Source organism: Acinonyx jubatus, chromosome E1, assembly GCF_027475565.1.
Source record: "Acinonyx jubatus isolate Ajub_Pintada_27869175 chromosome E1, VMU_Ajub_asm_v1.0, whole genome shotgun sequence".
Lineage (NCBI taxonomy): Eukaryota > Metazoa > Chordata > Mammalia > Carnivora > Felidae > Acinonyx > Acinonyx jubatus.
In genome coordinates, this window is record NC_069397.1 from 37,861,021 (window position 1) to 37,927,353 (window position 66,333).

General features: G+C 55.8%; 5 protein-coding genes across 12 annotated transcripts; 4 read left to right on the forward strand and 1 right to left on the reverse strand.

Annotated features, from left to right (window-relative positions):
- The first annotated feature begins 10,378 nt into the window (after positions 1 to 10,378).
- PPP1R1B (protein phosphatase 1 regulatory inhibitor subunit 1B) lies at positions 10,379 to 19,680 on the forward strand. 4 transcript variants are annotated; one of them, XM_027033869.2, is made up of 7 exons: positions 10,379 to 10,973; positions 12,667 to 12,727; positions 13,043 to 13,065; positions 13,473 to 13,548; positions 17,153 to 17,356; positions 18,638 to 18,757; positions 18,853 to 19,680. In XM_027033869.2, the coding sequence occupies exons 1-7, from the start codon at positions 10,893 to 10,895 to the stop codon at positions 18,900 to 18,902; spliced, it is 615 nt and encodes a 204-aa protein (XP_026889670.1). In that variant the 5' UTR covers positions 10,379 to 10,892; the 3' UTR covers positions 18,903 to 19,680. The 4 variants fall into 4 exon arrangements, with proteins under 4 accessions (XP_026889670.1, XP_026889672.1, XP_053068783.1 ...); XM_027033871.2 differs by lacking the exon at positions 10,379 to 10,973 and adding an exon at positions 11,084 to 11,379; XM_053212808.1 differs by lacking the exon at positions 10,379 to 10,973 and adding an exon at positions 11,084 to 11,321.
- Positions 19,681 to 20,133: 453 nt separating this feature from the next.
- Positions 20,134 to 41,473, forward strand: STARD3 (StAR related lipid transfer domain containing 3). 2 transcript variants are annotated; one of them, XM_015078569.3, is made up of 15 exons: positions 20,134 to 20,292; positions 31,876 to 32,148; positions 34,907 to 34,984; positions 35,368 to 35,445; positions 35,566 to 35,619; positions 36,016 to 36,133; positions 36,342 to 36,440; positions 36,664 to 36,716; positions 37,065 to 37,157; positions 37,813 to 37,875; positions 38,040 to 38,135; positions 38,737 to 38,816; positions 38,912 to 39,016; positions 40,141 to 40,234; positions 40,697 to 41,473. In XM_015078569.3, the coding sequence occupies exons 2-15, from the start codon at positions 31,927 to 31,929 to the stop codon at positions 40,799 to 40,801; spliced, it is 1,338 nt and encodes a 445-aa protein (XP_014934055.1). In that variant the 5' UTR covers positions 20,134 to 20,292; positions 31,876 to 31,926; the 3' UTR covers positions 40,802 to 41,473. The 2 variants fall into 2 exon arrangements, with proteins under 2 accessions (XP_014934055.1, XP_014934056.1); XM_015078570.3 differs by lacking the exon at positions 34,907 to 34,984.
- Positions 41,474 to 43,296: 1,823 nt separating this feature from the next.
- TCAP (titin-cap) lies at positions 43,297 to 44,570 on the forward strand. The gene is made up of 2 exons (XM_015078598.3): positions 43,297 to 43,456; positions 43,704 to 44,570. The coding sequence occupies exons 1-2, from the start codon at positions 43,347 to 43,349 to the stop codon at positions 44,095 to 44,097; spliced, it is 504 nt and encodes a 167-aa protein (XP_014934084.2). The 5' UTR covers positions 43,297 to 43,346; the 3' UTR covers positions 44,098 to 44,570.
- Positions 44,571 to 46,115: 1,545 nt separating this feature from the next.
- On the forward strand, positions 46,116 to 48,070 carry PNMT (phenylethanolamine N-methyltransferase). Of its 2 annotated transcripts, none has more exons than XM_015078529.3 (3): positions 46,116 to 46,607; positions 47,257 to 47,425; positions 47,529 to 48,070. In XM_015078529.3, the coding sequence occupies exons 1-3, from the start codon at positions 46,259 to 46,261 to the stop codon at positions 47,968 to 47,970; spliced, it is 960 nt and encodes a 319-aa protein (XP_014934015.2). In that variant the 5' UTR covers positions 46,116 to 46,258; the 3' UTR covers positions 47,971 to 48,070. The 2 variants fall into 2 exon arrangements, with proteins under 2 accessions (XP_014934015.2, XP_014934014.2); XM_015078528.3 differs by having other exon boundaries at positions 46,127 to 46,607; positions 47,218 to 47,425.
- Positions 48,071 to 48,646: 576 nt separating this feature from the next.
- Positions 48,647 to 63,119, reverse strand: PGAP3 (post-GPI attachment to proteins phospholipase 3). Of its 3 annotated transcripts, none has more exons than XR_003412505.2 (8): positions 62,591 to 63,119; positions 61,258 to 61,355; positions 60,287 to 60,439; positions 52,225 to 52,287; positions 51,553 to 51,630; positions 51,062 to 51,198; positions 50,558 to 50,762; positions 48,647 to 50,393 (listed from the first exon to the last, which is right to left on the reverse strand). XR_003412505.2 is itself a non-coding variant. In XM_027033863.2 (8 exons), the coding sequence occupies exons 1-8, from the start codon at positions 62,769 to 62,771 to the stop codon at positions 50,330 to 50,332; spliced, it is 963 nt and encodes a 320-aa protein (XP_026889664.1). In that variant the 5' UTR covers positions 62,772 to 63,108; the 3' UTR covers positions 48,647 to 50,329. The 3 variants fall into 3 exon arrangements, 2 of the variants coding, with proteins under 2 accessions (XP_026889664.1, XP_026889665.1); XM_027033863.2 differs by having other exon boundaries at positions 51,553 to 51,614; positions 62,591 to 63,108; XM_027033864.2 differs by lacking the exon at positions 60,287 to 60,439 and having other exon boundaries at positions 51,553 to 51,614; positions 62,591 to 63,117.
- Positions 63,120 to 66,333: the final 3,214 nt, after the last annotated feature.

Below are 66,333 nucleotides of genomic sequence, written 5' to 3' on the forward strand. Positions count from 1 at the left end.
GACCGGGGCATTTCCTGGTTTCCTCCCCTGGAGCTTCCTCCTCTTCTGGGTGTAGGGGGGCTTGTGGGGACCACGTACTTCTCTGATGCCTCTCTTGAGCCAGCATGGGTGGATGGGGCACCAGTGGCCAGCAGTAGACACAGGTGACTCACACCTGTGACAGTGCTGGTGCTCACAGGACAGCCCCAAGGGGCCGTGCTGGGGGGTGGGGTGTACATTGAGGAAATACCCAGGAGGTTTCTATTTGGCTCAGCCCCTGGGAGACTGGAGCCCAGGATAGTGTGAACGAGACTTAGCCATCACTTCCCTACTTCACTACCTGTAGGGTGAGCACAGGGAGGGAAGGGAAGAGTCTGGAGGTACCAACGCTCCATTTTACAGATAAGGAAACCACAGCACAGAGAGGAAAGGTAACTTGCCTGAGGTCACACGACTAATGAGTGACAGAGCTGGACCCCAATTCCTGCTTTGGGGTCCTGTCCCTGGGGCCTCAGAGCTCTGTAATAATGTAACATGTAAACCACAACAATGTAATAATGACAATGGTGGGCATGATCTGTACCGGGCACAAGGTTTCACGTGCATCATCTTTCCTCCTCACCATGACCTCGGAGGCAGGATTATCGTTAGCCCCACTTAAAGACAAGGATGCTGAAGCACAGAGAGGGTGAGGTCAAGGTTGCTGTGCCAAGGTCACATAGCTAGTATGCTGCAGAGGTGGGATTTGAACCAAGCCCTGACTCTAGGTCCTGGTCTCTCTTTCACTATTGCAAACAGTACTCTTTTCTTTGAAACCCCCACTATCTTCACACTGGGGAAGAGCATCCCCTGTGATAAGAGAGGGAAAGGAGGGTGCCCAGGGAAGGACTATTGCCCCGAGTCTGCCCTTTGTCCAGGCCCTCAGGTCACAGGAGCCAGTGTCCTAGCCTGTGTCTCCACAGTTCTACTCATGGGTGGGTGGGAGCCCCTTCCAGGGAAGAGGCCGTCACATGAAACATGCTTCCCTCTTTCCTCAGCTCCTTCAGAAGGTGCCCTCCTTGCCCTTGCGGGTTCCACGAAGTGCTTCTTCCACCAGGAAGCCCTCCCTGATGTCACGTCACTCCCTCTTCTGGCCCCTGTCACCACGTTGAGGAGCGCGTGGGGCTGGGCTGACTAGCTGGATCAGCTTTACTCTTCATCACCAGCCGCCTGCCACACCATTCTGTACCTGTCTGTAAAATGGGAATAAGGAGCCCTACCTCACAGAATCTTTGTGAGATTAGAAGCGGAGCGGCATCCTACGAGGAAGCATCTGGCACCCAGGGGGACCCTGCCACTCGCTCCTTCTCCTCCTTGTCCTTCTCCTCCTGGCTTTCTCCGCGTTCTCTCCTCACCGTCCCCGCCTGGCGCCTGGCACCGGGCCCGGCGCGCCCCAGCCGCCCAATCCCCGCTCGCAGCCTGACTTCCTGCCCGCCCGTCTCCCTCGGCACGTGCCCCGCGCCCCCCGGGGAAGCGCCACCTCCTGAGCGGCCCCGCGCGCGCCCTCTCGTCCTCAGCCGGGCTCCAGCCGCCGGTGACCGCACGGAAGGGGGTCCGGCAGGCGGCTCGCAGGTGGGGTCGGCGAGGGGGGAGGCGGGCCGGCGGCGGCGGGAAGAGGACGCTGCCCCTTTAAGGTGCCACCGCCGCGTGGCAGGGAAACAGCTTGTGCCAGCCCCATTCCGCCCGGCTCCGCTCGCAACAAGAAACACAATGCATAACAATCAGGCGCGCGCTTGGAGCCGTGCCACGCGGCGGGGGCGGGGCGGGGCCGCGGGCGGGGCGGGGGCGCCCGGGTCGCGACCCCCGACCGGCGTCCTGCGGCCGCGGGCGGGCCCAGGCCTGGCGCTCCCCTGCGCGGCTGCTCCGCGCCCCATTGAGGCGCCCCTGCGCCCCGGCGCCCCCCGCCTTGCCCCCGCTCGCCCCCCCCTCCCTCCCCGCCTTCGCGCTCCCTACAAAGTTCATTCCCACTAACTCTTTTCCAGGCCACTTCCCCCTCACATCTGACAATCCGGGGCCCCTCATTCTCCCAGTAATCACTCCACTGCACTAATTGCACATGCAAATATGCAAATGCGTATTAATTAATTACTATACTAATTAGTTCTGTGGTATTTGCGAGTAATAAATCATTGGATGGGAGCGAGGAAGCTGGAGACCTGGCCCATTTTCATTCTGCATAAAATTTTAATGGTCTCTCTGGCTGATCCGGGACGGCAGCGCGCGGAGAGGCTCTTAAAGGGCCAGTGGCGGCGGGAAGGGGCAGGGGCGGGGATCGCAGGGCGACCCGGGCGGGGCTGGTGCCCAGGGCGGCCTTGGAGATGCAGCCCACGCCCTGCAGAGGCGGTCTCCAGCATGGGGTTGGCTTTTCCCCTCCCCTTCGGGGCTAAGTGTCCTCCTGGGTGGCTTCTGAGGAGAGAATCCGTGAGGGAAGGAGGAGGCTGAGCTCGTTTTCTTTAAGAAAGGAAAGAGGGCAAGGAGCTGTGAGAGGCCAATGCCAAGGCCTTTGGGGCCCCAGGGAGACAGAAATGAAGACTCCATCCTCCGGATGGCTGAGTAAACTGAGGCACTGGAAAGGCGGAGCTTAGTTCTCACCCTTGTCTGTCCTAGGGGAAGGGAGTTACTAGGATGGCCTGGGTGCCCCAGTCTTTCCATGTCTCTGGTGGGGGCCACACAGGAAAGGGGGCCACCCAGGAAAGCCTCCAGCTTTCCCTTTCCACATGATCAAACCACTGCCCCGCCCCCGTGGGCACCAGCTGGCACCCTGGCAGAGCAGTCCTGAGCTTGAGTGGGCCCCCGGGATCTGCTTTATTTCCAGGAGGTAGTCAGGACCTGGGCACAGGGAGGGGTCTGGCTGCTTTGCAGGACCATTGACTCAGGGAGACAGCGGGTTGTGCCTCCGGATTGTGCCCAAGCCAGAGGATGCCAGAAGAGGGAACACTAAAGTAGAGACTGCAGGCCTGCCCTGAGCTGGGGTCCCCAGGACCAGGGTCTCCAGTCTGGTACTGTGCACCTTCCAACCTGCCATCAGCAAGCCCCTGGATGGGGCAAAGCCCAAAGGGGATCAGTGCTCTAGTGGGGCCAATAATAATAGCAACTAACAATGCTATTTATTGCTATTAATTAATTCAGGCCAACATTTATTGAGATGGAGAACTTTCTGAGAGCTCTAGAGGTCTCACAACCACCTAGTGACATAGGCTCTGTTACAGTGCCCATCTTATGGATGGAGAAATAGGGGCACAGGAAGGTTAAATGACCTGTCCAACGTCACTCAGTGGTGAGTAGTGGAGTGGAATTTGAGTCCAGACAGTCCAACTCTGGCATCTGGGTTCTTTCCACCATAGTCTGCTCTCTCTCTCTCTCTCTCTCTCTCTACTGCCATGTCCTCAGCACCTGCTGAGAGCCAGGCCCTGTGCTGAGAACTCCATGTGCAATGTCATATCTAACTCTCACAACCACCTAGGAGGTAGGTTCTGGGATGTTCCCCATTCTACAGCTGGGGAATCCGTGGCTCAGAGAGGTTGACTAAGTTGCTCTGGCCACACAGGGAGGTTGTAGCAAGGCCAGGCTCACACCCAGCTTGTGTGACAGCAGTTGAGCAGGCTCTCTGGGCCTCCCCACTCTGCTGCTGGGAGTGAGGCCAGAAAGGGTCCTGGCAGCCCCCGCCGAGTAGAGAACATGAGAAGTAATGGAAGGGATTTCAGTTAGGCCTTGGGAAGGACTTTCTTCTGAGAGGTGGGGGCTCCAGAGCTGGGTGGAGGCTGTTCCTTCTTTCCCAAAAAGCAGGTTGGGGAAGGGCCATGGCTACTGCAGGAGTCAGGAGGAAGAAGAGGGTAGAGATGGGAGAAGAATAGAATGAGAAAGTCCAGCCAGAACATATTACTCAGGAATCCTTGTTGTTTTTTCTTAAATTTGGCCCCAGCATTCCTACCTGCCATTTCCTCTGGGAATGTCCTGAACATCTCCACTCCCAGATTTGTGACGTGAGGGATCCAAGAAATCCAGTCTCTGCTCTTTCCAGCACGGGGATGAAAAAATAATACTGTCACTCTGTAAACACCTACTATGTGCCAGGCACTTTATGTGCATCAACTGGTTTAATTTTCACAATTCTATAATTAGCATTCCTATTTTACTGGTGGAGACAGGGAAGAAGAAAAGAGAGGTTGAGTTATTTGCTCAAGGTCACACAGCTAGTGAGCAGGAGAGTGGGATTTGAACTCCTGACCTCGTGTGCTTTACCGCCCTGCTCCCCCCTTCCCTACTGAGCTCCTTGTGGCTACAGGGGCATGGCCAGATTGACCCCCTTGCCCAGTGGAGTCAGGTCTCACAGTAGCAGCAGGCCTTTGGGTGGATGACTCTGCAACTGGCAGAGGCGAAGAAAACATGGCCTCACCCCTGTCATCCACATGGCCCCCACCCCACGTGTATTTTCGTGGTGCCCTTTACATGCTAGTGGAAGTTGGGTAAAATGAGTGTTTGGGAGGCCCCAATCCCTCCTCTCATTATCCTGGGGATGGGCATTCCCCCCCTCCCCCAGAGTGGGATGCTATCCCAGCCCACACTTGACAGAACCGCAGGGTCAGGGAGTCAGCTACTGTCAGTGGGACTACCCTGATACAGGGAATTGAGATTCCAGTGCTCTTAGGGATGAGCCTAGGGTCATTTTACCTCCCAGTGTCTCAGGGGAACTCCTCTAGGGAATCTGGACACCCTCACTCCCCAGCCCTAAGAAGACCTTTGACACCTGCCTTCTGAGCCCCGAGGATCCTGGGGGAGGGGGTGTGCAGGGCACTGGGAGGGATAGCCTTTAGGCTGAAGCCCACTAGGAAAGAAAATCCATCCTTACCTCTCTACTCCACCAAAGCCCAGAGAAGATGGGCTCATCGGGGTTTCCCCCACACACGCTCAGTTCCTAGGAGAATGGGGGGCAAGTTGGGGAGTTGAGGGAAGGAGGCAGGAGGGGCAGGCTGGCGGCTCTGAGCTTCTCCATGCAGCCCTCAGGGCCGGGTGCCTGGGCAGGAGGAGGGGGCAGAGCAGCTGCTGGCGATTTATTAAGCAGTCACGGAAAAATTGGTTTATAAATTAACAGCTGTTTTAACTTTAGGGCCTCTTCTTCAGGGAATGGAAGCAGCCGACTGGACCGGGATCGGAGTATGTGTGAGGGCTGGTGGAGGGGGTAGGAGGCGGCCGGCTCCGGCAGCTGGCATTCTTCGGGGGCAGCCTCAGCTGGCACCTGGGGGGGCACCAGGCAGTGGCCAGAGCAGGGGGTCTCCAGGTGCCCGGGGCTGAGGCTGCCCCCACTGTGGGCTGCCTGCTTGCTCACTCTTCTCAGCAGCATCCTACCTGGGGGCGCCAGAGGGCAGAGACACCGCTGTACTCATATTTGCCACCAGAGGGCAGCCTCCACACATTGATCTCAGCTCCCCCACGCTAGCCCGCCTCCCCTGCGTGCCTCCCAAACTGGGCTGGAGAGAAACCCGGTCCAATGCTGAGCAAGAGAGAAGCCTGGGCCAGTGCATGCAAACAATCTTCTACTCGCCCATCCTGAATGTATTAAAGGCAGCAGTAAAGAGTGAGAGCTCTGGAGTCACACTGCCTCTGTGGAACCCAGGCTCTGGGTAAAAAAGTTCTAGGCCTCATTTGCCTCATCTGTAAAATGGAATGGTATTAATGAGGATTAAATAAGATAATACATATAAAAGGCCTAGTTCAGTGACCAATGCAGAGTAAGTGCTCCATATATGTCAGCCGTTGACGATTTCTATGACTTGTGTATTCGTCCGTTCATTTGTTCCTCAGTCGTCCCCTCTACAGCATGTAGTGCCTCCTATATTCTGGGCACTATGGCAGGGAGGGGACCATGCAAAGAGATGGTGGGAAGGGCACTTCTCAAAATACTGTGTTAAGAGTTATGATAGGGGCGCCTGGGTAGCTCAGTTGGTTAAGCCTCCCTCTCTTGGTTCAGGCTTAGATCATGATCTCACAGTTCGTGAGTTCAAGCCCTGCATTGGACTCTGTGCTGACAATGTAGAACCTGCTTGGGATTCTCTCTCTCTCCTCTCTTTCTGCCCTTCCCCTACTCGTGTTCTCTCTCTCCCTCTCCCTAAGTAAATTAAAAAAAAATTTTTTAATTAAAAAAAAAACACAAAGAGTTATGATACACCCAGTGAACAAGGAGGGAAGGTTGACTTGGATGTGCAAAATAAAACATTTTGGGGTGATGAAAATGTCCTATATCTGTGTTGTGATAGTGGTCATATGTCGTTTAAAATTCTCAAAAACAATCGCTTCTTGGTCTTTTGGCTAAGATCAAGTGTAAAATTCTCAAAAACGCATAGAAGTGTATACTTTAGGATTAAAAAAAAAGTTTATTTATTTTTGAAAGAGATCACATGAGGGAGGGGCAGAGAGAGAAAGAGAGGGAGACAGAGAATCCAAAGTGGGCTCCGAGCTGACAGCAGACAGCCAGATGTGGGGCTCAAACCCACATGAGATCATGACCTGAGCCAAAGGTGGCTGCTTAACCGACTGAGCCACCCAGGCACCCCAGAAATACAAACTCAAATTCAATAAAGTTGATCTTTTATAAAGCACTCAGTGTGAATTTATTCAGTGGGCAAAGGGATGGGTGATGGATGAATGGATGAATAAATGAATGTGTGAATGAATGTCTCAGATGATTGCCCATCTGTCCTGATACCACTATTGTCCTGGCTGAGAGTGCTCTTGCCCTCTCCTCTTGGTGACCACAGGCCTCCCCAGAGGTGTGTTTCCCCTTCCCTCCTCCCTCTCCCGCTTCCCCACCACCAGCTTCCTCAGGGAAAGTTGTCTCAGTATGCCCAGCTCGCGTTCCCCGGCTTCTCTAAGGTTGCCTCCCAGGGCTTCCGGGGCCTCCCTTCCAGCTGCCCTATGCCAACCCGGCCAGCTCTGCTCAGCTTCGTGGTGCCAAGGTCACGGGTGTGATGCCCAACTACAGACCCGCAGTGCCAGCAGCTTAGCCGCCCAAACCCTGGCCGACTCCGCCACCTGCTGGCCCTATTGGGAACTGCACCTCTGAACTCCAGGGAAGCTGGAATGGACTGAAGACCTACCGGGAGCGCTGCCCTGGGCTGTGGGCTTTACTCGTATCTTATTGAAACGTCAGGGCTACCATGTGAAGTGGGCTTTGAAACACGAGGAGACTGAGGCTCAGAGGGGCTAAGAATTTCATCTAAGGTAACACAGTAAGTCATAGATCTAAGATTCCTACCCAGATCTGTGCAAGTGCCCAGTGTATGTTCTGTCCACCTGACTATATCTTGCTTGGGGGAAGGGGGGGAATATCCACGATTGTCCACTCTTCCCAACTCCCAGAAGGAAGGCAAAGGCCTTATACCTCCCTTGCAAATTCACCTTCCAGAGAAGGTGAATGTAATGCCTCCTGTCTGCCAGGCGCTGTGGCAGCACCAGGCAATGATGTGAAGAGAGAGTGTGAGGAGGACATGGCTCAAAATAGTGTGTTCAGACCCATGACACATTAGTAGACACACTATGCTACACTTATTTTTGTCTGTCCAAGCGGAAAGACCCATAGTTCAATCAGAGTTAAGTCAAACAAGGTCTTGATTTTGTTTCTTGGACCCAACCGCCTGTGCTTCTAACTCAAGAATAATAACCGAGGAGTGGCACATTATTTTTACATCTCATTTGCATATGATTAATTCTAAGTCAAAGAGAATGGAAATGGAGGTCGTCCTGGCCCCTTGCTTCTCAGCCGCCCACCATGTGCCTGACCCTGGCTATGTCTCCCAGTCCCCGCTGTGGTCCCCCATTCTTCCTAGTCCTACCCCACTCCTTGCCCCTGACCACATCCCCCCAGCTCCCAGAAGTCCTTTTCCTTTCCTCCTCTGTCACCCACACAGCCCCCGCCACCTGGCCGCCCACCTGAAAAACTTTTCCCCAAGTTCTTGAGAAGTCGCGTAGGATCCAGGAGAGAAAAATCAAAGTAATAAAACCTCATTTAATTCCTAACGGAGGGCAGAGCTGTGAGCTGCAATTATCTTAATGCTGAGCTATTTTTACTCTCTTTCCTTCTCTGTCTCCTGCCTCTTTCCATGGTGAGGCTTTCTTTCTCCCTTTGTCTCTCCATCTCTCACATGTGTTTTCTCTGTCTCTTTTCACTTTTTCCTGACTCCCCACCTTCTCTCTCTCACCTTCTGTCTCTGTCATCTTTCTTTCTGTCTGTCCCTTGTGCCTGTTCCTCTGTCAGCCAGGCTTCCCCACCCCTCTTGGCCCAGGTTCAGAGCTGTGGGGGCCTGGGCAAAGGCTGGGGGAAAAGGGTAAAGACCCTCCCCTCCACCGCAAAGACCCCATCTTCCAAGCCTAGCCGAGAGGGAGAGGGGAGTCTACCTTCCCAGCTGCCCCAGCCTGGGTCAGGGGAATATTTCCCTCGTGGCCTTCCAGAGTGCCAGTCCTGTTTGCAGAACCTCCATAAACGAGTCCTCCCTCCATCAAAGGAGCCTCAGCCACTGTGCTCCCCAAGGCCTTCTCACTCTGATGGGCTCTGAGGTGTGACTGGTGGTGATGTCTCCCTGACCCTGTCCCCTTGTCACCCACCCAGTGCTCCTCTGTCCCCTTCATCCTGCTCCAGGATTTTCCCACCTTTTTAGCACTGGAAGCCACAGGCCCCTCACCTTCACTTTGGCCCAGTGACCATTCAGGTAAACTGCCTGGGCCGTGCCTTTCCTGTGCCCCTTCTGACTTTCAGGACCTCCTTATTCACCCTCTTAAGGAATTGCCAAACTGGTCTTTGCCACTCCTCAGCACATCCCACCTGGAAGAGGGGCCTAGGCCAAACCATGGGCTGCCGGAGATGCCCACACCCCTGGCCCACAACCTGGCATCTGATTGTTTCCCCGACAAGCATGTAAGCCAACAAACATAGCAGGATTTGAACCAGGCCTGAGGTTGCGGGGAGTGGAGCTGAATGGCCAGGACCTCCAGCTCCCATAAGCAAAACTCTGCTCTCCTGCCACCTTCTGGGTGACTCTGGGGTGCAGACCCCCTTTCACAAGACTCTTCTGGTCTCTTGCACCCTTCTGCCAAGGACCCAGCATGCTGGGGCTGGGAGTGGAAAAGTTGCTGGAGGAGGCGGGGCGTGGGGGGTTGGGGAGTGCTTCTGACTGTTCCAGGTCTGAGTGTGACCGGGAGAGAAGACAGCCAACACAGAGCCCGAAGGAAGACACACTGTTATGTACACATCTACACATGCACCCTCTCAGTGCTACAGAGAAGCTTTCAGACCCTCACCCATAGACCTGTACAGATACCCAGGGCCTGGACAGATAAACAGGGACACTCCAACCCAGTGGGCCGGCCCCTCCCTTTTCCCCTCCAGAGACGCACACAAACACCTCTGCAAAGAGAGAGGCTCACACCTCAGAAATGAGCACACACACCTCTCCCCCCAGCTCTGTTCCTGAATGCACCAAGCTCACACACGTGATGGCACGTGTACTGGTACAGGCAGCCCCCCAACTCTGTCCCCCTGGGCTGGCTCAGTCTCCCCCGCTTCAGAGCTGGGGAGAAAGGAGGAGACACGTGAACCCAGGGTGCATCAGGGCAGGGACACATCCCCCCGCCCCCCATCACAACTTCATCTCCTTCTTCTGCACCGGCTAGAGCTGTGGATACAGTGCCCCCACCCTCTGCAAGCTGCCACACGCCAGCCCATCACCTTGACAGTCTCTGACATCCTCCCCCACACCCACACCCTCCCCCAGCACACAGTCTTCCCACACCCTGCCACTCACACCCGCATCTTTGACACTCTGACACACTTACTCACACAGACTCACACACACTCATGCACACCGACCCCTCCCCCCCCACACACACACTCCGTAGCTACAGGCACCACAGGGCCCCTGGCACTCACACACACTCCCCGCCATGATGACTGACACGTGTCCTCCCACGTACACCAGCTCTTTCACACTCGCTGGCTCTCTAGGACACCCCCATTCACAGCGTGACATGCTGGTGGTAGTTTCTCCAGGACCTCGCCGTCCTCCCCGTGAAACTCCACGGACCCAGGCCACGAAGGGGTTAAAGTCAGAGTCCCGTCTCCCTGCTGCCCCTCTCCCTGCTCTCCCCCCCCCCCCCCCCCGCCCCGCCGGCCTCCCCCCATTATGCTCCCTGCTGGACTCCATCAATAATGCAGCTTCAAGTTCTCGGGAGACGGCAGGGGGCCCCCAGCCCGCTCCCCGGTCCTGGCTCACACTCCGCACCCTCCTCCCGGCCCGGGGAGAACACGGTTCTCGGTGCTCATTGGCCACTTCCCCCTGAGCCCTCCCACCAAGCCCCCGGGCGCCAGTCCCAGGCCGAGGGGACGGGCCGGGGACCCCGAGGCTGGGGCCAGAGGGGAGACCTGGAGGGACGGGGAAAGGCACAGACAGACGGAGGCGCGAGGAGAGGAAGGGAGGGAGAGAGAGGAAGGCGGAGACACCCACAGAGACCCTCGGAGAGAGCGAGGAAAGGAGGGAGAGGCGAGACTCAGGGAAAGACACCGACCCCGAGCCGGCGAGCCCGAAGCCGAGGCCGCAAGCGCCGGAGGACCCGCGCAGCGGGCGCGGCGGGCGAGCGCGAGAGCCGGGAGCCGAGAGCCGGGGGCGCTCCGAGCCGGCGCGACCCCCTCCCGCTCGCGCGCCCTCCCCTCTCCGCGCGCGGTATTTTTATCTGAGCGTGAGCCGCTCGCCTCCCCCTCGCCGCGCACAGCCAGCGGTCGCCGCCGCACCCCGAGCAGCGCCGGGAAGCCGAGCCGGGACCGCAGCCCGGGACCCCGAGACGCGCGCCACCCCCCCACCCCGGCCCCGCCGGCCACCCCGCCCGCCATGGACCCCAAGGACCGCAAGAAGATCCAGTTCTCGGTGCCCGCGCCCCCGAGCCAGCTCGACCCCCGCCAGGTGGAGATGGTAAGGGGGCCGCGCACCACCCCCGGCAGCTCTTCCCGCGGCGGGGCGCTGCCGGGGCCGGACCGGCCCGGGGCGGGGGTGGGTGGGTGGGGGCGACCTAGAGTCTCGGGCCGCCTCGGACACGCGGGGGCGCGGGGCAGCGCGTGAAGTTCTCTGCAGACTCGGGCAACTTTTTCCCGTTCAGGCGGCGAGCGTCCGGGGCAGGACCGTTGGGAGCGGCCGCGGGCGGGGAGACTGTGCTCTGGACCCTGCTCGGTGTCCTCCTTCTCTAGGCTCCCGCCGGGACCGCTGCGCCCTGGCCCCAGCCGGAGCCGGTCGGAAGTGAGAAACGCGGTGCACTGACCCATTGTACAGAACAGGCCTCCACCTCGCGGCCCCAGGCTCTGCCCCTCTCTGGTGCCACCGTGTATGCCTGGGCCCGGCCACCAGAGCCTTGTGCTGACCTCCTTCCCTGCCAGGCCCTACACAGAGCCACAACATGGGGGTGGGGGCGACCGGTGGTCCCAGGAGTCAGACCTCTTCACAGAGTACTGAGTTCTTTGGAGAGCCTTGCCGGGGGGGGGGGGGGGGGGCGGGGGGGGGAGGGGGGGTGCGGGGGGGGTGTCCAGAGGTCTCCAAAGGTGGTAGAGGTGGACGGAGGGAGAGGAGAAGAGGGCTCCGCCCCCCACAAAGTAGCGTGTTCACTTGTTGCTGAGCTGCAGCTGGCACCCAGCAGAGCAGTGAGAGTGGGCCAAGTCTTTTTGGGGGGAGGTAGGGGAGGCATGGGGGGAGGGGGAGGTCCAGGGCCTAGGCAGCTTTGGGTCTGGAGGGCAGTTTGGAGAGCTTGGCAGGGGGAGGTGGCAGTTTCAGCTTAATTCACCTGGTTCTCTTTGTGCATTTCCCTGGAGCTCAGAGGGGACCTAATTAACTGACAGTTGGTCTGATTGAGAGCTGGGGGGGGGAGGGGGTGGGGAGCAGTGACTGGGAGTGCCCAGTGCCCGCCCCCCCCCTCACTGTTTAGCTTGGCTCACATACCAAGGAGGACAACTTTTTGTTTTTTTATGAGCACTGGGCCAAGAGTTACAGCCTGAGAGAGACTGCTAGAGGGACCCAGACACAGGCCTCCAGGGACACCTCCAGGACCCTGTGGGTCTGGGGCTCAGGCCCACCCCTGAGTCTCAGTGTGGGGTTGCAGGTGTCTGCAGTGCCCTGGCTCAGCCTCCCTCTGCAGCTAGATCCAGTTTCTTTGAAGCCCTTGAGCTGACCTTAAGTGGGCAGGGCCACGTGGGTGCCGTGGCCCATGGGGCATCTTCCAGAGCCAGCTTCGGCTCTGGAGGTCTGGTATCTGCAAAAGCTGGAGAGGATGGGCTTCCTGGATAAGGAAAGGTAGAAAGGGAGATGCCCATTCTGGAGGAGCCATGGAGTGGGGTGGGTGTGGGCTAGAAGTCAGTGATGGGCTTTTCTCCTCCTTTCTCTGCCATGGTGAGCTGTGTGGCCTTGAGCTCTGTGCTGAACTTCCTTGAGTCCTGGGTTTTCACCTCAGTAAAATGAGGGGGTTGGATGAGCTATAGAGTTCCTTTCAGCTCTGACAGTCTTTGATTCAAAGGTTCCCTGGGGATTTCAAAGCACTGTTTGTTCTCTGCTGCCTTGGGGGGGGGTGTGCAGGTGTCTATCCTGCACCCCCCCCCCCCCACTTCTTTCTCCATCTCCTTAGATCCGGCGCAGGAGACCAACCCCTGCCATGCTGTTCCGGCTCTCAGAGCACTCCTCGCCAGGTGGGCCCCTTCCCTGCTGCCCCAGCCCTGGCCCCACCCTAACTCTGATGCCTTCTTGGGGCCCTTCCTTAAGTCCCATGAGTAGGAAACTGAGCAGAAAATGGGGCAGAGTGGGTAAGGTCTGGGAGTCAAACTCTTTTGGGTTTATCTGTTGACCAGGCATTTCCGAATACCCAGAAGGAAAGGGCACACATTCCCTTTCCCCTGAGATTGAGCCTTTGGGGAAAGTAATTCTCTCTTTCTCTCTTCTCTTTTCTCCCCCCTCTTCTCTCTCCTTCCCTCCGTTTCCCTTGGTTCATTGGTGGACACCCTCAGAGGAGGAGGCCTCCCCTCACCAGGTGAGTTTCTAGGGGCAGCTGGAAGGAGGAATGCGGGGGGCCCCTCTGCAGTGCGCTGAACAGGATCATTCTTGACTAATACAGGATGCCACTTGAAGGACACATGAGCGTATCAACTGGCACCTAGATAGGAGTGCCCGGTGCCAGGTTTCTACCAGCACATACTCCTCTGCCCTTGTCTTTCCCCTGCTCAGACTTGGGCTGGGGTTCTACCTTGAGCCAGGCTATGGCGTATGGAGACCCTTCCAAAGCCTAAGTCCTAGCAGGACCAGAGGGGCAGCGGCGCCTGGACCCATCCGCAGAGGCTAGGGCAGTTGGCCTGGGTTGCCAAGGGTGGGGTGGAATGGGGGAAGGGTGGAGGGAAGGGGCCTCGGTGAGTCTATTTAACCTGGTGCTTACCCTGGCAGAGAGCCTCAGGAGAGGGGCATCACCTCAAATCGAAGAGACCCAACCCATGTGCCTACACACCCCCCTCGCTGAAAGGTACTGTTCCACCTCACCGCACCCCCCCCCCCACGCGTGTTAGTCTGGCTGTCCCCTCGGCCCCTGGAGCAGGGCTGACACTGGGGGAGGGAGGTGAAATGTTGAGCTTTTGTCAAAGGGGAGGGATTGTCTTGTGTACCCCAACCACTACTTAGGGACCAGATCTTTCTTAATTTGGCCTTGTAATGAAGAGGCCCAGGGGCTGAAAGAGGTGGCTGTGGGCCTTAAAATAAGGTGGTGGGATTGAAAGAAAAGAGATAGCTGGCCTAAAATGACAAGTATCATCAACATAAAGTGATTCAGTACTGTACCTCCTCTTTGCAAGTGTGTCCCAGGCCACCTTTTGGTCCCCTGCTCTCCAACGAGCACCTTCTTCAGGTGCAGCCTTTACTCCCCTCTCCCAGTGGCATAACATTTGCAGAGGTCAGCAAACTGGATGCTTCTTGGTCCTGCTTCTCCTTTCTGTATTAAAACACAAATCACTCTTTTTTTTTTTTGTTTATTAAAAATTTTTAATGTCTATTTTTTTAATTTTTAAAAATGTTTTATTATTTATTTTTGAGAGAGAGAGAGAGAGAGAGAGAGAGCACGAGCACGGGAGGGACAGAGAGAGGGAGACACGAAATCTGAAGCAGGCTCCAGGCTCTGAGCTGTCGGCACAGAGCCTGACACGGGGCTTGAACTCATGAACAGTGAGATCAAGACCGGAGCCAAAGTCGAATGCTTAACCTACAGAGCCACCCAAGTGCTCCAAACACAAGCCATTCTTATAGTACACACTTATAGAGCACCTAGTGTATGCCAGGCCTCACTGGTGGCATTGGGCAAAATCAGGGGAGTAAGATTTGGCTCCTGCCCTCTTGGGGCCTTTGGCCTCAAAGGGTCATGGGCGAGCTACTGAGGAGAGGATGGTTAAGCCTGGATTTGAAGGATAAGTAGGAATTCAACAGGCAGGCAAGGCATGGAAGGGCATTCCAGGATGAGGAAAGGAAACGTACATGGGGGAGGAGGTGTGAAGTCAGAGAGAGCCTCTAGAGTCAGCCTGGAGACTTGGCTATCTGCAGGGAAGCTGGGGGAGATACACCTGGAGGAGAAGGTGTGGAGATGGGGAGGGACTCTTCCTAACTGAGCTAAAGAATGCCTTCCCACCCCCACTGCAGCTCCAGGCCTGAGGCTCTTCCTGCCTGGCCAACCCCTCCTCCCGTGGAGGGAGGACCGGATGGCTGGATGGGTGTGCTGAGAGCTCCCTCTGGGGCGGGTTTAATGAGTTCCCAGCACTGGCTAAGGTCAACAGGCACACCTGTCACCTACCTGTCAGGGTTGGGAGCAGAGAGGAGAGGCTGGGAAGAGAGGAGAGAAGGGCAAGGGCATTTTCTCCCCCCCCAGGATAGAAAGAGGAAGGGATAGCATGTGGGCAGTGGGTTCAGCACCTGGAAGGACTTCCCACCTGTAGGGATATGGAGGAAGGCCAAGCCCCTGCAGTAGAAATGGGGGGGGGGGTGGCATCTTCTCAAGAGAGAACACGGGACCTCTCTCCTTCCTATTCTGGGCTGGGGAGGGCTGAATGGACGTGAGGGACAAGAACCGTCCCTTGGATTCTTGGTTATGAGCATGGGGAAGAAGGCAGGGGTGAGGAGAATAGGGCCCAAGTGCTTCTGGGCATCCTGCAATGGCTAGAAATGTGGTCCCACCGCCACTGCCCCTTCAGGCTGCACCTTAGGAGGGTCTAAGTTGGGAGAGGCAGGGCAGTCTGGGGGCTGTGCTGGGGACCTTTCAAAAGGGAGACTTGGGTTGGGGGTGGTGGTGGTCCAGGGTCCCAGACATGAGGACAGATAGAGAAGAAGACAGCTGAGAGGGCTGGGGTGGGGTGGGGGGAACCTCAGGGAGCACCGAGAGGCACAAGGGGAGGCGCGTGCGCGGGAGGCTCCCAGGGCGCCGGCACAGGCACTGCACACCTATCGGCATTGCAGCTCAGGAGCTGAACTGTACTCCCCCGACTAGGGGAGAGGGTGGTTGCTCAAGCAGCCACCTCCTTCCTCTCCTCCCTTCCCCCTAACCCTCAGAGGACCCTTCTGTACCTGGAGGGCACTGTGTTGCAGGCTTCAGCCCCTTTCTGGCCAAGGGAGTGCACCTGGCAGGGGTGGGGGGGGGAGTGGTTTGTAGGGGAGAAGCCAGAGACCTCCGGGGGGGGGGGGTGGTGGACAACACTGAGTTTTGGCTTGAAGGGGACTCTCCAAGGCCAAGCTCTCACACTTGGCTCAAGGTGAAGTGCTGCTGCGTCCCCAAGGCCAGGGCAGGGCGATTTATTGCATTTTTATTGTCTGAGTAGCTTGCCCAGAGCCAGCAGGAGGCACCGGGCTGGGAACTCAGGGCAGGGTGGGGTAGTGGGCACACACAATGCACCCTCTGTGCCAGTCCCGAGTTGGCAGGAGCGTGGTGCCCTGTTCACTGCACCGGAGGTTTCCAGCCTGAATCTACCCCTCTGGGCTTTCTAAGGGGAGGGGCTGCCTGCCACGGAGAAGGAGCTGGAGAACCCCAGCACCTAGCTTGTCAGCATCTTCTCTGTGAGCTGTGAGTTCAGTGACACCAGTGCTCTAAACTCCCACCAGCTCCTGGTCTCCCTGCTGCCTCTGCCCCAGCCGCCTCTGCCCCAGCCACACCTCACAGCCTCCCCTCAACCCCTGCCTCTGCCCCAGAATCCCCCAGCCCTGGCCCCTTTCTCCTAACACAGTCCTTTCCATCTTTTGGAAACTTCTCCTCAGCTGCCCACACTGTTCCTTTCCTAGGCCCTATCCCAGCAGGCCTTGGTGGTGTTGGGGGGGTGGGTGGTGTTTGCTGCTTTCTAGGTCACCACAGAGGGAGCTGGAAGCTTGGGGATGTGGGTCAAGATTGTGGGGGCTGCGTCTGAGCACTCCACATCCCCAGGCACAGGCTTCACTGGCTGCAGACTATTATATCCTCAGTCTCCAAACTGTTCCTACCCCAGGACCCAGGGCAGAGATGTGTGGAGTGGCATTTATGACGTGGGCAGTGCCAGGGAGTGGGGACCAAGCCCGGAATTGGAGGGGGTGTGTGCAAGATTGGGATAAGCAATGGGCCCTAGGCAGTCTGGGCACTCTGAGAGAAACTAAAAGGGACAGATCCCCCAGGCCCTGGCCCATGGGTCCTATGCCTTCTGTCCAGGGCTATAACTGGTGGACACTGTCTCCAGTACTGGGTCCTTGGAGAAACAAGTTCCCTAGCCACGGAATGTTAAGCTGCTGCTGTACCTGCCTGGTCTTGTCTAGCTTGACACCCTATAGTTTGGGGGAGCTGCCCAGTGCCAGCCTTGGTCGGGGGGGGGGGGCTGCATCTTTGGACAGCTTAGGAGTCACACATGATCAAGGATCTAACGCCTGCTGCTTTTGCCCTTGTCTGGCCCCCCAGCAAACTGACCTGGGACCTTTAGTTTTTGAACTATACCCCTGAGGGGGTTAGCCATGCTCCATGCTTCCAGGGGGTTAGCCATGGGAAGGAGACTGGAGGCTGGGCCACATGCCTCTCCAGCTTCTTGGGCTGCTTCTTGGTCTGGCTGACCCTTGCCTTCCTGCCTCCCCCATGCCAGCTGTGCAGCGCATTGCCGAGTCGCATCTCCAGTCCATCAGCAACCTGAGCGAGAACCAGGCCTCAGAGGAGGAGGATGAGCTGGGGGAGCTGCGGGAGCTGGGCTACCCTAGAGAGGAAGACGAGGAAGACGAGGAGGAAGAGGAAGAGGAAGAGGAGGAGGAGGACAGCCAGGCTGAAGTTCTGAAGGGCAGGAGGGGGCCTGGTAAGCTGACGGGGCCAAGATGCCTGGGTTCCACGAGTATGGGTTAGGTGGGTTCCTCCCTGAGAGGCCTGGGAGTTTTTTTGACACACGTAAGCTGCGGTCATACAGTGAGAGCCTGCCCGTCCTCCCACCCATATGTGCCTTGCTGGGCTTACTGGGGCTGCTCTCATCCTGACCCTGTCCCTCTCCCAATCAGGTTGTCCCTGATAATTCCTCTCTTCCACTTGAGGTTTCAGGCTAGACCCAAGAAAAGACTTCCTCGCCATGGCAGTGAGGGGGTACAAGGAAACGCAGGGATAGACAACTAAGAGGGCCCAATGCCCCCTTTACCTGCATTTCTGAACGTAGGATGTGGTCTTCAGCTAGGAGGCTGAGAGCTGGTTTCTAAGTCCTCCCCAGGACCCTGTGGCTGTGTCTCCCCTTTTTTTGTTTCCTGGGCTGGAGGTGAGAGGGTGCCCTCTAGTGTCTAAATGGAGAATCTAGGATTCAAGAACCAACCTGGTCCTCTGCACCTCCAACCCCAACTGCCTGGGAAGAGACCTGCCAAGGAGGGGCCTAAGACCGACACAGAAGGCCTCAGAGCTAGAGACCCCAGATCTAGAAATCTCCACAAAAGGACCCAAGGCCCAGAGAATTCCTAGGCAGAAAGATCTCTGTCACTCCCATGACTGTTTTTTCCATGCTTAGCTATAGTAGATTGTGCCATATCTATCCCTCCCAGTGCACATTAAACTTTCTGGTCCTTCATTTTATGGGGATGAAAAACAGTTGACCACCCCTGCTTGTAGCGTCCATCCCTCAGATCCAAACAAAATGGCTTGGACCTCTTCTCTGCATCTCTGGAGCAAAAGCTCCTGTTGGAAATTGAGTCCACTCTCACTGAGACCCTTAGGACAGGTAAAGAGGAGGTGAGAGGAGAATGTTTTCTCAGGAGAAGCAGTAGGGCAGAGGGGCAAATGACAAGACTACCAAGGACCAATATCAGTTGCCACCGCTCCTGGAGTGCTGGTGCTGGGCTGGTCAGGGTAGTAACTGTTGTCTTATTTAAGGCAATCTACATAATTTCCCTCTTACTATCCCCTTCAGAGAGGTAATAGCTGACTCATTTAAGTCATATAACTATTCACCGGAAGAGCTTTCTTGGGCCAGTGTTCTGTCTATTATACCAGGATGCCCCCAGAAAGCTTAGCCTTAGCTATTACAGAAACTCAGCTCATGCTCCAGGACCACTGAATGGATACCTAAGAGCCTGCGTTTTTATCCCTTCTACCCCATCCCCAGCTGGGGAGAAGATAACTTGTGGCCAGGGTCTGGAGGGACCCTGGGAGCGCCCACCCCCTCTGGATGAGCCCCAGAGAGATGGAAGCTCCAAGGACCAAGTGGAAGATCTGGCACTAAATGGTGAGGCTTGGTGGTGGGGAATGGGGAGGTGGGGAGGTGGGTTGGGATTTCTCATGAGCGTGGCCAAGCCCTGAGTCCCTCTGCTTGCCTTGCAGAGTCTGGGGAGGAGCCACAGCGCCCTGCCCACCCTGAGCCTGGCACATAGGCATCCGGCCTTGCATCTCTCAGAAGGAAGTGGAGGGGGCATTGCTGTTCCCCAGAAACCCACTCTGTCCCCACCCTATCTTGTACCCTTCCCCCTCACTCGCTAGGGCTGTGGCTTCTGACTTCTAGAAGACTTAAGGCTGGTCTGTGTTTGCTTGTTTGCCCACCTTTGGCTGATGCCCAGAGTTCCTGGGTACTTGCTGCCTGATGCCTACCCCTGCCAGTCATTCCCCCATTTACCCAGAGGGAGGCGGGATGTGAGAGACTTTGCATCAGATAATCCAGTAAGGGTGTGTGTGGGGGGGCAAAGGTTTATCCTTCACAATTCCACTCCCCAGACCCTCTCCCCTGGGCACAGGAAACCCACAGGGCAGGACCCTAAGATCTCGGGAAAGAGGGTACTGAGAAATTGTAGGTACCCTTAGATCCTTCTCCATCCCCTCTCCTATGGGGGATTTCAAGTTACCACCCCTCTCTCTGGCTTCTCCCAGGGCCCAGGATTCAGGCATCCTTCTCCTCAGCTTCAACATTTTGGAAATCTTCCCCTTATCACTCCTGCTCCCCAGCCTGGGTGCCTGGAAGAATGGACTAGCAGAGGCTGCTTTGTTGCGTTTTGTTTATGCTTTGATGCCAGGAATGCCGCCTAGTATACGTCCTTAGGGGGGCACACGGTGGGGAAGCCAGGTTCTCCTTGTCCTCCAGCTGCTCTGCCCCCTTCCCCTCTTCCCTGACTCCAGGCCTGAACCACTCCTGTGCCGTAATAAATCTTTGTAAATAACTGTGCTGAGACTCCTCTTTCAGGGGAAAGGAGAGGGAGGAGGGGATAACGGGTTCCCGTATGTGGAAGACCTGGTTGGTGGCCATCTCGATCCTAGTGTCCAGTCCTCTAGTCTGGAAGTCTTTCCTGCAGACAAGCTAGGAGCATTCTTACGAAGGACCACAGAAGTACTAGATCCTGCTAGGGATCGCTGAAAGAGGCAGGGAGAGAAAGAACTTTCAAGAGTAAGTGGGTTCCTCCAAAGGACCTGTCCCCTAGCCCCAAAGACCTCCCCTCAGGAAGTTCCCCTTTTTTCCCCACAGTACCAGGCCTCTGGGGCCCAACAATGATGATGCCCCTGGGCTTCTTTCCCATTTCCCCAACCTTTAAGACCTCTTAAGCAGTCCCCGCTTCCGGCTCTCGGGACGGGGCCCCAAGGCTTGGGGGCGGAGACTGAGGCGAAGGGGCGGGGCTGCACGTCTACGCACGTCCCTGTTCGCTCTGTGGGGCGGGCTCAGCGGCGGAAGCGGCGCCGCCGCCGGGAGATCCTGTTCCGCTCGGAGGCCCGGCCCGGGCTGCGGGGTTGGCTGCGGCTGGGGCTGGAGGAGCACGGTCGGTGGATGACATGGAGCAGGTGGGTCCGGGGGAGGTCACTGGGGTCGGGTGGTACGAGGGCTGTGTCTTGCCAGCGGATTCCACCTCTCTGCCTAGTGTCCGTTGTTGGTTCCGTCCGACCCTTCCCACACCCTCGACGTCTCAGGTTCCGCCCCCTTCCTCTGCTCGGCCTCGCTCCGCCCCACGCGGGGTTCTGGGGGCTCCGACGCCGACCCTCCTCGGCCCCGCCCACCCGAGAGCGCCCGGGGAGGGCGTCCGCGATTGTCCTCCCGAGCCTCGCTCTCCACTGTGAAGGGAGGGGCGAGGGACGAAATCTGGGTTTTAGGGGGCAGGAGTTGGATGTGGGCAGGGGTCAGGGTCTTTGAAAGAGGAAGAAAATATACATTCCAGCAGGTATGCGTCTCGCTGTCATCCGGTCTACCCCAACTTCCTTTGAAACCGGCAGTGTATGACTTCCTAACTGACATCAAAAGCGCCCTTTAAAGAATCTTTCTTGAGTTCTTAGAGGTGCATAACACCAGTGACACTCGTTCCTAATTGATATAATTGACACCCCGCCCCCTTTGGCGTCCTCCGCGTCAGCATCTTCTTATTTTCTTCCTACTGTTCTGACAGTAGAAGTACCGTTTCACATTCTCTTCTCCTGCCCAGCCCCCACTATACACTGAATTTTGATGGTCTCATCCACTCTCATGGCTTCAGCTTTACACCACCTAAAGGCCCAACAGGCGCTCAGATCGACTTCTTTCTTCAGCGCAGCCCCTCCTTGGCGCCCCAGACTTGGCCATCCAGCTACCAGTTGGACAGCTCCACTTCGGCTGGAGCTCACTTCAACTGGTCTCCTTCCCTGCAAGCGCGTTCTTCCTCTGCCATCCCATCCCAGCGAGAAACGGGAAATTATCTTACAGTTCCTCTTCTCCCTCAATTCCCACATCAGTGGGGTGACCCAGTCCGGCCAACTTCCTGAACATGCTTCAAACCTGATCCTGGGCCTCCATCTCTTCTGTGACCACCTTGATGTGTTTGTCACCAGGATAACCGCAGTGGCTTGCTAGCAACCTCCAGTCGTGGCTGCCTGCAACCCAGACTCCAAACTAACTCTTGTGATCCTTTTAAAACACAAGTCTCATAGTGTTACTTCCTTGCTTAAAACCCTTTGTTGGCTTCTTATTGCTGTGGGGAAAAGGCTGATTCCCTAGCACTATTTACAGAGCTCTCTGGGTTCTGACCTCTTTCCTGCCAGTCTCCTATGTGCACCCTAAAGTCCAATAACATGCAGCTGCCTGCCCACACCTTGCAATTTTGTGTCTCCTTGCCTTTGCACACCAGCCCCTCTGTCTGGGAAGCCCCTTCTCTTCTCTGCCAGGCTACCTTCTATTTGTCCTTCTCAGTGCTCAGCTCAGACAGTACCACCTCTGGGTAGACTTCCTTCCATCTACCCTGTCCAAGACTTAACACCAACCCCCTGTGTCCCTACAACACCCTGTCCGTAGTAGAACAGTGGTTGAGCAAACAGACTCTCGAATCAGACTTTGTGGGTTCTGACACTATTTTATGACTTAGATGAAGAAAGCGCCCCAGTTTCCTAATTTGTAAAATGGAGATAGCAGTGTGCCTACCTCATAGAGTTACCGTGAGGATTAAATGAAATTATGCGTAGAGCTTAAAATAGCATGTGAATGCTCAATAAATAAACCTTAACCGTTACTGCTTATATAAGAACATTCTAGAGCGGTGGTTGTCATTTTTAATTTCTTAAATTGCTTGAGAACAGTTGATGTGGCTTACTTCTCATTCTGTTCCAGAACTCCAAAGCCTGGCTTTTTTTCAATAAATAAAATGCTGGGGTGGAGAGCATTGGGGGCAGGATCTGGATTTATTGAGTGAGGCTTCAAGAATGGAAAAAACCCAGACCTGATGTCAGTCTGCTCAGGAAATGACTCGGGAAGTGAATGACTGTTACATGGCAAGCATTAATTCTAGAGAAATGTACACAGAGCTCTGGGAACCCATGGGGAGGAGGGCCAAGAATGGCTTCCCAGAGGAGCAGACAATTAGTGAGGGACCTTAGAGCAGGAGGATGAAATTACCAAAGGGAGGTAGAGACCAGGGTGGACTCAGAGAATGGGCACCTGGCTCCCTTTCAGGGGGAGGGCCAAGGTGGGCAAGAGGGCCGAGGCAGCCTCCTCTGCTGAGGTTGGGGATTCCTTTTCTTGCTTGACCACGAAGAAGTGTCTCCTGGATTTAGGAGCCGGTGGGGACCACGCCCAGGAGAGGTGTGAAGGCCTGGTGCCTGGTGTTTGGGGCAGGCCCCCTGGGGTAGTCGGCTTGAAAGCCTGTGGGCTGGGCCTATGCTTTAGACCTGAGTCTGGGCCTTTGCCTACCTGGAATGCTCATCTTCCTTGCCTGTGGTTGGTAGATGCGAATTCTTCAAGGCCTGGGTCAGATGGCTCCTCTCTTTGTGGCTTTCCCAACCTCACCCACTCCAACCTGGGTCAGATGCTTCTCTGAGAGCCCACAGTCCATTGTTTGTTCCTCACTGAAAGTGCTGATTACAGTATGGCACTGTGTTTTATTTATGTTAGCCTCTCTCACCAGACCCAGAACCCCTAAACATCTCCAGGGACTAGCACAGTATCTGGCATGTTATAGGTTCTCAGTTCATATGCTGCATTAGACTGAGCTCTTGCACACCAAACTGGGGAGGAGGTGTGGGTGAGACCAAAAGTCCTGTGTATTTGGCAGCTCATAACTTGTTCCATTGAGTGGTAGAGACTGTTGGCTCCATTTAACAGATGAGGAAGCTGAGACTCAGGGGAAGTCACTCAGCAGGAACTTCAAGAACTGTCTCTTGACTCCAGGTCTACAGCTGTCTCTGAGAAGCTGCCTCCAGGTCCCAGCCCCCAAAGGGGCAGCTGCCGTGTCTATAGGACAGGGGACAAGCAAGGCATCCCATCTGACCAGTTGTGTATCCCTGTGAACCTTTTCTGGAGAGGGAAAGGCTGACCCTGGCTTTTGTCTGGTCAGAGCTGGTGCTGGGAGGGGTCTGTGCTGAACTCCTTTCTGCCTGTGGGACCTTCCCTTGAGTGGACTGATAGGACTGAGATCTCTCCCGGAAGATGACTGGCCCTTTCCAGGCTGACCTTGAGAACTTGACCTCATTAGCTCCCAAGTTTTATCCAGTAGCACTAAGGGTGTGGTGGGGCCTGACTCACCAGCCCCTGAGTAGGCCAGGGCATCCCCGACATTCAACAGGGCCTGGCATGTGGACGGGGCAGGACAGCTGAGTAGATCTTAGCCTGCTAAGGTTTTCCAGTAAAGTGTACCATCAGAATGTCCAGGCTGGAGGGGGCACTGTAAAGTGATGAATGTAGTTTCTGTTTTGGCTCGACTCTTCCCCTTTCCACTTCCCCAGAAGGAAAGGAGAAATGGAGCCTGGTTTGTGTCCTCCTCTCCTTAAACTCTTCCTTCTCTAGAAAACTTCGCAAACTCTCTAGTGGTGGGACAGAGTGGGGGCCAATAAGCCAACTGTGCCAGGGCTGATGGCACAGGCCACTGAGCCCTGAAGTACAGTAGAGCCTAATATGTGCCATCCTGGGTCAGCTCTCTGCGGCCAGGCTCATCCTTCCATCCAGCAGCACAGATGGGACGCTCGGTCTGGGCAGAGTGCCGTGTGTACATGCCTGGCCCAGGACCCTGCCTCTAACACTGTCTCATGGCTCCTAGTAGTAGTAATAGCTGCTGTTAATTAAGCATAGACACTTTGTGTGTGTTATTTCGAATCCTTTCAGTACCTCTGTGAAGTGGTCTCTATACTATCCCCGTTTTATAGATGAGGAAACTGAGGTTTAGAGAGACTGAGTGATTTACTCAAGGGCTCACAGCCTAATGAAGAATGGCTTTGGGCTTTTTTTTTTTTCCTTGAGAGCATGAGCAAGCAGGGGAGAGGCGCAGAGGAGGTGAGAGAGAATCTTTTTTTTTTTTCATTTTTAAAAATTTAATATTTATTTTTGAGACAGAGAGAGACAGAGCATGAGTGGGGGAGGGGCAGAGAAAGAGGGAGACGCAGAATCCGAAGCAGGCTCTAGGCTCCCAGCTGTCAGCACAGAGCCCAATGCGGGGCTCGAACCTGTCAACCCTAAGATCTTGAGCCGAAGCCAGACGCTCAACTGACTGAGCCACTCAGGCTCCCCGAGAGAGAGAGAGAGAGAGAGAGAGAGAGAGAGAATGAGAGAGAGAATCTTAAGCAGGCTCCATGCACAGCACAGAGCCCGAGGCAGGACTTGATCTAATGACCCTGGGATCATGACCTGAGCTGAAATCAAGGGTCAGACGCTCAACTGACTGAGCCACTCAGGTGCCCCAAGAATGGCCTTGGGCTTTTGACTCCAGGTCTGATGCTCAGTCCCCAGACTCATGCCCTTTCACCTGTTCCAGGGTGGGCATTACAGACCCACAGATCAGTTAACTTCTTAGACATGTACCATGGCAAAACACTGTGACCCAGGCCTAAAGCATTCAAGAAAAATGACTTTGAGGCTCAAGTCTAGCTGTTTGATAAGGAAAGTACTGAGCCAGAGTCCTGAGAGCTGGGGTTGGGGAAGCCTGGAGGGTGAGGGAGAGCTGGGGTGGGAAAGCCCAGGGGTGAGGTCATTCCAGAATGAGAAAACACGGAAGGGAGACCTGCCGGCCATGGTGTGTCCTGGGAGCAGCCAGTGGTCAGGAAAGTGTCAGGGGAAGGGGACAGGGATCAACCCCCATAGCAAGAGAGGAGGACTAGAGTCTTTCTAAGGGAGCACATCCTTTCTTCTTGACCTTTGCTATCCAAGGAACTTAGTTCACCTCCAGCCTTTTCCCTGAAAGTTGGTGTTCAGGGTGCCAGTTCCCCTTGCCTGCTGGTGGAGAGGGTGCCTGGACTCTTAAGTGGGGTGAGACACCAGCAGAGGGTGGAGTCCAGCTCCAGGAGAAACAGTCTGGACCAGAAGGGGCTGCTCCTTCAGGGCTGGGTGTGACTGTGTACCTGTGCACCTGTGCTCACACCCCTGTAGGGAAAGGTGTAAATAGCTGTTCAGCACGTTTCCTGAATATCTTTTGTGAGCCTGGTGCCATTCTGGGTGCTGGGCACACAGCATTGAGCAAAGTATGGAGAGTTTCTGCCCTTGTGCAGTTTGTAGTCTGGTGGGAGGAGACCGGCAGTGAACCCAGACCAGTAAACCTAGAATATGTCTAGGGTGATAAGCGCTGTGAAGAAGAGTAAATTAGGGTAAGAGGATGAAGGGTGGGGGCTATAGGGGAGGAGCTTCAGACAGGACAGCAGGTGCAAGGATTCTGGGGTGTGAGCATGCTTGAGGTATCCAAGGAACAGAGAGGGGCCAGTGTGGCTGGACCAGAGGGTTCAGGGGAATAGACCAGGGGAAGAGGGAACTTGTAGGCCAGGATGGAGACTTTGGCCTTTACTCAGGGTGAACTGGAAGCCATCGAAGGTTTGGGGCATTGGGGAGGTCTGGTCTGACTTTTACCACGATCCCTCTGGCTGCTGTGTTGAGAACAGACCTGGGATGAGGACAAGGAAGTGGTCAGGAAGCTGTGGCAGATGAGGGGTGATGGTTAGGACAGGGTGACAGTAGTGGTAGTGGTGAACAGTGGGCAGATATTGGATGGATTTTGAAGGAAGAGCCAATAGGATTTGCTGATGGTTTGGATGTGGAGGGGAGGGTGCCGGGTTCTCCACAAGCCCTCACTGGTTGGCCATAAAGTTCTTTGGGGTCTTTTGACACCTGGCTTCCTGGCCAGCAGAGACCCCGGGGTCAGCTCTACCCCATCCTGGCTGAGGGACTGTGGGCAGGCCTCTGCAACCTTCTGCCTCCTCCAACTCCTCATCTTTACAGCTCCTGGTGGGGAGTGTGACGAGTAAAGGAGGGGTGGCTGCAGGGTGCCATCACAGGCCAGTGCTAGGCCAGATTTATTTCTTATGTGCTGGCTCATCAGGATGGTCTGCAGTCCTGTTTGATCTGCTATCCTGGCCTCCCTGAACCAGCTCCCTCCCAGGCTGGCCAGTGGCAGGACACAGGCTAGGGCAACTCTCTTCCACACCCAGAGCCTTGGCCTCCTGCCTGTCTATGGATTCTCCACTAACCTGGGCATTACATGAGGAACTTGACCCAGAACAGCCCCAGTTCCGGCTTAAAGCCATCTCATGGAGGCTGTCAGAGCTCAAGACTGTCTTCCTCTAAAGAAGAGGCAGGGATGTCATACTAGTTAATCCTTATGCAGTGATCTTTCTGTGTCAGGCATTGTCCTAGGCCATTGCATTGAACAAGTCATGTAATCCTTTTAATACATGTAAGAAGTAGGTGCTGTTGTTATCCCCACTTCACACGGAGAAAACTAAGGCGCAGAGAAGTCTGGGGTAGTAAAGCAGGAATCCAGGGTTTGAAACTTCTCTAAGCTTGGAGTCCAGTCCTTTCTCAGCCTTACTGATTCCTCCTGATTTGTATGGAGAAAGGGACTCCACTGGGAAGCCTCCATGGCCAGTGGGGGCTAGTGCTCATATTTCCTGAGGAATATGGGGTGAGGGAGGTGTTGAGAGCCTGTGTCCACTGTCCCATCGGCCTCAAGAGAAGGTTTGGAGAAGCCACACTGCCCAGAAATGTGGGTCATTTCTGGATAGAGATGAGACTTGGTCTTCCTTCCCCGGGGCCACAGAGCATAGCTTTGTGGAATAAGCTCTCACTGGGCCTGGTACAGCTTGGCCAGGCCACTGTTGGAGGTCAGGGCTTGGGAAAGGGCAAGGAAACTCAGATGGCAGTGGTGGCAGTGGCTAATGTCTAATGAGCATTTACTCTGTGGAGCCAGACACCGTTCTAGGCACTTCGTGTGCATCACTGTGTCCTTTGATGCCCCCGATAGCCCAGGGTCGAGACCATTGTCCCCAGTTTCCAGATGTAGCCTCTGAGGCTTGTACAGTGAATAAGTGACATTGCTCAAATTGAAGACTTGCCTTGGCCAGGAAACGCCAGCCAGGAACTGCAGGCAGTCCGGGAGCTTGTGGTCTGGGCTGTGACTGAGAGCTGGCAAGGACCTCATCTGTGCCTCTGTCCCCTAAGAGCTATGGAAATGGGGATCTGGGGGTGACTGAAGGGACAGAGCTTGGAACTGCAGGGGGGACTGGGCACCACTGGCACTTCCTCAGCCTGTGCAGGGAGCAGGGACAGTCCCCCGCTTCCTGCCCCCGCCCCCAGCCTGGGAGTTCACCTTTGCCTGGAGCTGGAATGACTTGGCCCATTCTATGCACAGGTAGGGGACCCAGACTTTAGGCTTAAGAAAGCCTGCTCTGGGTCACCTGTGAGAGGACTTGTAGAGCTCACATTTGAACCCAGGCCTTTTGGGTGATTTCATTACATGTCCCTGTAGTGTATAAGCACCCTTCCCCCCCCACTTTTCCTCTTACCTGAACGACCTTGCCAGTTACTTGTTCCGTCTCAGCCACCACTGACCAAGCACCTACCATACTTCTGACACTTCTAGAAATGCCAGCCCTAGGACTAGGTAGTAATTATCGTTGCTTTTTTTTACTGTGGTAAAATATACATAACATAAAATCTACCATTTGAATCATTTTAGGATATAGTTCTAAGGCATTAAATATATTAACATTGCCTTTATTTAATGCAGCTGAAGAAACGGAGTGTCAGGACGGTTACGTTTGCTCCAGGTTGCACAGCTTCTAAAGGCAGACTGAGATTTGAACCCTGACCTGAGGGTCCAGCTTTCTTTCCATGATGTCAGCTGCCTGCCGTTGTCTGTCCTGAGTCTGGGACCCTCCCCAAAAGCTCCTCGTTCAGTCTGGCCAATACTGGCATTTCCTAGGGTAAGAGAAGGCCTGGCAGGCCCTGGGGGCCGTGCCTGCCCCGCCCCTTTGCCTCAGGAGCTGCAAGAACTGGAGTAATCCACTGTGCCCAGTGGCCTGCCTCTTCCCCTCACCCCTCCTTCCCTTACCGAGGATGATAAAGCCTCCCATTTCCTTGCCCCCGTGCCCAAGCCTTAGCAGCTCCGCTTCCCCTAAAACACACAATGGGTGAGTGTCAAGTCTGCTCTGTCCGTCCCGGACGGACTTCTTCACGCCATAACGTGCCGCTCCACTCCAGACACCTGTGCAGGCACGTGGGCGGGGCAGGGAGCAAGGACCGCAGAGGTGACCGCGGAGGCTGGGCTCGGCAGGGGCTGCTGCTCCCATGGGCCTGGGCGGCAGCCGTGCTGTCTCTGGCCCACAGCACTCATTCCTGCCTCCCCCTCATCAGGACGGTGGGCACGGCGGTGTGGGGGAGGCCAGGCCTCACTGTTCCGCTCGCAGCTGCCACCTTCCACCCGCAGGGCCAGGGGGGCAGAGAACAGTGCTTTGGGGACCGTTAAGGGTAGTTCCAGGCCAAGATGGTTTTCACCTTTTGGACTGGCAGGCAGTCTGACGGAGCTCAAAGACCTTTTGAAGTCATCTGAGTGGGCGGTTTTCAAACTGCGCCCAAGGAGGTGCCTCCAGGGTGACCCAGGAAAGGCTGCCAAGTGAGGCTCTCTGTGGCACCTTCTGTGGCAGGACCTGTAACAGTCTGTTTTTATCTTTCTTGTTTATTAAGGTTCCAAGTAGGGTTTTCTTTTCTTTTTTCTTTTTTTCTTAAGTTTCTCTTGCTTGAAGAAGGGGGTTTAAAAAAATCACTGACTTTTCCCCCCAGGTAATGCAGCAGGGGCTTGTGAGGACTTGCTCAGTTACTCGGGGTCAATGGCTGTCTCAAGAGTGGGGCTCAGGTCTTCATTCCCGACTGGTGCTCCTTCTACTCTACTTTGGACTCGGAGCAGCTTTCGTAGGGGAGGGTGATGTAGAAGCCCCCTGTCTCTGCCTCTTGGCCGGCTGCCCCCAGCCCTGCTTCAGAGGCCCCGTGCGTGGCTCCCACACTCCCCTGTGTCTGCAGCTCTTCCGGCCTCCCCCAACACCTGTGCTCTCCCCCATCTGTGTCTCTTGCTTCAACAAGGATGTCTGCATGTGTGAGTGTCGGTGCTGTTGCCGCTCCAGTGGCATCTCACACCACGCTGCCACCACCCGAGTCCTGTCCCCAGGGAGGGAGGGAGAAAGCCGGGGGGATGCCAGACAGACTCGGGAGCAGCTGGGAATAGGAAGCCACAGCACCCTGCAGTGACTCAAGAAGAGGGAGAGGAGCAGATAGGGAAGACGAGACACACACACACACACACACACACACACACACACACACAGGCGGAAAGGGAGACTTTCAAGGGAGACTGAGGTGATGGTGGTGGAGAGAGACAGAGGGGAGAGACTTAGAGAGGAAGACCCAGAAAGATAGACATGAAGTGGGGAGATGGGGGCTGGCACAGAGACACAAAGACAGAAAAGTAGTTTATGAGAGAGACAGGAAGGAAGGAGGAAGAGAGATGGAGACAGGTCTGGCAGCAGACAAGAGGGCTATTAGACACCAGGAAATGTCACCTGCCCTGGAGCTGCGGCCCTGTCATGGTGAGAGATGCGCTGAGCATTCAGTCTGGCACCAGGTCCGGTGGATGGATGTTGGGGATAGGTGTCATTGCCGGCGGCCTGTCACATCCCTCTCTTACTGCGTCCTGCCAGAGCTAGGCCCAGCTTTCCTTCAGTACCAGATGAGCTGGGCACGGCAACCCCAGTAGTGTGGTATTAGGGGTGGCCTTGGGCCGGGTGCCTCTGCTGAGAACAGTCAGCTCCTGTCCATTGGGGCTTGCGCAGAGGCAGAGGGATGGACAAACTGGCTTGGTCAGAGTCTCCTCCCTGTCTCAAATGGGGAGCTTGTTTGGGACCTGATAGATTGAGGGCCCCGGCCAGTAGTAGACATAACAAAGGTATGAAATGATAACAGATTAGGGGGGAGACTGGTTAGATCTTGCCGTCCCAGGATCAGAGACCAATATCTAGGGTTCCCCTCTCGCTGGCCCCCAAACCTGCCCCCTGGTGCTGGCATGAGAGAAGATTCAGGGAGACTCTGATGGAGCAGCAGAAGTGTAAGGCACCGACCATGCTGTGCGCCCTGCCCAGGCAACAGGACCTCTTCAGGCTCCTTGCCAGCACGTTGGTGGAGTAGAGACCTTGGGTCTGGGGGCCGTGTGGCAGGGAGGGAGTGCTCCGAGGCCCTCTGCCTCTAGCATTCATAAGAATTTCAGCTCCATGGTCGCACAGACAGGTAAGGGGTGGGTCCATTCACCCTTCAGTCTTGGCTGCCTTACCTGTAATGCGGAAGGACCCATCCTGCCCCGTGTGGGCATGAAACACAACCGAGGGCACAGTGTTCTGTAGGCAGTGGAGCTCTGGCCTAGCCTCGGGCAGTGGCTGGTTCTTCCCCTCTTCAGGATTTGCCCCATTTCTCTGCTGCGTAGCATGGAGCTGAGGACCAGGAGACCCCCTGGAGCCCCCATTTGTTCAGCAGCCAGTCCAGCATCCACTAGGTGCCAGGCATCGTGCTAGGCGCCAGGAGACAGCAATTACCAGTCAGGTGAAAGCCCCGTACCTGTAGGGTTTGTAAAACAATAAGACCATTTTGGGTAGTGACGAGTTCACGGAAGAATGTGAAGCCCCGTAACAGGACAAGACACTGTGACTGGGGGCAGGAGGGTGCGGGCTCTGAGGAGAGGACTTTTGAGCTGCTTCTTGGAAGGACCGGGGAAGGGAGAGCTAGGTCCAAGGCCCCAGGCAGGACCAGGCTGCCACATTGAGGGACCTAAAAGAAGGCCAGGGTGGCGCTGGGGGTGAGCCCTGCCTGCCTTGTGCGAGGAGCCGTTGGAAGAGCTGGCAGGGCCTGGACTGGAGGGCTCGGGGAATGGCAGGGTGTGATCAGTGTTTGGAAAGCCTTTCTCTGGCTGTGCAAGAAGTGTTGTTAGAGTGTGAGAGAGGCAGCCTGGAGACTCGCCCGCTAGGCTAGTTGTAATGGCCAGGCCAGAGGATGGTGTTGGGCCTGACATGGGGGTGGTGGGGTGGAGCTAGAGAGAAGGGACCAAGATGTCCTTTCTCCATACCCGCTGTCCCAGTGCAGAGCACTCGGAGACGGAGACACTGCTCTAGGAAGTCCCTCCCAGTTGCCATGGATTAGGGGGTGGGAGGGTAGGGCTGGCTGCTGGGAGGGAATGTGGCTTTGTGCTTGGCAAACAAAGAACAGAGCTTGGGGCCCTCTTCTCCTGGGGGTGGGGGCAGGCCGAGAGGCTGTTGACAGGACCGGAGGCTGAACCACAGGGCTGGGCTTGGCAGGAGCAGGCTGTGCCCTCAAGCAGCGGGGAGGACCCCAGAGCCCTCCAAGGGTGAACCGTGGGGCCGCTGGGCTTTACCGGGGGTTGGTGAGGAGGGCCGAGAGAGAGGGATGCTCAAACCCCTCCAGCCCAGAAGTGGGGCTGCAGGAGAGAATTTGGGCTGGAAGGGCTGCTAGGGGGTTGAGATGTGAGAGGGGGCAGATGTGTTTGGGAGCAAACGGGGTCCCTGGGGCTGTGTGTGAAGGGATGAAGGAGGTTAATGGGACCTCCACGCCCCTGACACGAGACACGCGTGACCTGACCCAACTGCCCTGCTTCTCCCCAGCCTTGCAGCTGAGGCCCCGCCTTCCCCACCTTGAGGTGGGGGCCCACCAGGATGAACAGACTGTCTGGGGAGCTGGCCCGTGACTTGGAGCGCAGCCTGCCGGCCGTGGCCTCCCTTAGCTCATCACTGTCCCACTCCCAGGGCCTCTCCTCCCACTTCCTCCCCCCACCTCCAGAGAAGCGCCGAGCCATCTCTGATGTCCGCCGCACCTTCTGTCTCTTTGTCACCTTCGACCTGCTCTTCATCTCCCTGCTCTGGATCATTGAACTGAACGTGAGTGGGGCCAAGGCTGGGGCGGGGGTCATCCGAGCCTTAGCTGCTGCACCAGCTGTCTGGGAGGGTTGCGTCTCTGGCAGGACAGATTTCCAGGTAAGATGAAGAACAGGAAGATCAGAATAGCTGGGAGCTCAGAGGGCTTGAGTCATTTGTCTAGGCTCTCTCGGCAAGTATGCGAAGGAGGGCAGCGTTTGAACCCAGACCCTCAGGCTGCAGAGTTCACACTCTCGACCTCCGTGCCAACCTGCCCTCTAGTGGACACTCTTGAGAAAGGAGGAGACAGCCCAGTGGACTCTGGTTGGACTATTGAAACCTTTGTCTTTTTTTTTGCGCTATGTTGCTCTCTTGCTCCATTCATTCATTCATTCAACAAACATTTTTCAAAGCCCTGTTGTATCCTAGGCACTGTGCTGAAGGCAGGGGGTACGGTGGGGGAGCAAACCAGTAAAAACTCCCAGTTCTCAATGGTTCCTAGCTCTCTCTTTCTCCATTTTGGACACTCCTCCGGTGCCCCCCAGTTTGGCCTCTCCAGGCTGGTGAGATGCCACTTAGCAGCCTGGAGATGGAGCTGCCTCTCAGTGCCAGGTCCTTAACCTCCTCCCCTTGGGCAGGCACCAACAGGGTAGAGCAGCCCCAACCACAGAGGCAGGAGCTGTGGGAGCAAAGCATCCCAGGCTCAGTCAGTCCTGGCTCCTCCTCTGTATTCACTGTGGGACCTCAGCAGGGGACTCTGCCTCTCTGAGCCTTCCCTTGTTTTCCTTCTGCAGAATGGGTCAGAGTTCAGGATGGCAGGTGCCCTTTCTCCAGGTCTCAGGCTCAGTGACAGAAAAAGGATGACTTTGTTGATAGAAGTGAGGAGTTTGGGGAAGGGGCTGGTTTAGAGGTGGAGGACAAATTTGATTCTGGGTGTGTGGAGCTGGAGGGCTCTGAGGGTGACTGTCCTTTGTGCATAGAGATGAACTGGCACCTTCAACAAGATTGAGCCCTGGGGGACCTTAAGGACCATCCTGCCAATGAAAAAGCAGAGGCCAGCAAGGTCCAGAGCCATTTGAAGAGCTTCTGAGGTCTTAGGCATTCTTTTTGAAGGTCCCATCCAGCATCAAAGCAAGCACTAAAATTCACCCACAGCCTTCATTCAAAATATTTTTTTTTTTCCCGAAAACAGCCAAAAAATTTTTTGTAATTTTACTTTTGAAATCACGTAGATGTACTGGCTATAATAGCTCAGCAGTCATTATACATACTTGGGAATTCTTGCAGAACAAGAAAAAAATCTAATCTCAAAATTGTTTTCAAACATAATGAAAAGTTCAGAATGCTAGACTGTAACCATTAGTGGAGTTAGCCATAATGTTTCACTTGGTAGACACTTATTTAAAAATGGGATAATTTTCGGTTTTGTAGTTTTATTTTCCTGGTTTAGAGCCTATATATTTTTAGTTTTCTAACAGACTGGGTGTTGTGTGTTGGATGTAAGGACCCCAGGAGGGTTGCGACACCCATGTGAGGTCTCGTAGCCAGAGACTGGCAGGGGCTGGAACTCAGGTCCCCCGAGTCAGGATGTCCTCAGCTTCTGTGCGTGCCCAGGTAGAGGGAGAGCTGTGAGGGACGGCGACTGTTAGGGGTCAGAGGGGCTATGGGGCCCAAGAGGGAGCAGTCTGAGGAGGAAGAGGAAGAGGAAGACCAAGCTGGGGTGGGGTTGGGTGGGGTGTCGGGTGTGAGGGGTGGTGTATGAGACTCCATGAGGCTCAGGGTGGTCTTGAGGTAGAGGCACATGGTGGAGACTTGTAGGGGCCTTCAAGTGTTATTGAGGCGGCTGCCCAGACTACTGGCTCCTGCTCTAAGCATCAGAGTCACCTGGGAACTGTATGAAAATTCCAGATGCTCAGCTAAATCTGAGATTCAGTGGCCTGAACATCTGTATCTTTAATAAGCCTCCCTACTTCAATTTGGATCATCTGCCAGAGATTAGGAACTCCAGTCTAGGTGGTCATAAAGGGTCTTCACCTTCCAGGCTCTTGGGTTCCACTCCCCGGAGTCCCCTTCTGTCCTCCGTCCTCCAGGGGGCTGGCACCCCATTCCTCCTGAGAAGTCGGGCTGTGGTCTGGCTCTCAGTGTCCATCCACATCCTCTCCCTCCCCAGCCAAAGTATCCGGATTCCTCTTGAAAATGTGTGGGTGACTAGGGCAGGGACAGGGGTGAGGACAAGTCTGCTCACCCCCGTCTCTATTGCTGGGCATCCTCTCCAGCACCATGATGGATTTTGCCCATTAAGCACAAACCTAATCAGTTGATTTGCCACTTGGGGCTCTGTCTGACACCGCTGCTCACCCCCTGGTCCCCACCGCCCCAGATGGATGGTTGCCTGGGAAGATGGAGCCCCATAGTGGTGAGAGGGAGATGAGATTCTGTGAGAGGCAGGCTCCCAGCGCCCAGTGTACCAGCCCTACCTGCCTGCACAGGGCCTGTAGCCTCCCCTACACAGCCCTGGGGCCTCCAAGACTCCCCCTCCCTGCGCACTGTGCCCTCGAATGTCATTGCTGGAGCCGGACCCTGCCTGTCTAGGTTGCCTGGTGCTTGGAGGAATGAATGATGTTAGTTTGGCTGAGCTCCCTTGGTGTTTTGGGGCCCTCCTTGGGCAGTGGCTCAGCATCTCCAGGTTCCACACTCCCCGTCTCCTCCCCATCCTCAGAGGTGAGGGCACCCCTGGGGACTTGTTTCTGCCTGTAGAGCTGTTCATATCTCCCTCTTCCAGACCAACACAGGCATCCAGAAGAACCTGGAGCAGGAGATCATCCACTACAACTTTAAAACTTCCTTCTTTGACATCTTTGTGAGTGGACTTAGGGGGTCCCGGGGGCAGAGATGACACAGGGACAGGACTCCCTGGCTGGCTTCTCTTCTCTCTGCAACACACACCCTAATCTGAGCAAGGAGACTTGGCTCCCATCCTCAGGGAGCTCTCAATATTCAGAAAGTTCCTAAACAAGGCTCTCCCTTCAGAGAGCCCCAAGCGTAAAGGGGAAGAGTAGACCCCTGTCTAAGAAGGTCACATCCAAGTCATCCCCAGAGAAACACTGACTCAACCATTCTCTGCCACGGCATGCATGCCCATGTAGAGGGAACCTGGGGGAGGTCAGCCTTGGGCAGGGGGAAGGGCAGTGGCTTGCCTGTGATGGCTTGTGTCCTGCCCCCCTCCCCCCCGCCCCCAACCAGGTTCTGGCCTTCTTCCGCTTCTCGGGACTGCTCCTGGGCTATGCTGTGCTGAGGCTCCGGCACTGGTGGGTGATTGCGGTAAGACGCCACTTTCCCCGAAGCTTTCAGGCTCTGGTGGGGCTGGTGCAAGGGATGGTGTGGAGGAGGACTCACCCCCCAGCCTGTTTGCCCTCTCTCCCTCCTTCCTCCCCTGGGCAGGTCACCACACTGGTGTCCAGTGCATTCCTCATTGTCAAGGTCATCCTCTCTGAGGTTAGTGGCTCAGGGGTCTGGCTGGTCTGGTGGGTTTCTAGCCTGGGGGATGGGCTTCTCCTAAGAAGGGACCCTTTCTCTGATTTTGGGTGTCTGTCTCTGTTGTCAGGGTGGGGTGAGGGGGAATCCTGTCCTTTGATAGTTCCAAGGAATCCTCATCACTGGCTTCTTCCACCTGCCCCTCTACAACCCCAAGAACAAAAAGTCCTTCTGCCAGCCTAACCTCAGTTTATCCTGCTGCAGAATTCATTAATCTGTCTCAGAGGTGTGTGCCGCAGAGGTCCCCAAGCAGCTGGTCCAGGAATGGGGTGTATGCCAGAGTTACTAGCCCCAAGAGGGGACTCTGGGCTTTGGGGCAACCCCCCTACCGTGGAGCTCAGCCCCGTCCTTCCACAGCTGCTCAGCAAAGGGGCATTCGGCTACCTGCTCCCTATCGTCTCCTTTGTCCTTGCCTGGTTGGAGACCTGGTTCCTTGACTTCAAAGTCCTACCACAGGAGGCTGAGGAGGAGCGATGTGAGTGCTGGGGGAAGGGGTGCAGTGAGGGTCATCATAGCCCTAAGAGAGGAGACTTTCAGGCATGAGAGCCAGTTCTGAGCTATCTTGCCAGCTCTGAACAGCCTCCAAGAGCCTAAAGATGAGCTTGGAGTTGGGGGGACCCCAGGCTGCTAAGGCATGACTGCCCTTGTTTTGGGACAATGGCTGCCCATGTCTGCTCCCCCAGGGTATCTTGCTGCCCAGGCTGCTGTCGCCCGAGGACCCCTGCTCTTCTCTGGCGCTCTATCCGAGGGCCAGTTCTATTCACCCCCAGAATCCTTTGCAGGTGAGGGCTGGTGGATGGGGAACTGCTTTCAGGGAGGGTCTTTATGAGGAGTGGGTTGGCTGGGTTCCTTCTGTTCCTTCTGTTGGCTCTCCGGGGAAAGTGAGCAACCTTCTTCTACACATACTTCTGTCCTCCCCGCAACGTTGCACTTATGCCCGAACCCCACTATGCCCCACAGTCTGTCCCCACACCTTCTTAATGTCTCTGTGCTTGTTTTCTGCAGGGTCTGACAATGAATCAGATGAAGACCTTGGGAAGAAAATCTTCTCTGCCCAGGTATTTGGCTGCCCACCTCGCCTGACCTTTGGAGTGGGCACCTCGGAGAAGGGCCAGTGCTGGGCTCAGCCAGGGTGGGCAGGGCCTTCCCAGCAGAGCATGGACCTCAGGCAGCCCGAATGCCAGTCATCGTGCACCTGCGTGTCTGGCTCACCGTCAGTCAGGCCCACCGGTCTGCCTCATACCTGGGGCCCGGAGGCGAGCAGCCACAGCACCTGGGGGACCCCACAGGGCCCGAGAGACCACCCAGACTCCATGTGTGTGGAGTATCTAGAGAAAGAACTGGCCACGAACAAGGTAGGGTATGGGCCTCAGGCTGACCCCTCCATGCCTTTCATCCCTGGCCAGGAACGGGAGTACATCCATCAGGGCAAGGAGGCCATGGCGGTGGTGGACCAGATCTTGGCCCAGGAGGAGAACTGGAAGTTTGAGAAGAACAATGTAAGAAACTTCTCTCCCACCTAACCTGCTCATGTGTGTTGAGAATTTTGCTTGCTCTTCTGAGGCCTGAGAAGCCCTCAGAATTGCACAGTTTGGAAACGTATTCCTGCATCAGGAGTGGGGGCTGGGCCCTGGGGTCACCACCTGGCAGGAGGTTGGGCTGGGTTGGATGTTTCCACTGCCCCCTCCCTCTGCTCGTGGCCCCACGCCCATCCTCACCTCCCTGCTGCTCTCCTCACTCAGCTCTGGCTTTGAAGGGGAAGCCAGGCTTCTGCCCTATGTCTGGTGTTTTGTTTCGTGATCAAAACAACATTATCTAAAGAGTTGGCAGGGAGCTTGGGAAAAGGGGGACACGTCCCCGTCCCTCTCTCTGGCCAGTCCCTCTCAACAGCCCTGGCCAGCCTGGAGACACGGCTGTAGCTGTGCTTCTGTCCTTTAACTTGATATCAAAAGCCTTACTCTGCTCATTGCTGGACATTTGTCAGAACCACTGTTTTTTAGTGGCTACTTGAATATCCCCAAACTCCTGGAGTTTTCTACCCTAAGCTGTTAAAAACCTGCCCTGTCGCCCATTCTTTTGCCGGTAGCCCACCCCCCCGTGCCCTCCCCCATGCCCTCCACCCACCTCCCTGTCACGCTTCTGTCACTCCCACAGGAATATGGGGACACTGTGTATACCATTGAGGTTCCCTTTCATGGGAAGACATTCATCCTGAAGGTGAGTGAGGGAAGCAGGTGTGCTGGAGTGTCCTGGAGCCTCCTGCTCTAAGACTTCAGGAAGGGGCTTCCTGCCTTCTGGCAGGTTTCTCTCCACCAAGAGGGAGGGGCTGATGTGTCCAAGCACATCTGGCGCCACCCAGCCCTCTGCCCGCCCTGCCCCAGACCTTCCTGCCCTGCCCGGCGGAGCTGGTGTACCAGGAGGTGATCCTGCAGCCCGAGAGGATGGTGCTGTGGAACAAGACGGTGACTGCCTGCCAGGTGAGCCGAAGAACCGGGGGGCCTGGCCTGGCTACCTCTCAGGGCAGAGGCAGAGCAACACGGCAGATTAGGGTGCAGTCATACCCCAGCACGACCAGTTACCCCAGGGGACCTGGGTCATGTCATGAACTGCTCTGTGCCTCAGCTTCCCGGTCTTTTTTTTTAAAAAATTTTTTTTTTTAATGTTTATTTATTTTGGGGACAGAGAGAGACAGAACATGAATGGGGGAGGGGCAGAGAGAGAGGGAGACACAGAATCTGAAACTGGCTCCAGGCTCTGAGCCGTCAGCCCAGAGCCTGATGCGGGGCTCGAACTCACGGACCGCGAGATCGTGACCTGAGCTGAAGTCGGACGCTTAACCGACTGAGCCACCCAGGTGCCCCATCTTCCCGGTCTTTAAAATGGGTATGATGGTAACGGTGCCTCCTGGTGAGGGTCAGGAAGATGGAGAGGGAGCATGCAGAGAAAGCCCAGCCCAGGGCCTGGAAGTGGCTCTCTGTAAAGGGCCTGGGCAGAGAGGAGGCTGGTGTGGGGGTTCCTTGAGGTGCTGGGATTTTCCTGGGCTGGGCCATACTTCACATCTCCCCTCACGGCCTTTAGATCCTGCAGCGAGTAGAGGACAACACCCTCATCTCCTACGATGTCTCTTCGGGGGCCGCGGGCGGGGTGGTCTCCCCGAGGTGAGCACCACCAAGCCCCTCCTCTAAGGCAGATCTCTTGCCCTTGGATCTTGGGCTTGGCTCCCTGCTTCCAGTCTAACACTCCTGCTCCCCAGGGACTTCGTGAACGTGCGGCGCATTGAGCGGCGCAGAGACCGATACCTGTCGTCGGGCATCGCCACTACCCACTGCGCCAAGCCCCCTACACACAAATATGTCAGGTGAGCCTTGCCTTGCCCAGGGTCACCCCAGCTGGCCCCTCCCCTGGTGACTGTGAGGACAGGGGAGGGTACAGTGTGTACAGCTGGGTGCTTTCTCCTGCTGAGGCCGCCTTCCTGTCCCCTGTCCTGCTGGGCTTTGCCCCACTCAGCCCCTAGTCCTGCTAAGCTGCTCTGCCTCCTGGAGACGGGGGGGGGGGGGGGGGGGGGTGGTGGTGGGATTAATGGCTGGAAGTACACCACCCAGGCCGGAGGGCAGCTCCAGGGATAGGGACCAGTCTGGGGGAAGGGAGCTGGGAGCCATGAGGTCGCGCCGGTCCAGGTGACCTGAGCAGAAGGTTCTGTGTTCTGGAGCTTGACCTTCCTACCTGAGTAGAGTTGGTCCCCGCTGCCTTGCCGGTCCCCAGAGTGCTCGGAAGTGCCCCCAGAGGAAGAGGAGTTTCAGTCTTCCTGCTGCCTGTTCCAAGGCATCCTCCAGTTCTCCTGCTATCTATCCTTAGACCCCAGTGCTGCAGGTGGCCTCCTCCCCGATTCTCCACTCTCCCCATCTCTCCTGGGCTTCCACAGAGAGCACTGTTGGTGGAGTATGAGGTTTGGCACACCAGACTCCTGGGTGATGAACAGGCTTATTTCCTCTCTGGGTGCTGACTTCCTTGTACGCGGAGTGAGCTTGGGAATTCTCAGTGGAGCTGTGAGGGAAGTGACTGGTGACAGGACATGCCCTGCCCACTGCCAGGGAGGGCACCCCCTCCCAGAGCACCCCCTCCTGACACCACCGCATTGCTCCCTGAGTTGGGCAGGGGTGAGAAATGCGAGCACAGCCCACCCCTCACAGCCGGAGCTGACCGAGAATCCCTGGACAGAGAAAATGACCACTGCCACTGGGGGTGCACAACATCGGCGCGCTGCAGGAGGATTCGAGCGTCACCTGGTGGGGTAGAGGGCTGTATTCTGTAGCCTCTGGGACACCCGTTCTAGGCCCTGCTCAGGCAGAGTGGCAGTTGCTAGACCAGTAGCCTCCTTCCCTCTTTCACCCCAGTCCAGGATGGGCCAGGAATGGAGTGTGGAGTGGGGTCAGAGGCCTTGCCTGGCTCCAAGTTTCCCCCCCAATGGTGCTTTTTTCTTAGGGGAGAGAATGGTCCTGGGGGCTTCATCGTGCTCAAGTCGGCCAGTAACCCCCGAGTCTGCACCTTCATCTGGATCCTTAATACAGATCTCAAGGTGGGGTTGCTGAGGCTGCAAGGCTGGCTAGGGTACAGTAGAGGGGACTTTGGTGGGGGACGTTGGGGTCTCCCATCCTGCTCAAGGCCTCACCTACACTGCCTCCTTAAGCTAAAATTTGGGGCAGGATCAAGATGGTCTCGTCCTGAGTCGCTGGAGGGCCTGTACCTCCCCTTACCTCTGACTCCGGAGGCCCCAAGGAGCAGTGGCTGCCTGCCAAGCCAGCCCCTCCTAGGTCTGTTTGTGTGGTTGGTGCCAGGACCCGGCACAGCGTGTTCTTCCTGCCGGGGGTGAGGGGTAGAGGGTGGCTTAGGCTGTGTTCCAGAGCTGCACCTGCACCTGCTGCTCTGGCCCAGGGTACCCCCCCAACGCGCCCCCCCCCCCCCCACTGGCGCATGTTGTTGAGAGGGGAGCCCCTGCTGCGGACAGGCCATCCTGGAACTTCTTCCCACCTCCCCACAGGGCCGCCTGCCCCGGTACCTCATCCACCAGAGCCTCGCAGCCACCATGTTTGAATTTGCCTTTCACCTGCGGCAGCGCATCGGAGAGCTGGGCGCCCGGGCGTAACCATGCCCCTCGCCACCCTGCAGGCCAGGGTCCTGTCACCACAGCCTTCAGAGCCAGAGAGGGGGCCAGTGGAGTTTCCCGCTGCCCACAGAAGACCTGGCCTCAAGCAGCGGGAAGAGGTTTCCTCCTGTGGCAGCACCTTGGCCCCAAGCTACCACCCTCCACCGTGCTTCACTGGACCTGGGAGCCATGGCTGTGAGCAGGTTGTGAGGTCAAGCATCTGGACTCCAGGGCCCTGCTGCTGAGGCGAGTGGGGTCTGTCCCGCTGATGTTTACACAGTGACTGTCCCTGCCTCCTGGAGGAAGATACCTACGCTCCCCTACCTAGCCAGGGGCAGGATCTGGAATGGGAGCCTCAGACTTGATGGGGGAGGGCCACGGCCCTGAGCAGGACAGAGGTCAGGGCGGGCCTTGGCGCCAGTGTTAAGGTGCAGGAGCCCCTTCATCTGCCTGCTTTCTCACCACGGTTTTTTAGGATTATTTAAAGGGTCTGGGACCTTTTTCCATATGCACTTGTTGGGGAGCGGGTGGTAGGTAGGGGGGTGGGTGCTGGCAGTGAACTTCTGCCACTCCCAGTTTCTCTCCCTCCCCCAGGGTTCCTTGGGGACCTTTGTAATTTGAGCCAATTATTAAAAACAAACTCAAAAAAAAAAAAAAAAAGAAAAAGAAAAAGCAGCCCCTCCTGCCTGGCCTCTGGAAGGAAGAGAAGTGCAGCACTGTGGACAACACCCTCTCACACCCTTGCAGAGCCACAGGGAGTGTGGAGCCACTGGGGACTCAGTTCCTGAACACCCCCACTTTCCTGACCGGTCCAGCTGGGCAGATGATTGGTCAGAGAAAAATGCCCCCCCCCCCCCCCCCCAGCCAGGCCTCCTCTGAGGGAAAGTCAGGGGAAAATCTCCTGCCGGGGATCTGGGGGGAGGTAGGAGAGACCCCAGCAGCAAGCATGGCAGGCCTTGACTGTCCTTGGGGTCCCACAGCCGGCCTGGGGTGGGGCCCAGGCTCCTGGGTCACCGAGGCGTCTCAGGTCTCCCTGGGTCTCTCTTGCTGCACTCACCTACCCTCTCCGCCCCCAGCACACTCACTAGGGGCAGCATAGAGTCAGCTCCGGGGGCGGGGGGGGGGGGGGGGGGGGGGGTGGTGCCTAACAGGGGCCACTGCCACACCTGCCCTCCTTCCTCCCTCCCTGCCCGCAGGCTTCCCATGGGGCAACTAGCATACGGCCAGAAGGGTACTATCTTGGGCCTTGTTAGGTGTGTGACCCTGGGTAAATCTACCTCTCTGAGCCTCCCATTTCCTGCTTTGTAAAAATGAGACTCGTTAGATCATGGGGCTGTCATTAGAAGAAAAGGAGAATCAGGCCTGCTGCTTTGGTAATCAGGAGTGCGCAGTTCTACCCCAGGTGGGTGCCCATGGGCCTCTCCAGCTGCTGGGCGCTGTGCTGTTCCGGCAAGGCCCTCTGCTCCTGTGTGGCCTCTTCCCGTGCCCTTTGCTGTGTCCACTCAGTGATGCCCTCATTCCTCACTCCCACTCCTGTGCTCTGTGCCACGTATATTCCTGCACCGTGAGTTGCTCCCCTTGGGTGCTCGGCTTCCCCAGCAGCCATCCAGCTCCCCTTGAAGGAGAGCCAGGCCCCTCCCAGATGGCATAGTAGAACTGGTCAGGCTGTTGAGACCAGAGAACGAGGCCCAGAGAGGGGCAGGGACTGCCCCATGCTCAGCCTGTTTATGGCTGAGTTGGAGTTAGAGCCAGATCTGATTGTACCACTCATCAGAGCCCCTGAATTCCCATCTCACCTGCTTGGGGGTGTTGGTGATAGGGGCGGCCACCCACATCTGCTCTTTACGACCTGACTGGCCTGACTTGGGAAACCACTTCTCTGACCACTGGCCACGAGAAAGGAAAACCTCTGGCAAAGGTTCATGCCCAGGGTCCCAGATATGGAATTAACCAAGTAATTTCCTGCCAGTGTGGTGGTGGCAGTTGGGGACCAGGGCTCTGGGTGCAGACACCTGAGGATGTGGTTGCACTGTCCCTGTCAAGGGGCATGGCCAGGGGCTATGCCCTTGATCCCAGGCAGAGGAGAGGAGTGGGGGTAGGACCTGATGGCCTGGTACAGAGCCCAGAATGGGCCTCGATTCCTGCCATTTCCTGCTCTGTTTACAGACAGGCTGCTGTCTTCCCTGGACAAGAGGAAAGGGGTGGGGCAGAGGGCAAGTGCCAAGGTGGCACGAGGCTGGGCACGTGCCTGGTCTCAGACAGTGTCAAAGGAGTGTCAGACACCTGGAGGTGTCACTCTGAGGACTTCTGCCCTCCTCTGGAGCATCTTGATCTCCTTGGAAGCTGACTGCTGACCCGGCGGGGGCAGCTGGAATCCAGGTACCCCAACCCCCACCCTGGGCCCAGAGTCCCCCATCAGTGAGCCTTGGCTCTGCTTATAGCATCTGACGCCAGAGGGGCTGAAAATAGCCCCTGGAGGAGGTGGAGGAGGGGGCTATTTAAAGGGCCTGGGAGGAGCAGAGCTGAGAGGGAGTGAGCACTGATCATGGCGACCGCAGAGCTGAGCTGCCAGGTGTCCGAGGAGGACTGTGAGCGGCGAGAAGCCTTCTGGGCTGAATGGAAGGATCTGACGCTGTCCACACGGCCTGAGGAGGGGTGAGTGCCAGCCAGCTGGGAGTTCCTCCTCTCCCCTACAACACCCCTCCTGAGGCTCAGGAGGCCAGAGCACAAAGCCCTGCAGAAGTTTCTGGGGGTAGGGACAAGGAGAGGGCCCACTGGGGAGAGTGGAGTCACCCCTTCCGCATCCCAAGTTCTGGCAGCCCCAGGGAGCCCCCTACCCAGCTCGTGACTGGAGGGTAGCAGATTTCAGGAGCTGGGTACCCCCCTCCCCTCTCCTCCCCAGTTGCTCTCTGCACGAGGAGGACACCCAGCGGCATGAGACCTACCACCGGCAGGGACAGTGCCAGGCGCTGGTGCAGCGTTCCCCCTGGTTGGTGATGCGTATGGGCATCCTCGGCCGCGGGCTGCAGGAGTACCAGCTGCCCTACCAGCGGGTGCTGCCACTGCCCATCTTCACCCCCGCCAAGATGGGTGCCGCCAAGGAGGAGCGCGAGGACACCCCCCTCCAGCTGCGGGAGCTGCTGGCACTGGAGACAGCCCTGGGGGGCCAGTGTGTGGAGCGCCAGGACGTGGCCGAGATCACCAAGCAGCTGCCCCCTGTGGTGCCTGTCAGCAAGCCCGGTGCCCTTCGTCGCTCCCTGTCCCGCTCCATGTCCCAGGAAGCACAGAGAGGCTGAGAGGGACGGTGACTCGGGCTCCACTGTGCCCACTGTGGGCTGGGCCCTTCCTGGCTAGGACCATGGAGGGCAGCTGCTGGCCATGGATGCTTTGTAGTTTGCCCAGAGTTGGGGGCTAGGGGAGGAGGGAGCCAGAGGCCAGGATGCCTGGGTCCCCTGAGTTCCCAAAGGGAGGGGGGCAAAGACAGTGGACACTAAGGGTAGAGAGCTGGGGGCCAGCACAGCCGAGTACCCCCAGCCCCAGGAGAAGGGACAAACGATGCTGGTGAGGACAAGAGGTCCCTGAGAGGAATGACCCTGGTCCAGGCTTCAGCTTCAGAGAAAGATGAGGAAAAGTGTTAAGGGGATCTGGAATGCTCTGAGAAGAGGCTTGGAGAAGACTGGCGTGAGGGGGACGTGAAGAAGGCAGAGGCAGAGTGGGGCCCCCAGCATCCTCTGTTAGTGCTGCAATAAATGCTCAATTGTGTTCCAGACTTTTCGTCTCTTTCCTTGTGGGGGCCAGCCCATTGGTGTCCCCCCATGCTCACTTCTGGGAATAGGCCTTGCATCTGAGCTAAATATGGCAGAGCTAGTGGGTACGCTCCATGCTTGGTGGTGGGGGCAGAGGAGACAGGAACAGAGCTGTAAACAGGGTGGCTGTCTGTCCAGGCCCCCTTCCATGCCCTGGCTCTGCTGTGCAGTTCCTGGACTCTGTGTCCAGTCCCCTGGCACTGGGCAGTGCCCAGCAGGCCAGCTGGCATCCAGGGTGTGTTTAAATGATCTCATGGAGAATAGGGAGGGGGCTGGCACCAGGATTGTCCTTGGCTGTACCTAAGGGTGTGGATGGGGTCACTGACTCCGAGGCTGACCTACCTCTCAGTTCTGAATCCAGACAGGATCAGTCCTTGGCTCCGGTCAGCCGCTCTACCCACCCTGCCCAGGGAGCCCAGGGTGGGCTGTGGGGAGTGGAGGGTCGGGTTCTTGTCTGTGACCCCTGCAGCTGTTGTGACTCATGTCCCAACCTGATTGCCTGGCCCAACAAGGAGACATGTTTCTCTTGGGACAAGGTGGGGACCGATGAGGGCACAGAGGTGAGGGCACAGAGGAGGCTAGGGGCCCATCTGGACAGGGGCTCGTAGCCTACCTAGGGCAGAGGTGCACTGGACTGGCCCAAAGGGGTCCACTCCAGGAAGACCATGGAGATAGCTCCATGGAATCCACTTCCCATTTGGGGGAGAAAGGAGGGGAGACCCTGGCATCTTGACCTGGAATGCCAAGCAGGACCTACAGGCCTGGCCTGACCCCCTCCCCAAGAAAGGGGAATGCAGTGTGGGCTGGGGAAGGAGAGGGGTCAGAGACCCCAGACTGGTGCAACCCCAAATCCCTTGGCACCGAAGGCCCAGCCCGCGCCCCCTGGCGACCGCGGCAGGCCGGGGAACATCTGCGTCCTTCCGCCCTCACCAGGGACCCGCGTGCCCGACATGGCTAGGATGTTCCGACCTTCTGCCTTCAGAAGCCCCCAGATAAGCGGCTCAGAGCCTGCAGGGCCCGCAGGGAGGCCCCGCTGTTCGGAAGGCTAAGTGCATTAGCCCCGCTCACATCCCCTATCGCTGCTGCCATCGGACGGGCGGGGCCGGAGCTCCGCTCTAGGGCCCCGGGGCGACCGCGACGGTGGCGGAGGCCAGAACGGACTGTCCTTTCCGGAGTGGGTGTGGGGGGCGCTGGGGAACGAGGGTTGGGAGGAATGGACGAAAGAGGGCTGGAGGAGGGAGGGGGGAGCTGGGGTGACCAAACCAAGGAAAGGGGTGGATGTGGGACGCGGTGTCTCGGAGGAAGGAGAGCCCGCAGGGGGCCGGGCCCGGGGTTGGGACGAGAGCGCTGGGAGGTGGGCAGTGGAACAGCGCCGACTGGACCCTGGGCCAAAGAGAAGGAATGGGGTGCCGGGCGAAGGGGGTGAATGGCCGGGGAGCTGGAGGAGAGCGACGGGAAGAGCTGGGGGCTGGCGGGGCGGGGATCTAAGGGTCTTGGGGGCACGAAGCTGGCTGCCTGGGGCCAGGCCCGGTGAGGCAGAGTGGCGGGGCGCGGGCGCAGCGGAGGAGCGGGGCGGGGGTGGGGGTCACACGTGCCCGGGCCGCCCCACACGCGCCCCGAGTGTCTGCCGCTCGGACACTAAAGGAGATGGATGGGGTGGGGGAAATGCAACGCGGGGCCCCGGGCGGTTCCTGGCGCAGCCGCCGCCCCCGCAGCGGAGGGTCGGGCCGGGACTTGGGCGGCACATAAAGGGACCGCGAAGCGCGAGGACCGGGCGGGCGGCGGCGGCAGCATGAGTGCGGCAGACCCGAATCCCGCTGCGGGCGCAGTCCCCGACTCGGACCCGCACCCGGGCCGGGCGGCGGTCGCCTCCGCCTACCAGCGCTTCGAGCCCCGCGCCTACCTCCGCAACAACTACGCGCCCCCTCGGGGCGACCTGAGCAGCCCGGACGGCGTCGGGCCTTGGAAGCTGAGCTGCTTGGCACAGACCTTCGCCACCGGTGAGCGCGGGGGAAACTGAGGCCGAGAGGACAAGAAGTCATCAGGGAGCTAAAGGGGCATACGCCAGAGCCCGAGGGGGGCCAAGGAGCACAAGATAGGTAGTTAGGAGTGAAAATAGAAGAGGAAGAGAAGCAATATCCCTTTGCGGGGGCGGGGGGGCATAGAGAGACCTGTGAGGAGGGAATGAGGGGGGGAGCAGATCGTTCACAATTGAGAGGTGAAGTGGGGGATGCAGGAAAGGGCCCCAGATGAAGAGAGACGCCAAGAAAAGAGATGGAAGCAGAGATTGGGGAGGGAAGAGGCAACTGGCGGGGGACTGCCCGTCACTGTAGGATTTCTCCACTTAAGTCTCACTGTAAGGACAGTTCCGCAGATGTGGGACTTGAATCTCAGATTGTCTAAGTTCCTTTCCCAAGGCAAGTCAGTCTGTGTTGGACGGGGTGGGGGGACTCAGATCCAGGTTAGCTAATGTGTCTTCCAGATGGCGATACACTTTACAGAGGAGGAAGAGAATGAGGGAGGGAGAAGCAGGTAAGGGAGAGAGTGACCGAGGCAGGGGATGCTTGGACAGGGCTGGCACCAGGACCCTCTTCCCCTGTGCCCTCCCAGGTGAGGTGTCTGGACACACCCTCATCGACATTGGTTCAGGTCCCACCATATACCAGCTGCTCAGCGCCTGCACCCACTTTGAGGACATCACCATGACAGATTTTCTGGAGGTGAACCGCCGGGAGCTGGGGCTCTGGCTTCGGGAGGAGCCCGGGGCCTTCGACTGGAGCATGTACAGCCAGCACGTCTGCCTCATTGAGGGCAAGGGGTAAGGGAGCTTCCCATGGAGTGGCTGGCAGGGGGGCAACAGAGGACTGAACGTGGGGCGGCCCTGAGCCCTGGTCCTGACCCTGCCTTCTGCCCCTGCACAGCGAGCCCTGGCAGGAAAGGGAGCGCCAGCTGCGAGCCAGGGTGAAGCGGGTCTTGCACATCGATGTGCACCAGCCCCAGCCCCTGGGTGCTGGGAGCCTGGCGCCCCTGCCTGCCGATGCCCTGGTCTCTGCCTTCTGCCTGGAGGCTGTAAGCCCAGACCTTGCCAGCTTCCAGAGGGCCCTGGACCACATCACCACTCTGCTGAGGCCTGGGGGGCACCTCCTCCTCATCGGGGCCCTAGAGGAGTCATGGTACCTGGCTGGGGAGGCCCGGCTGGTGGTGGTACCCATGTGTAAGGAGAAGGTGGTGGAGGCCTTGGTTCGTAGCGGCTATGAGGTGCGGGACCTGCGCACTTACGTCATGCCTGCCTGCCTTCAGACAGGTGTAGACGATGTCAAGGGCATCTTCTTCGCCTGGGCCCAGAAGAAGGTGGGGGTGTGATGGCCCAGTGCACCCTGTGCTGATGGCTCTCATATATCCAGATTCCCTGTCATCTGTGGTGGCACCTAATAAAGAAATCAGTTCCTCCTGCTGAGTGTCAGCTGTGTGTGGCTCTTCTGGGAAACAAGGGCCCAGAGCTCTCTCTAGGGTTGTGGGGGTGTGAAAGCCACCAACCCTAGCCTTTTTTTTTTTTTCCCAGAAGCTTCCATGAAGGTAGGTTTCTTTACCACTCATTCTTCCCAAACTAAGGAAAGCTAAGGTCAGCGGGTATTCATTCAGCATCTGCTATGTGCCAGGCACCTATTAGGTCCTTTCAGCCCTCACATTCAGCAGGTCCAATTGTCCTGTTTGCAGGTGAAACTCAGGAAGGTTAAGTAACAAACAGTAGTGGAGCCTAGTTCAGGCCAGAAGGGGAGGAGTGGGGAGATAATCAGGAGACTGAAGTGGACAGTGCAGGGGGAAGGAGTTACAATGCAGGCACCAGTTCCCTCTCCCAGAGCCCACTCCCCCTGGACTGGAGCTCCGCCCAGCTCTGCTGCTGCTCTGCATCTGGTCCCTGCCATCCCCACCCCCAGTGCCTAGGTAGAGACCCCACCTGCCTATTGCCTCCAGCCAGGTGTCTTCTCCTTCCCTCCAAGCCCACACTACTCACACAAATGAGCTGAACAAGGGTAGGTGAGGCTGAGAATTCGTTTATTAAGAATGTTCCTTGCTACCCTCTCTCTCACCTTAAAATAGTTCTCAATATAAAAAAAGAAAAAAACAAAAACCAAACCACAGGTCACCCGAGTCTGAGGTTGGAGTCCTAGTACAGTGCCCCGACTCCAGGGAGGGCAAGAGGGCAGGGAAAGAACAAGAATCCAGACTCCCTGCTCCAATCACACAGACTGCCTTTGGATGGAAAGTTTCTGGAGCTTCACGTTCTATCCTTGCGGAGCACGAATGTGCCAGGGCTGCTGGCAACTAGCAGGGGTCACCTTTACTGGGGTGCAGGTAGAGCGTGGCCCCTGCCTGTCTCTGGGAAGGCCAGAAACCAGACCCAGCCACAATCCTCCTCCCCTACATCCTCAGATTGCCCCCCTTCCCAAGGTCCAGGCTGTGACAAAGGGGCTTAGCAGGTAGGTTACTCCGGGAAGGGAAGGCCAACCAAGCCTAGGCGAGGAGACAGAAGGCTGGAGAGGCGCAGAGGATCTCCATTTCCCCACCTCCCTCTGACTCCCAAGAGGCTAGTTCTGGAGGGTAATCTTGAGTTGTGTGTGGGCCCACCGAGATTAGGAGGGCTGTAAAGTGGGGGCAATGGACAGAAACACACACATGCAGCCTGGACACTTGTACCCCCAGCCAGACTTTGAGGATATCCTGGCTCTCTGCCTGGCCTGGGGCCTTGTGCAGAGCTAGCGCTCAATAGGTACTTGGTGGTGGTGACTCGATACCCCATATTTCTCCAACCTGCCCCCACTGTGTGGTACACTCATGGCACTCACACTCACCCACCTGTCCTGCAGCACACACTTTAAAACCACTCACACCCCACCCCACTCTCCACCCACGCTCATACACACTGTCCCACCCAGCATCCCACACACCTCAGGCCCGTGCCCACCACTCTGTCACCTATGCACTCAGTCTGGTTCACACTCCCGTACACATTCATGTGCAGGCTCTCAACCAGAACAGCAGCAGAGGAGCCAGAGGGATTCCCGTCCTGGGCTCTGTGGGGTTCTGGCCTTGAAGGGGGAAGGAACATAGTGAGGCCTCTTGGGGGGCTCTGGCTGAAGCAACAGTCAGGGTAAGACCACTCCCCAGTCCCAGGGGCTTAGTCCCTCAAGATCCCATGGGGAGAATGAGACCAACCTTGGAACTTGGGTAGCTAAAGAGCAAGAGTCTAGTGCCACCTAGTGGTGCCCTGGAGGAGGGCAGGGGGGTAACAGGAGGGGACCCCACTGTCCCCAAAGGCCTGTGGTACCTGGTTTCCCAGATAGACAAACAGCTGTGGGAACCACCCAGGCACTGAGGGCATGTGGGGAAGAGGCTGATGGGGAGGCAGAGGCAGCTCGCCTCTTGGTGGAGCTAAGAACACAGTTCTATACCAGTTCTGCTCCAGGAACCAGAGAGGCTGCCCATTCTCTAACCCCAGATGCTGAGAGGCCAAGCCTGAACAGACTCCAAGGCCTGGGAGGGCCATGTGGGGGCAAGCAAGGGGATGGGCAGTTACATGATTCTGGGCCCACACCCTTCATGTCCAAGTTCAAGATGCTAAAAGGAAAAAAAAAATTAATCATCTCAAGGATTATGAGGAGAAGGGGAGCAGCGGGGAGAGGGCAGGACCCCCAGTGGGGCAGACACGCTCCCAGGGCCTTCAGTCCAGCTTGAACTTGGCTTCTGATTCCTTCAGCAGATACAGGCTGTCATCTTCCAGAAAGCTGTGGGCAGAGGGAGGAGCCCACTGAGGTATGGCTTTGAGAGCACCCCGTGGGGGTGAGTATAGGCAGGGGGGGCCAGTGTGCACAGAGGCCTCAGTCTCCTCAAAGGAGCGGGTGAGGATGGGCACAAAGAAGGTGCACACTGGGCAGGGAGCAGCACCCACCTGAAGAACAGGACGTGGACCGGGATGGTGCTGATGTGCCAGATGGCGTGGGCGTCCAGGACCCAGAAGAAAGGTGGGAAGTCGAGCAGCTCAAGCAGGGACAGCCCCTGTAGCAGCAGGACCACCACCATGCACTTGCGCACGTGAGGCAGCCGCCGCTGGTTCCGCAGGCACCAGGCCAGCCACCACACCACGTTCACCAGGCCTGGGTGCGGGCGGGGGGTGGGGAGAGGCTCACTCCCTGGACCTCCTTCTCCCCCCAACAAAACCTCCACCAGCCTCATGCTCTTTGACCCCAGGACCACCTTCAGACTCTCCTGCCAGCCTCCCCTCTCTCCCACCCCAAATTCTTTCCCCTTCCCCCACCCTAAGGGGCTCTCTAGAACCTTCTCCAGGAACAGCACCAAATCCATACCTCCACCCCAGGCCAGCAGTTCTACAGATGGGCTGGGTCCCCCACTCCCCCATAACCCCAGGAGCCTCAGGTCCCTCCCCGTGCCTCACCAATAGCCACATTGGCCGCCAGGTTGTAGCCATAGTCGAAATGGACGAGGCTCAGGTAGGAGACATGCGCGGTCAGCATTAGCAGCAGGAGGGCCCGAAAGGCACTGGCCACAGCCGGGTGCTGCAGCCCCACGGTCCTGCCCCACCATCCAGAGCTGCTCAGGTGGAAGGCGGCCCGTGCCCAGGGCAGCATTTCCTAAACATCCCTTCACCCCGACATCAGTATGTGGAAGCCACTGCCCTCCTCCCCCCCACCAAAACAAGCCAGCTGGGCAGGCCTCCAATCCACCTCCAGGGGCCTGGGATCAAGTGCCTCTGCTCCTTGGAAAGAGCCAATTCTACCCCCGGAGTCCCCATTCAGAACAGCCTGGAGGGTGTGTGTGTGTGTTGGGGTGCAAGACCCTGGGGACAGCACCCCCAAGGTGGGTAAGGTGACCCCTTTCTGCCCCCAGTGCCTGATTTTGCCCCCACAGAGGCCAAGATGGGCTCACCTGACGCAGCACAGATAGACAGAGTGTAGGATGACGGTGGACGCACAGAAGTAATCCATTTTCTGAGGACGGGGAGAGCTGGGTGAGGGGCCAGTGTGAGGGGAGGGGAGGCGGAAAAGGTTTTGTATGGGCAGGGCCCCCAGAGGACCCACCAGGGGTGGGGGCGAAGGGGGGGGGCAGAGGCGCAGCCGTACTCTAACATGGGGGTCCATGTCTCGTGCCCCTTCTGCCTGTTGCTGGTTCAGTCCTGAATTTAACAGTCGGACCCTTGTATTCATATTCTACAACTTTTTAAAATGCATTCAGCAGCGAGGCTTTGGAGGCATCGGTGGAGGTGCCTGCCAAGACTCCACAATACATGAGCACACCACAGAATCTGGAGCGCAGCCTCGAGTCCCACAGCCCTGCGCCCAAGAACCGGCTGCACCCTTGGGGGGGTGAGTAGTTCTGCCTTTCCAAGGTTCAGCTGCCTCATCAGTTAAGAAGAGCCAATAATCACACCTACCTCACCAGGGTCAAGTGACGCTCAAGGGCACGAATAGGTTAAAAATGCCTAGCACATAGCGAGTGCTCTGTAAATGGAGTCCCTATGAAACTGAAGAGCTGACCCCCACCTCTTCTGGGCTCCTGTGGGACTGTCCCAAGCAGGAGAGGGGCCGAAGGGGTGCTCACCTCTGTGAGGTCGGTGTCCTTGGTGTGGAAGACTGTGGACCAGAACCAAGCATTGAGGGAGACCTGTAGGGAGGGGCTGGTAAGCATGGTGTCTCGAGGTGGGGAGGACCCCTAGAGCATTCACAGGAGTCTCTCTTTGGGGAAGGGGCTCTTTGGAGCAGAGAAACATGCTTTCCCTTGCCCCTGAAGCCCACAGAACAAACCCGTGCCCTCAGCTTCCCAGAACCCTGAACCCCCTGGGCCATGGGGGCTGCAGCCTCCACAGGTTCCGGCCTGGCCTGGGAACCAGTTCCCAGTTCCGGCACATCCAAGTTCCCTGCTTACTCAATCGCTAAGACAACAGCCCCTGGGGGGATCTTGCCTCCTCCCCCAACTGGCAGGTGATGACAGCCCCACCCTGGCCAGGGGAGCCAGTGACCTCAGCCTCTGGGGGCGGGAATGAAGTGGGTGGGGTGGAGGGGCTCGAGCCAGCTTGGGGTGTGTCCCGAGGAAAGCAAGCAAGGGAGGGAGATCAAGCAGATCCCACTGGGGCCAAGTCTCTATGGAGGAGGCTGGCCAACTGAGCCCAGCTTCCTCCTGGGTGGCCCAGCCCAACCTGCCAGACCAGTGGCTGCTGCTCTGAGGCTCTGGGAGGAACAGAAGGTTGAAGGGGCTGTGGTGGGCAAGGGCCCAGGAGACCATTCGAGGCCTTTTCCCTGGAAATTAACTGCAAGGAGACAGTACAAAACATCTTGCAAATGAGTCCTAGACGTTGTGGGAGTCAGCGCTGTATCCATGGTAGAGGCCCAAATCACTGAAAGAAGGGCGGGCTAAGGTGGAGGTTCCCTACACTGGGCTGGGAAACTAGTGACAACTGGTCAGAGGAAAAAAACCGGCAGCCTGAGGTCCGGCCTAGAATGCCCTAGAGATAGAGAGGGATGCCCTAGGGTGGGACAGGCCTGCCAAAGACAGGTAAAGGCCAGGAGCTGCTCACTTGGGTCCAGGACAGCAGGAAGACTGGCCAGGCACAGGACAGAAGAAGCAGGGAAGATGTCTCTCTATCCTGTCCTGCAGCAGGGTCAGACAGTGGGATGGGTTCCCTATCGCAGGCCTGAAGGGGCTTATGAGAGAATGGGAAGAGCAAAGGGGTGGAGGCAGGCAAGACTCTGTGCAAAGCCAGTCAGCACTAGAGGTCTCTGGAAGCTCAGGTAGCCCCATGCAAGCCTGTCTGGCCTGGGTCCTAGGCTGAATCTCTCAGCTTATGTTCCTCATGACCTGGACAAAGGCCCTGCCCTCTGGGCCTGAGCTTTCCCCTGTGACTAGTCAGGAGCTAGCCTAAGTGATCCTTTGTCCCTTTCCAGCCCTGACATCAGGTGATTATTCTAAGTCTGGTTGCTTGCTCTTTTGAAGATGGCCATCCAGTCCCATCCCTGGGTCTTCCCCAGAGATGGCATATGAGGCATGGTCTGGAGGCTGGAAAATGGGACAGAACAGGGTGGCTTCTCAGACACTGCTCCCACGAGGTCTGTGACGCTCAGGGTCAGCATGGAGAGAGGAGCAGACTTGGGGCTGGAGACAGAGCCCAGGAGATCACATGGGCCAGGTCTCCAGGGAAGGCCAGGAACAGGGACACTCTTGGGGTGGAGAATGGCCCCAGAGCCAGTATGAGAGGGAGGTGGAGGGGAAGGCAGCAGGGACTGGCAGCCAACCAGGCCTCCTTGTCACCCACAGCAGGAAGGGAGAGGTGACAAGAGGACTGAGCTAAGTGGTGGCTGGAACACTGGAAGCGGGGGAGAGGGAGCACAGGGTCAGGGCTTAGCTCTACAGGGTGGAATGGGAACGGCTTGGTCCCCTGTCCAACTGCCCCCCCCAGGGTGCCTCCCACTTATAGAGACCCACCTGAAGCCTGGACTCTGCACCCCTGAAGTGTCCCCTCTCCCCTGGGAAGTGTCCCATTATGAGGGACTCCTCTTCTGGCCCTCTCCTCAGACTTGGGAGATAGTGTCATTAAGAGTGCAAGGCCAAGGGTCAGACTACCAGGGTTCAAATCCTAGCTCTGCGTTTCCCGTGTGTCCTTGGGCAAGTTATTTAGCCTTTCTGTGCCTTGGTTTTCTCCTCTGTAAAATGGGAATAATCATAGTATTGACAAGGATTTAATGAGCAATACAAACACAGTGTATAGCACAGTGCCCAGGACAGGGTAAACCATTAGGTGTTATTTGTTCCCAGTTTGTTGAGCAGAATGGGACTCTCACATCTCTCCACAGACCTGAAGCTAAAGAGGCCAAGTCTGCCTCCCACTCTCCCTGAAGGCCAAAGGAGTCCAGGGGGAGAAGAGGTGGTCTCCCCACGGCTGCTTTGGCCCACCCCACTGTTCGTGCTAGAGGCAGAATTTCCGGAGCCTCCATAATAAGACGGACCCTGGATTCAAGTTCTGCCTCAGCCCCTAAATAGCTGTATGATCTTGAACCAATAACATCTCTGAGTCTCAGTTGTCTCATCTAGCAAATGGGGTTAATAATAATAATACCCACTGCATAAGAGGGTCCTGAAGATGATGTCTGTAGAATGTCTGGCACAAAGAAGCCACTCAATAAACAGCTGCTGTTACGGCTGCCTGGCACATAGTAGGTATTCCCATAAATGTCAGTCTCCCCCCAGGAGTCACAGAAGAGATACTGTTTCTCTTCACTCAGAGTTTGTAATCAAGACTCAAGCAAAGGGGACAGACAGACGGGGAAGGAAGGGAAAGGTTCCAAGCCTCAAGTGTATGGCTGCTCCCAGACTCCTCAGCCAAGCTTGAGCAGAATGGGGGGAGGTAGATGGTAGCTGGCCAATCAGACAGGCCAGGAGGGTGCTGGGCTGCCCAGCAGGGCCCCAGGAGCTTTGTGTAAACACTGAGGAAAGGGGGAGGCCAGGGGCAGGGTGCCAACAGGGTGGAAATGGAAGGGGACAGGGAAGGCTGGGTGAGGGAGAGCGGGAGGCTGTTTCAGTCTGTTGGAAAATAAGAAAATTGAGACAAAAATATCACAGCCGTGAAACTGGTTGGATGCCAAATGAGCCAGATCTGTCAGGAATTCGACCCCAGTGCTAAGCCCCAGTGCTCGGGGCTGTCATTGACACCGTGGTGGTGGGGACATGTGGGTCTTTAAATAGCTCAGTGTCTCAGAAGTGGGGGAGGCAGAATGTTAAATATGACGCCTGCTGCCACCCTGCCCCCCTCCCAGAGGCCACAGTGTCTCATCCCCTGCCTCAGTCAGGGCAACCCTGCTCTGCTTCACTCCTGAGAGAGAAGAGGGGAAGAGGCAGATGGAGTTGGGGGAAAGATGGCTTCTTCCACCATCAAAAAAAGATTCCTTGATTTCCTGCCATTCTCTGACCAATGGGAAGTCCTTCCTGAAGTCTAACCATCCTTCTGCTGCAGACTCAGCCTGTCTCTTCTGGTAGTTTCCTCAGCAGAGGTAGAGCACAGTCAGTCCCTACCTCCATCAAGCATCCTGCAGAGACGGTTTGGGCTTTGCTGGCACTCTCATCCTCTCACCTCTACTTCTCAGGACCTTTCTTCACTGGGCAAAGGGGAGGGAAACTGGTTTGGCCTCCTGGCTCTACAGACAGCAGGGGCCCCCAGCTCCCTGAAGTCAAAGGTCTGTGATGTGCAGAGCTTTGGCAGCTTCCCAGCCCAAGCCCAGATCCAAATGTCAAGGCAGAGGCTCCCTTCTGGTGCCAGCTTCATCAGCCCTGCTGGGGCAGGGTTTCCTCATTTCCCAGGAAAAAAGACTGAGAGAACCCCCTGCCCACCCCACTGCCCAAGACTGAACCTGGAAAAGGCCTTCCCGTCCTATCCCAACAGAAATCAGGAGCCCCACTCGCTCCAGAAGACCCAGCCCAAGACAAAGTCCACTGCCACACCCTCCATTCAGCTCAGGATCCCTCCCTCCTATAAACACAGGCGCACAGGACTAAAGATCAAGTGTACAATCCAGACTGGGTCATCAGAGGGAGTGTGGACACTGAGACTCTGTCCCTCAAGGACCTAGTGATAGCATGAGGAGGTTCTATGTCCCAGAGCCCCATATTCCGTAGGATGTCCTAAGACACGGGCCCCAGGTATCTGCCCTCTCTCAATCTAACATCTCCCGCTCTGTCCCTCGGGGTCCTCGGTCACACTGGACTACAAGGGTACTGGGAGGCGTGACCCTCACCAAGAAGGAAGCTGAGTGGCACATGCCAGTGAAATGAAAGACCCATGAATCAGGGAGATCAAGACGAGCGTTGTGACGTGACCACTGGCAAGGGCTGGGACCCTCTGAGGTCCCTCAGACCCGTGCATCTCTCCAAGGAGGCTGTAAGCTTTGTTCAGGGAGTTCAGGCAGGCAGGGCTGTCCAGTGCTCTCAGGCAGGGCTGGGGGCGGGGGTTACAGGCTGTGGGCCCAGAAAGCAGCGACCCCTGGAAGAACCCCAAGGGACAGGTGTACTCTCCTCAGCTTCTCTGCCCTTCCTGCTTTCTTGGCCAGGACCAAATTCTTTCCTCTGAGAGAGGCCTAAACAGGAAGTGGTGGTTCTATCCCTCCCGGGCTGGTGACAGGGCATGCGGATGCCAGCCCCCTGCCTATGCGAGAGCTCCTGCCCCTCAGCACTCAGGGCCCTCTCTGTGCCACCTCACCTCCCTCCACCGCCTTGCACTCAGCCACACCGCAGCCAGGCTGACCTTTCCAAGGCTGCCTATCCCGGTGCCCACATCCTCCAGCTTCCATCCCATTGCTGCTGCTGGGCCACCAGCCTGGAATGCAGAAATCCAACCTCTTCTCCCCTCATCTGTATGCGTCTAGGCCTTATCGGGCCTGTGAGTCCCCGATGGAGGCCCTCTCCCTCTCTGGGCTTCCCTGGAAGACTTCTCCACTTAGAGGACACGTCTCCCCACCTTACTACTTCGAGGGCTCTCTACCAGAGCCCTCCTCGGCTCTGCCTGCATTCTGCCTCCTGGGCCAGCTGGACCAGCGCTTCCCACCAGGCTTAGCTTCTTGAGGCAGGTGCCTCAGTTCCCACAAGTGCTAACTCCTGCCTCATCCCACAGCAAATGCTCAACAGACATTTATCATGGAGACAGCCCAGGAGAGGGGCTAAGTGCTCTGACAGCCCTGGGGTCAGTCCTGTCTCCACCAGTCACCAACTTGGGAGCTGGTGACTTTGACAAGGTTTTCCCTCTCTGAGCCTTACTCAGAGCTCACAGTGGTATTATGAGGATTGAATGAGAAAAATATATGTAAAGTACTTAGGACAATGCCTGTTACGCAATTCATATAACACTTATTATTAATATTTGTTAAATAGAAAAGATTACGAAGGATCAACATTTCCCAGAGGCTTAACAGCCTCCCCGCCCCTGCCCTCCTTCCAATCCCCAGCTCCTAAGTCTGAGGCTTGGCCTGGACTTCTTAGCACCCCCACACTACCAGTTTTCCTAAGGTCCTCAGAGACCTCAGGGTGGCCAGATCCAGGGTGTCCTAAAGTTCTCTTGATTGTCCAGCAGAATTCAAGAGGACGGCCTACCCTCTCCTCCCTGTTCTTGTCCCAGGGCTTCCCAACCACACGGTATCCTAGTTTTCCACCTACCCCTCCAGCCACTCCTGACTCTGTCGCTGGCCCATCCTTCTTGATCTAATCATTATGTTTGGGGCTCCTCAGGGCTCTATCCTAGATCCCTTCTCTTCTTGCTAAGCTCCCCTTGGTGATCTCATGCACACTCATGGCTTCTATCACTCTCTCATAAGTGGGAACACCGGGTTATTCCTGATTCCTCTTTCCTCATCTAACCTACGACTGAGGCTTGTCAACACAGCTAAGATAGTAAGAGTGCAGACTCTGGGGGCACCTGGCTGGCTCAGTCAGTAGAGCATGTGACCCTTGATCTCAGGGATATGAGTGAGTCCAAGCCCCACGCTGGGCATGGTGTCTACTTAAAAAAAAAAAAAAGTGCAGACTCTGGAACCAGATGCCTGGGTTCAAACTCTGGCTCCTAGGGCAGGTTACTTAACCTTTTCAGCCCTTGGTTTCCATCTGTAAACTCGGGATAATAATACTACCTATCTCATAAGCTATTTATGCGATTAACAAAGTTAATATTTATAAAATGCTTAGAATGGTGCCTGACATACAGTAAGAGCTATGCATGGGTTTGTTAAATAAATAAAATAAATGAAAATTTTTAACGTCAACTCAAAACCTAGCTCAAACATAGTTCTCTTCAATAACCCCCCTTCCCCCCCGACCAGTCTAGCTACTGTGCCCTATGCTAAAACTAACTGGCTGCCTGCATCCACTCTTACCCCTCTAATCTGTTTGCTACACAGTAGCCAGAATGAGTTTTCCAAGCAAATCTATTCATGAAACCTCTTCTCTCCGACCCTCATTGCTTCCTGATGCTTTGAAAGTCCAGATCTAAAGTGTTAATGTGCCCCCCAGGCTCTCCATGGGCTAGCCCCATTCACTGTCTACCTGCTTACCTGTCGTACCTACTCCCTGGCTTCCTGTATGGCCGACCCCCTAGCCTTTCAGGTTCTCACTCTCTTCTGCCTGTCCACATTCTATGTCTTCTATGTAGATGACTCCTCCTACTCTCCCTGCATTCACCTAGCTAACATTCATTCATCATTCCAATCTTACCTCAGAGGCCCCTTCCTCAGGGAAGCCTTCCCTGATTGCCCTGTACTGGTCTAGTACCCCATCACACACCCCAACAACACATCTCCACTGCACTTTCCCCAGAACTGTACTTTTACGTTCAATTGTGTGCTTGTGTGGTTACTACCGGAGGAACCTGACTTTTTGTTTTTGTTTTTGTTTTTGTCTTTGTTTTGTTTTGTTCAAGTAAGCTCCACCTCCAATGTGGAACTTGAACTCACGACCCTGATATCAAGAGTTGCATGTTCTATAGGGCGCCTGGGTAGCTCAGTCGGTTAAGCATCTGACTCTTGATTTCAGCTCAGGTCTTGATCTCAGGGTTGTGAGTTCAAGCCCCTCACTGGGTTCCATGCTGGGTGTGAAGCCTATTAAAAAAAAAAAAAAAAAAAAAAAAAGAGGGGCACCTGGGTGGCTCAGTTGGTTAAGCATCCGACTCTTGGTTTCGGCTCAGGTCATGATCTCATGGTTCATGAGTTCAAGCCCCACACCGGGCTCTGTGCTGACAGTACGGAGCCTGCCTGGGATTCTGTCTCTCCCTCTCTCTCTGCCCCTCCTCTGCTCTCTGTGTCTCTCAAAATAAATAAACTTTAAAAAAAAAAAAAAAAAAGAGTTACATACACACTCTATGACTGAGCCAGCCAGGTGCCCCCTGTCTGTTTTTATATACTTTTGGATCTCCAGCACCCAGCAAAGTGCTGAGCACATAGTAGGCTCAATACATGAATTAATGGCTGCTTTGGTGGCAGGAAGGTGAATGAGCAGACTGCTTCCCTAAGGCTTACAGTGGGGTCTCTGATTGCAACCTCTTACTCTCATACCCCCCCCAAGGTTGTCACAGTTCATATGTGTACCCTAGTCCATGTTTCTCACACAATTCCAGGCTTCTCTGACCAGTCACCTGTAAAGCTCAGAGCCCTCTCTGGATACTCACATGGAACATATTTCGACTTCTCAGGGATGGTCTAAGACCAGGCTGAGCTCTACATAGAGTACTGTGACTGCCGTACCTCCAGACCTGGACTAGGATTGAGATTGCTTTGAGTCTTCGGGGCGGGGGAGGGGTGGGGGGGTGGGGGGGGCCCCCGGAAAGACCTGTGGTCCCAGCATGCTCCCTAGCACCCATCTCCCTTCTGTGCTTGTAAATTGCCCTATGGGGTCTCTTAGTGGCCTCCTCCCTCCCTTCCAAATATCCTGGCCTAGGACTCTGCTAGAAAGGTAAAGTCTGATTCAGCACCTTCCCTGTGTTCTCCCTAGGCCTGACCACCCCACAGCTGCAATTTTAGACCTGGAAATCAGAGGGGAAGGTAGGTGAAGGGAAGCTCCTATTGCATGAGAATGGGGATCTAAGAGTTCCTCCTTCCTAGATGATGGCGTACAGCAGGAATACTGCCAAGTTACCTACCCAGGCGAAGGCCACGCAGGTGGGATACATGGGGGAGGAGGCTGGCACGGAGGTATGGTAGCGGCAGAGCATCACCAGGCTGGCCAAGCCGTTGAGGAAAGAGGCCATGGCAGAAGCTGGCTCTTGGAAGAACAGGAACCGGGAGAAGGGCCACTGAAAAGGGAGCACATGGAGGGGGCCTGAGCAGCAAGCAACCCCCAGCTAGCCCAACATGCTTTTCCTTGACATGCCACATCAACAGGTCCTCAGTTGGCTCCTTAGCTCTGGTCCTCGGCCAGAGCCTCACGTATAGTCCCTCTTTGGGTCAATGAGCTCTCCTCCAGTCCTTAGCTGAAGGGCATCCCTCTATCTTGGCCAGCACTCACAGCACTATAAGCCTGGTCTCTGGGAAGAACAGATGGGCCAGTGTAGACGGCTCAGTATGGTCTGGTAGAAACAGCCTAGACTTGCCATCAGGAAGACAGAGATCCTAATATACTCCTTCTCTACCACTGACCACAGGCCTCTGAGCCTCCGCTTCCTCTGACAAATTGGGGAAAATAATTCTTGCCAACCTCAATAGTCCAGAACAAAATCATAGTGGATGAAAAAGCACTAGCAAACCATGACTCACTGGGCAACCTGAGGGGGTATTCCTATTTTAATCTGAACTTCTACTGAAAAAGCAAAAGAAAGCATGCTGTGGAGGGTCGGAAAATTTGTCCTCGTAGCAAGGACATTCGACCACCCTAAGAACTCCAGCATGGCTGCGACCACAAAGCTTCCCAGACCTTGTTATTCCAAATTTAGAGCCAGGATACATTGGTTCCATCTGATTATATGAAAACCAGCAGATTTTGAGAACAGGTACCCGCCCCAAACACACGCCCATCACCCCACAGCTCAGACTGCTCGGATGGTGTGGTCTAACTGGGGGGTGTCTTACTCCTGCCACACTGCCACCGTACACTTCTCCTGACCCTCCAACTCACCTTGCCATGGAACTGAGGCACTTTGTGACCTTCCTTGAGGTAGAGGCCAACAGTGACCCACATACACTCATACTTACAGTCGTCCTGACAGGTCCAGCCTGAAACAGAGAAATGTGACCTGGTGAACTCCTTATCACGGGAGGCACAGAGAGTGCAGATGGGACTCCAGCTCAAATGCAGGCTAAGAGGGCCTGCAGGGCGGAGAGGACCAGAAGAAATCTCAAAATGCTGGCTTCCCGCTAGGATGTACGAGAGATGGTAGAAAAGTATGTGTTTGTGTGCATGTGTTTTAGGGGACGGGGATGTGCAATGAGCACACAGAGGTGTTTTTCTCTTCTCCTTTCACCAAGATGGGAACTTCGGCATCTGGTGGACTCATTAGTGGACAGGTGGGTTTATGTTTTCTCTTCCTGAATTCAGGCTTTGCTCTCACTTGCCAGGGAAGAACTCTTGCCATCTTGCCCCCGTCCTATGAAAATGAAGCCCAAATTCTTCACTCTGACTTTTGAGTCCCCAAATTCCTTTTCCAGCTTTATTTTCTATACTCCTTTTCAGGCACCCCGCACCCTGCTCCCTGAGTAAACCAAGCTACTGGATATGCCCACATCTGCCCAGGGCCTCCACTCTCTCCGTTCGCTCTGGAACGTAAAGGGATAGTAAAGAGAACAAACTTGTAGTCGGACAGGCCGCGACTGGAAATTCCACTTTACCACTTACTGGCTGTGTGACTTTGGGCAGGGCACTTAACCTCTCCGAATTTCCCCATTGTAAAACTGGGTTAAGAGAAACTACCTTATAGGGCTGTGAAAATTAACTGACCTATTGTGACACCTGTCACACGACAGGTGACCACTATGGCCACAGGTCCAAATTTAATGTATCCATCTTGAAGCCCTTCTATCACAGAACGTTCCAAGATGATCACGGTCCCTACCCTCTCAAAGCAAGAAACGATTCCTTCCTGCCATATGCTCCTACTGCTTGCCCTAGGGTCCTCTAGTGCTCAAATCATTCTTTACCTTGCACTGGAGAAGGCTAATGTCCCTGTGCAGACTGGGACCCCGAACGGCAGGATGCTGGTCTGATTTCAGTGTCATTCTAGGGCCTGTACCCAGGAGTATTAAATAACTTCCCATTTGACTGAATAAATAAAGTGAAACATGAAAGCTTCTGGGAAAGTAAGACCGTCTGATGATGCTCTAACCACCCTGGGGCTCCATTCACACACACAACAACGGACCCCGGGGGAAGAAGGTAAGGCTCAAAGGTTGTTTGGGGGCGCAAGGGGCGGAGCCAAGGCGAGGGGCGGGGCTTGATGCGGGGAGGGGCTTACCTGCTAGACTCATGTAGATTGGCTGGCGGGAGCGGAAGTGCCTCAGTGCGCCCCCTGAGCAGTTCCGCTCCTCGCACCGGTGCACGCAGTCGCGGTACACCGGCTCGCGGTCGCCCTGGGAGCCGCTTGCTAGTGCGGCTGCCCCAGCCAGCAGCACCAGCCGCGCGGTCCGCCCGGCCATCCCTTCAATCTGGCCCTCCGCCGGCGGAGCAGCTTAAGAGCCTTCACTTCCGGAGTAACAGGAAGTGCCTTGTGTTCTTTATTCTGCTCTCCGGTGACGTCCACGCGCTTTAAATAAAAGTTCCCGGATTGCTGTGGGCGCCTGCCCCGCCCCTCGTCTTACTGTCATCTGCATATATCGAGGCGGCAGGGTTAAGAGAAGGGGGAGGCCAGGTGGTTTAAGGAGCAAAATAAATTGTTGGTTTTTTTTTTTTCTTTTTTCTATCAATATACGTCTTGTTTCTTCTCCATGGTCTCTGTATTTGAAGTACGGTTATTATTCTTTCACCAGCCCCCCGCCCCCCGTCGGGTTTCGCTTCCTAGTGCACCTGGAACTGCCCATGTCTTTCCCCATCTCCCCTGGCACCACCCTGGTTAAAGACATCACCATCATCTGTCGCCGAGACTGCCGCAGTAGTCCCTTTCCGAGTCTCCCGGAAGGGAGGCTTTTGTCTCCTCCTACCTTTGTCCTCTCCAGTCCGCGTTCCGTTTCCAAATTCAAATTTGACCCTGTCACTTTTGTTCTTAAAATTCTTTACTGGCTTCCAAGTACCTCAGGATAAAATCATGACTCCACAAACCCTGTACGATCTGGCCCCTGCGCCAGAGCCAAGGGGCCATGTTTCTCAACCCTCCCGGCCTTGCCTTATCTGTATCATTTGTAGTCTCAGGCGTGCTTATTCTTCTAGGCTCAGTTAAAAAAAAAATTTTTTTTTAACGTTTTATTTATTTTTGAGACAGGGAGAGACAGAGCATGAACAGGCGAGGGTCAGAGAGAGGGAGACACAGAATCTGAAACAGGCTCCAGGCTCTAAGCTGTCAGCACAGAGCCCAACGCGGGGCTCAAACTCACAGGCCACGAGATCATGACCTGATCCGAAGTCGGACGCTTAACCGACTGAGCCACCCAGGCACCCCTTCTAGGCTCAGTTTAAATACCACTTCCGAGGGCGGTAACACCTGGAGGATGATATAAAATACAGTGGTATGTTTTCCCTAGGCAGGGTGGGGACCTCTGCTGTCTTATTTACCACTCTACTTCCAGCACTAGTACACAATTTGTATCATGTTAGGCTCTAAGAACGCATCTCTTCTTTCTTCCCTCCCTTCCTTCCTTCCTTCCTTCCTTCCTTCCTTCCTTCCTTCCTTCCTTTTTAAATGAATGAACAATATAATTCAACGTTAAAAAATTGGGTGCTAAATCCATCAGCGTGATTTAGATGAGGCTGAGATCCAAGAGGTGTAACATTTCAAGGAAAATCAAGAGAAGGACTTTTGGGAATAGGATACTTGCTTTAACATCCACTCCTCCTGCCTACACCACCACAACACACACAATTATGCCCATCTTGTTGAAGCATGGAAGCCTTGTAGCCTAGATGCATAATTAGTGTGTGTAGATTAATGACAGCCTTTCCTCCTCTCCCACTCTCCACCCCGGGTCAACTTTTCCTTTTTATATTGATTGAGAAGTGAAATGAACATGAAGTAAAATTGTATTCCATTCACTTATTCATTTAGTAAACATTTCCTGAGTTCTTAGCTCTAGCACCAGGCTAGGCAAGGCACAACTCCAGGAGGCACCATTCACATTGTATTTACTGTGAATGGCGCTCAGGGGTGCACCATTCACATTGTATTTTCTGTGATTAGTGCCTCTTCAAGTTAAGTACAACATGAATAGTGCCCCCTGGAGTTGAGCACCCAGTTGATACGGATTGGGAAGCTGAAAAGAACAAAACAACTACTCAGCCCTCCAGGAGCTGACAGGGAAACAATCTAGTACTAATACTACTTTGCGTCTGATAGACCAGTCCTTTCCTACTACATTATTTCATTTTGTCCTTAATATGATTCTGGGATGAATCTTTTAATGAGCACGTCCATTTAAAGACGAGGAAATTTTAAGTTGCGTGGGTGGCTCAGTTGGTGGTGCATGCGACTCTTTTTTTTTTTTTTAAGATTTTATTTTATTTTTTTAAGTCTTAATTTTTTTAATGTTTATTTATTTTTGAGAGAGAGAGAGAGAGAGAGAGCAGGGGAGGGGCAGAGAGAGGCTGACATAGAATCCCTAGCAGGCGCTGCACAATCAGCACGGAGCCTGACAAGGGACTCAAACTCACAAAACCCTGAGATCCTAACCTGAGCTGAAACCGAGTCGGACGCTTAACTGACTGAGCCACCCAGGTGCCCCTAAGATTTTATTTTTAAGTAATCTCTACACCCAATGTTGGGCTAGGGTTCGAACTCACAACTCCTAGATCAAGAGTGGTACACTGTAACAACTGAGCCAACCAGGCGCCCCGCAACTCTTGATATCGGGGTTGTAAGTTTGAGCCCCTGTTGGGTGTAGCGATTACTTAAAAATAAAGTCTTAAAAAAAATAAGATAGGAAATTTAGAAAAGAGGATGAAATCCTAACAAAGCAGGATTCTCCCTTTGAGAGTAATCCGAGCTAGAGATAGGGCTCTTTTAAAACCTTTACACTTCCGATTTTGGAGGCCTCATCCTATATTACGTGAACCGTTAAAAACAAAGGGAAAATGTTAACAAAACAAAACAAAACAAAACAAACAGCTTCATGTAGTGACATGTGTGGAGTTATAGAATTGGATAATGTAAATCGGGAAAAGTTGTAAGGGAATGGGGAGGGAGGAGAAAGCTACTTTGGATTGGGTGATCAGAGAAGGCCTTTTTGAAAATGTGACGTTTGAGCTGAACCTAGGTGACCAGAAGGAGCCAGCCCTGTTAACACCTGGGGGCAGATTGTTCTCGGCTGAGGGAATAGTCAGTGCAAAGGCCCTAAGGCAGGAACTAATTTTGGCATCTTTGAAAAACAGAAAGGAAGCCTATGTGGCTGGAAGGCCAGAGACCAGATTCTGTCAGGTCTTGGGTCACAGTGAAGAGCTTAGGCAATGGAAAGGCATTGGGAGATGTTTTAGCGCTGGAACAAGTGAAATTTATGTTGAAAACATTTACTTTAGGGGTGCCTGGAGGGCTCAGTTGGTAGAGCATGCAGCTCTTGATCTTGGGGTTGTGAGTTTGAGCCCCATGTTGGGTGTAGAGGTTACTTAAAAAAAAAAAAAAATTAAGTTAAAAAGTAAAACATTTATTCTGTGAAGAGGGCAGGGGGTAGGATTAAAAGAGGGCAAGAGCAGCATTCGGGGAGATCAAAGGCTAGTGCTTTGACCTGATAGAGGTTTAGTCTAGCTGGTGGTGGAGGTGGGAAAAGCACAGAGGAATCGATAGATCTCAAAGAGCTACTGGACGTAAAGGGCAAAAAAACCCAAAAACAAAACGAAAACAAAAACAGAAAAATAACAACAAAAGAAGAATCAACAACGTGGGTCCAGTGAATGAAATCATCTGAAACTGAAACTGCCTCACCAAATCAGGACTTCATGATTGCCACAGTTTTGTGCTTCTGGAAGCTTCCTAGCCTCCTCTTCCCCAAACCAAAAGCCAGAGGCAAAAATGTCCTCATTCACATCCCAGTAGTCTGGATCTCTAGCAGCAAGCCAGGT

Coding starts and splice junctions, on each gene's coding strand:
- PPP1R1B (XM_027033869.2), top strand. CDS start 10,893: ATGGACCCCAAGGACCGCAAGAAGATCCAGTTCTCGGTGCCCGCGCCC. Junction 10,974..12,666: donor ACCCCCGCCAGGTGGAGATG/GTAAGGGGGCCG, acceptor CCATCTCCTTAG/ATCCGGCGCAGGAGACCAAC. Junction 17,357..18,637: donor GAAGGGCAGGAGGGGGCCTG/GTAAGCTGACGG, acceptor CCCCATCCCCAG/CTGGGGAGAAGATAACTTGT.
- STARD3 (XM_015078569.3), top strand. CDS start 31,927: ATGAACAGACTGTCTGGGGAGCTGGCCCGTGACTTGGAGCGCAGCCTG. Junction 38,136..38,736: donor AGACGGTGACTGCCTGCCAG/GTGAGCCGAAGA, acceptor CACGGCCTTTAG/ATCCTGCAGCGAGTAGAGGA. Junction 39,017..40,140: donor CCTACACACAAATATGTCAG/GTGAGCCTTGCC, acceptor CTTTTTTCTTAG/GGGAGAGAATGGTCCTGGGG.
- TCAP (XM_015078598.3), top strand. CDS start 43,347: ATGGCGACCGCAGAGCTGAGCTGCCAGGTGTCCGAGGAGGACTGTGAG. Junction 43,457..43,703: donor TCCACACGGCCTGAGGAGGG/GTGAGTGCCAGC, acceptor TCTCCTCCCCAG/TTGCTCTCTGCACGAGGAGG.
- PNMT (XM_015078528.3), top strand. CDS start 46,259: ATGGGGTGGGGGAAATGCAACGCGGGGCCCCGGGCGGTTCCTGGCGCA. Junction 46,608..47,217: donor GGCACAGACCTTCGCCACCG/GTGAGCGCGGGG, acceptor GTGCCCTCCCAG/GTGAGGTGTCTGGACACACC. Junction 47,426..47,528: donor TGCCTCATTGAGGGCAAGGG/GTAAGGGAGCTT, acceptor GCCCCTGCACAG/CGAGCCCTGGCAGGAAAGGG.
- PGAP3 (XM_027033863.2), bottom strand. CDS start 62,771: ATGGCCGGGCGGACCGCGCGGCTGGTGCTGCTGGCTGGGGCAGCCGCA. Junction 60,440..61,257: donor TGCCTCAGTTCCATGGCAAG/GTGAGTTGGAGG, acceptor CTCCCTTTTCAG/TGGCCCTTCTCCCGGTTCCT. Junction 50,394..50,557: donor GTCCACGTCCTGTTCTTCAG/GTGGGTGCTGCT, acceptor CTCTGCCCACAG/CTTTCTGGAAGATGACAGCC.